At 39.1% G+C, this 72089-nt stretch overlaps 1 protein-coding gene and 1 long non-coding RNA gene across 2 annotated transcripts in view; both read left to right on the top strand.

Moving 5' to 3' along the window:
- The window catches only part of LOC137650628 (uncharacterized), an 87537-nt gene extending 80769 nt beyond the window's left edge, over window positions 1-6768 (top strand). Inside the window, exon 2 of the mRNA XM_068383817.1 lies at window positions 5185-6768. Within this exon, the coding sequence (XP_068239918.1) occupies window positions 5185-6402 (1218 nt within the window). The 3' untranslated portion in view covers window positions 6403-6768. The remainder of the gene's footprint in view (window positions 1-5184) is intronic.
- Window positions 6769-14392: 7624 nt separating this feature from the next.
- Window positions 14393-51838, top strand: LOC137650627 (uncharacterized). Its single transcript, XR_011046013.1, has 5 exons — window positions 14393-14518; window positions 33636-33783; window positions 34926-35051; window positions 45054-45193; window positions 51479-51838. It is a non-coding gene; the product is annotated as an uncharacterized lncRNA (long non-coding RNA).
- The last annotated feature ends 20251 nt before the right edge of the window (window positions 51839-72089 follow it).

The following is a 72089-nucleotide window of genomic DNA, read 5'->3' as shown; positions in this document are numbered from 1 at the left end:
ATATATATATATATATATATATACACATATATATACATATACATATATATATACATATATATATATATATATATATATATATATATATATATATATATATATATATATATATATATACACACACATATATACACATACATACATATACATATATATATATATATATATATATATATATATATATATATATATATATATATATACATACAAATATATATATATATATACAAATACATATATATGCATACAAATACATATATATACATACAAATACATATATATACATATATATATATATATATATATATATATATATATATATATATATATATATATATATATATATATATATATATATATATATATATATATAGATATAGATAGTGTGTTTGTGTGTGTTTTGTATTTATAGTCCATGGTTGAGACATCAAATGATAATACAGAATTGAAATATTGCAACTGGATTTGTAACATTGTATGCTTTTGCTAACAAAGACAGCCCTTTACTGTGTGATTCGCTAAGGTTAGAGAATGCTCGCCCATTTCGTAGAAGTTGTAAGAAGAGCAACTCCTTGTCCGTTTTGTCATGGGAACACTAGGGACATCTGACGAAAGATTTCCCCAGAGTGTCGGCGTTCTTTTGGTTCTAACTACTTCTCAGCTATTGCCCTTATCAATAGAACTAAATTATTTTGCAGTGGGTCACTGTCAAACATATGTTCTCTAATTTTTGAAAAAATTACTTCTGTGTAATACTTGAAAACCCCCATACGATTTTTCGAAACTTTTCTACCCAGGCTTATGTCAGAGTTTTCATTGAAGGATATTTATCTTCTAAACAAAAGCTCATATCTCAGGCAGACTTCTACATCATCATCCGAGGGATTAATAAAAAATCCCTTATTCTTCAATTTGATTAACCTTGGTAACATATTTTCATTGGAAGTCAAACCATCTAAGCTGGCTTCTCAATGCAAAGATTTCTTCAATTTATAAACAATAAAGCCTGCAATGTAAGCAACAATACTACTTGAACAAATTGACAAGTGATGAGATGTAGGAGTATAAGTGTAGTCTTCATTATTATCCCTTGCATCTAAACTATGATCTGCTATTAACCTGTTCTTAGGAGAAGATATATTTAAAATATCAACAGAGTGACAAAAATGAGCTACACTACTTGAACACTTGAGTACGGGGATGGATTCTCGAGGCAAGCAATTTCCACGGAGGACATCCTGAATATCATTTTGAATTAAATTTTTTTTCATAGGCAGCAGAAAACTGCACAGTAGTAGGGTTATTATTACACCCACTCTTATTTTACCGAAGAAAAGCTCAATATGATCTTGGCTCATTTTGTATGACAGTAAAAATTTAAATTCTTTATTAGGACATCCAATTAATTGGTCATATAGATTTATCAAGCTCCGAATACAAACTATAAAGCCTTAAAATCCCGTTCGTCTGTTTGAATTTAAAATATCTTTTCCATCAGAAAGTTTTAAATGCCTAATATAAGATTCAGCCTTAACTGGAAACTCTTTAATCGAACCTGCATTTTTTGATTGCATCGGGCATTTGAAGTCGTGACTACAAAAATTTCTTGAGTTAAGAATATCGAACAGATCATTGAATAACCTAAGAAATCCGATTGTTCCCTCACATCTTCGAAGCCAGCAAGGTTATTTTCTACGCAATATTGCAAGGAGTTTCCAACGGATTCACTTAGAAGTTGCGCAGCAAGCTTAACATTCATTTTTCGTTTTATCCATGCAATGTGTTGCGATCTAATTTTATTGCCTAAATGCAAACCTTCACACTCCTGCAATTTGTGCAGTTTCTCTATGAAACCCCCATTGAATGTGATTTCCTTCTACATCTATGAAATTCTTTCTTTCTCCAAATGCATTCCTTACTAATTGTAACATATGGCAAGGATAAAAAAATATGCATAAGGGTTTCTGTGTCACTGGATGGGGTAAAGAAGTTCTCATATCATTGTAATCTAAATCGCAACCAAATTCTTTAATCATTGATACATTCGTTGCTGTACCATCGTAAGTTACTGACACAACAGTTACATTGGCACTATGTAACATTTCCAAGCACTGACGAAGCAAATTAGTGTTCTTGAGCCCCAAGCCCTGCATTAAGAAAATATCCCACTGGCAATTTCCAAGTACAGTTTACTGCGTTAACCATAAACACCAGAGCTTCTTTAGCAATAGGAAATCTATCATCGTCAATCTCAGTGCCCATATCAATATACCCAAGATATTTTTTTCCATCCCACTTGACCTGTTGTTTGATGGCTATTTCGTCCATTATTAAAGTGCATAAAACATTTTTATCAATTTTTGCTGCAGCTTCGGCTTTCATTTTCAAAGCTGTAAGCGAATAATTAGTGAACCCTGGTTTCCCATCCACCTGCTGATACCATTTTGCAATTGTTCTTGGATGTGGCAAACACGTGTCGAAAACCTTTCATACCTAACGATAGACGCTCGGAGAATAGAAGTGTAACGTTAGAGCAAAACTTCACAGTGCTGGTGAATATTCGTTATGTAGCGGTTTTTCATTATGTTTTGCAGTTTGCCTTTTCAAAAGGTCTGCAACACCTGTAGCACAGTTCTCTAGCACAACCAAACTTTCATCACATACAAAAGATTTTCGCTTTAGTTCACCTATAATGTTATTCAAATCACTATTTTTCTTTATAAGACGACGTTTGCTTTGTTGCAATAGTTTTACTTTCTTTTTTGAAACGGTCGGCTTATTTTCAAAATGAACGATTTTCCGCTTTAGATTATTAACCTCACTTTGTGAATTCTGTGACGTTGGCCATTCAGAAGTGGAAACCTCTGCTTCTTAGCGGTGCAGATGTTCAGGAAAAGCTTCAAATACAATTGGTACAGCTTGATTGTGCAAATAAACTTTCAGTGTTGTCCGATAAAAGTCCTCTCTAAAGTGCTTAGAGCATAATCGTGAGTATATCGTTGGAGTAAAGTTTTCACGTCCCAAAGCATGAACCCATTCATTTTTCATGACCTCATCTTTTGGAAAAGTGCAAGAGAAAGAAATCCAAGAAAATTTTCAGTCAAATTATAAATGTTTCCATCATAGTTTTATCTCGTTTTCTTCAGATTAGTATGACGACAATAAAATAAGGATCATTATCTGCATATTTTTTTTAGCAATAAAATCAACGTTCAAGACGGAATTACAAACCATTACTACTTAACGATGAAATGTAATAGATGGATTTGAAATCTTGTTGAATTTTTTTGTACAACCAAGAACAGCCAGCACAGGAAGGAGCCATCGCTAATGAAAGCGCAATAATGGTTACCGTCTCTAAACAAAGGTCTGAATAGAACTGACTACAAATTCCAATACAGTGACAGAGATTAACTTGAAGGATCAAGAACTGACAGTCTGATGGGTAAAACCTGGCTCCTCTTAATCCGGGTCAGGGCATCTCCAGTTATTTTTCCTCCAAGATATAGCTAGGAAAAAACAAAAAAATTTTTTTTTTATATATCATAATGCAATATGAGAATATTACATGCATTATTCTATTTGAAATATTACATGCATTATTTATTATTTTATACACTTATGGGAAAAGTTTTTTGGAAATCTTGTTTTTAATTACAGCTATACAGTACTTTATCATAGTTTGGTCAATGGCACAATCTGGCTGAGCAGTACATATGTTGATAAATGTTCCATTTATTAATTTGTCATATACCTATATTGTACGTAAGGATGTCTACAATAAAAGTACCTTTTCCAACTTGAAAATTGGTTTGAGTGTATAAAAGGTTCATGAAGTTGGTTATATCAATAAAATAAGAAAACAATTAAAACTATTGTAGATTTCTGTACCTACATTGTAAGGTAATTGGTGGGGTGGTCTGTTCATTGAATGGAACACCACCTATAGCTATGGAATTGCTGTGCAAGGATTTGAACAATCAATTTGAAGTGACTGTTTCACTCTTAGGATCAGTTTCTTGACGTCACTTGCTTCCTTTGTTAAACCTTAAGTCCATTGATTCCACACAAAATGAGTGTAGATATATTTTAGAAATCCAGTGAATCCTCCCAAAATTGCAGTTCTAAGTTACTCTCCTTTGGTACCTTTTGTCTTGAACAATTTGAGTTTCCGTTGCCCTACAACAATATTACACTTAGTACCTCATGTAAGTTTATTCATGCTGCATCATGCACTGCAAGAATATTTCACTTGAGATCAATAACTATTTGGCAATTTATCATGAAAATGGAATAATCTCAGGATCATGCTTAGGCCTATATAATTGCACTGCTGTATGCTCTCTCTACATCAAAGTTTAATGGATCTTAATTTTTAAACTTTCATTTTTTTTTGGATTGACCCTCTTAGGATTTGGGGTGTGGCTTACTGCAAGGATAACATGTCTCTGGTGAACTGCAGTATACCCAACAATATTCTTGCCTTTGGTATTCTCCTTAACATTCACCATAAAGGCGTAATCAATGGTGTTCAGCCTAGCTTTTCTGGAATTCTAAATTACTTCAGGGAAGGGATTTAAAATTTAAAAATGGTTCTTTCAATATGCAACACACCAATGCTAATTAAAGTGAACTGTTTTAGCATATTTTTTAAAACCTTGGGGATCCTAGATGGTTTCACCTGCCAACTTAGAGTGAAAGCATATTTGTCATGTAGATCTTTGCTTTTATCATCATTAATTTTTGGGACATCGTCAGTGAATTGTGTAGCAAAATAATACTTTTAATATTGCCTCAATAATTGTTTCTTGGTACTGTATATCTTGAGCTTTCCTCCCATAGTTGAATAAGTTGCATATTAAATTGTGTGGTCTCCCACAAATTTTAATTCTCTAAATCGCCTGCAAAGTATAAAGGGATATCCTGTGCCTGTCAACTGCCTGAAGGGATGGTAAATTTTTGGTGGGTTGTGTGTTTTTACGGAGAGAAGCTCTTGCTTATAAGCAATGCAACTTGAAAGTCAATTAGATTTTTTCATTTAAAAATTTTCTTTTAAGGTGTTGGGAAATACAGTATTGCTTAAAATTATCAAAAGATCATTGAAAATACAAGACTGGTGCTTTACTGTATATAGAATTATAATTTTAATTTCTTTTTCTAAAGTGTTGTTAATATTCTTTTCAGGAGATGTATGAAGAAGAGTCATGGGACAGTCAAGAAAATACTGAAACAGCAATCAAGAGGGCAAAAAAGAATTTTGATGCCATTATAGACAAGTACGTATTGCTGGCACATGGCTTGCCATTGAAAGAAAATGAAGAATGGAAACTTGAATCTGATGATGATGATGATGATGATGATGATGATGGTGGTGGTGGTGGTAGTAGTCTAGTACCAATGTCAGTAGATGATTGTATTGGGAAAGAAATAGAGAAGACCTTATTAAAGAGAAAAAGGGAGCTAGGGTTCAATGATGGCGATGTACTAGAAGAGGCTTTGAGTGAAGAATTGAGCATGGAGGAAGATTGGAATTATGAGGGTGTAAATTTAATATTTAAGATTCCTGTAAGTAAGAGAAGGAAGGTAGAACTGGGAAATGTTAAAGAAATTAACCTGAAAGATCATAGAAAACCAAAAAAATCTTACAATTTAAGACCCCAAAATAAGGTTAATGCAAATAAAAGGAAAGCTGGGCGGCCAAGGAAGTTAGAAGAGGAGAATAAAAAGAGAAAAGTTGGCCGTCCAAGGAAGTTAAAAGAGGAGAATAAAAAGAGAAAAGTGGGCCGTCCAAGAAAGTTAGAAGAGGCGAAGGAAAGGAGGAAAGTGGGGCGCCCAAGGAAGTTAGAAGAGGTGAAGAAGAGGAGGAAAGTGGGGCGCCCAAGGAAGTTGGAAGAGGCGAAGGAAAGGAGGAAAGTGGGGCGTCCAAGAAAGTTAGAAGAGGTGAAGAAGAGGAGGAAAGTGGGGCGCCCAAGGAAGTTAGAAGAGGCAAAGGAAAGGAGGAAAGTGGGGCGTCCAAAAAAGTTAAAAGAGGCGAAGGAAAGGAGGAAAGTGGGGCGCCCAAGGAAGTTAGAAGAGGCGAAGGAAAGGAGGAAAGTGGGGCGCCCAAGGAAGTTAGAAGAGGCGAAGGAAAGGAGGAAAGTGGGGCGCCCAAGGAAGTTAGAAGAGGCGAAGGAAAGGAGGAAAGTGGGGCGTCCAAAAAAGTCAGAAGAGGCGAAGGAAAGGAGGAAAGTGGGGCGCCCAAGGAAGTTAGAAGAGGCGAAGGAAAGGAGGAAAGTGGGGCGCCCAAGGAAGTTAGAAGAGGTGAAGAAGAGGAGGAAAGTGGGGCGCCCAAGGAAGTTTGAAGAGGTGAAGAAGAGGAGGAAAGTGGGGCGACCAAGAAAGTTGGAAGAGGCGAATAAGTAAAAATATAAAATAGGACGACCCTTTAAGGAAAGTAGGAAGGCCTAAAAATTATATTATAGAATGAAGAGGAGACAGCCTATGAAAACCATCAAAGCCAGACATTGAGAAAAGTGCACATCATATTTCTCTGTAGTCTTTTTAGAATGAGCATACATAACTATGTATTTTCATAAGTGATTTAAGTTTGATGCCTCTGTAATTATTGTAATTGGTCAGATCTCCTTATTTTGCCATTATCACCAACACTCCTAGCTCCCATTCATCAGGTTTTGCCTCCATCATGAGCCTAACTTCTTTAAGTATGCAGATGACTGACAATGTATAGCCATTGTGAAAATAACATCGTTCAAGTATGCAGATGACGGGCACAATCTATGTGAGTACAAGTACCTCCAATGCATGTCGCGAGAAGTCTGGCTTTAGGATTTCAATTTAGGTAGGGATAACAATGATAGATGTACTATACTTGTAAAAAGTCGATACTAGAGTGGATGAATGCATTAAAATTTCTATACATATAGGTAGTGTGGTACCATCTTAGGATATATGCTTTATAGGTTGGCTTAAAGTACTTGTATGTTAGGCTACATGAATTATATTGGTAATAGTTATGAAGTTAGTTGATATGCTGAAATTAGTTTCCAAAATGTTTCCCTCAAGTAGGAATTTTTGCTATATCACTTTTCATTTAAATTTTGTGGACATGAGTTTTTGATTTTTACAATTAGGGTTATAAAGCATTTTAAATTTAAAAGAGAAATCTTGTTTGATGTATCTTATTTCTTTCTTAGACATTTTCCATATTACATTCTTTAGAAATTCATGGTAATATATCTTTTACAGAGTTTAGATAGATTTTGTAAGTAAATGTTAACAAGATTGTAAATGGTAAAAATTTCATGTAATTTTAGTTTTCCTCAATGAAACAAAGTAATAACATCCAAATGTATGAGATATAGGTTGTTGTTGTAAGAGCCAACTAAATAAGAAATGGTCTGTTAGCTTTGGAAAGTTTATTAAGAAAATTTCCATGAGGTTATCAGTTTGAGAGTACTGTACTGGTAGGATGAGGGTTAGCCTTAAATTATTTTAAACTGCATTATTCGTATTACTAAGTTTTTAAATCATGTGGAAATATACCCATTGCATTATATCGGAAATATTGCAAGCAAAACAAATAGGAGTAACTTACAATGCAATCAGTTCCATTGTTACAGTATGACAGCAAAGCATATTTTGCCTTTTAACGGTTTGCTCAATGTATTTAAGTGTAATTTTTCAATATTAATCTTACCCGATGATCATGTAGCTGTCAACTCCGTTGCCCGACAGAAATCTAAGGTCGGGATACGCCAGCGATCGCTATACAGGTGGGGGTGTACACAACAGCGCCATCTGTGAGTAGGTACTCAAGTACTTCTTGTCAACAAGAACTCAATTTTTCCTCTGTCGTGCCACCGGCAAGACCTACTTGGATACGCTGTTGATTCTGGAGTTGTTGTTCACGATTTGGTGATGTATTCACTCTAGAGTTTAGCCTTCGCTATTCAGGAAGCTTTATCATTAGCTTAGCAAGCTTTTGGAATTAATTTGGATTAATTGTTAACGAACTTTGCTAGATTTTGGAATCCCCCCTTGACTATTTCTACAATTCAAGATGTCTGACCAGTCTCAAGTCCCTAAGTACAGGCAGTGTAGCGTTAGGGCTTGTTCTAGGCGTCTTCCGAAGGCCTCCATAGATCCTCACACCGTTTGTTCCAATTGTAGGGGTAAATCCTGTCAATTGGAAGATCGATGTGAGGAATGCGCTGGGCTTTCGGAATTCGATTTTAACGAATTCCTTAAAAATGCACGTAGGTTAGAGAAGGAGAGAATCAGGAGGAGTTCTTCTCGCTCTGTGGATTTTTCCTCTCCCCATGCCCCTCAACCTTTTCCTTCCCCTGTAGTGGTGACTCCCGACCCTGCTACTAGTGCTCAGCCATCCATGGTGGATATGATGCGTGCCATTCAGGCTCTCGGTGACAGAGTGGAGTCATTGGCTAATGACCGTAATCAGCTTTTGGCAGATGTCAAAGAGCTGAAAGCGAAAAGTGCAGTGGGAAGTGTTATCAGTGCTAGTGATGTGAAAAGTGTCAGTGTCAGTGTTGCGCATGAGGGTACATCTGTGCGTGCCAGTCGTCCTCCCAGTCCGGGACCTCTTGCAAGCTCCCAAGCCCAGGGGAGAAGCAATGTCGAAGGACCAAAGGCTTCGGCAGGCCTTGATCAGCGCACGGATGTATCCTCAGTGGTTGCGGACGTATCTGTCAGAGATCGTCCCCTCCACAAAGAGACGAATGAGCCCTACCATTCCTCGTCTGTGGAAGAAGTTTCCAGGAGGAAGCGATGGACCAAGGTTTCACGACCGCTCAAGCGTAAGGTCCCTTCCGAGCGAGTCCAACGGCCCAGGTGTAGCCACTGGGTCAGTTCGGACTCGCCGCAGTCTTCCGATGACTGCACACCTCCCAAGAGAGGTAGAGTGGTTCCACAACAGGCTACTGCTCCGTCTGTTGCTGCTCCAACCACGGTAGACCCTAAGTGGTCCATGCTGCAGACTATGCAGTCTCAGCTTGCTGCGTTCATGCAAGAGTATCATGCTGAGAAGGTTGACACTGCACCTGTTAACCTACAACCCGCCGAGGTTGTGCGCTCAGCAGATACTGCGGCTGCCTGCTCCCACACTCCACCTGTGAGAGCTCCACCACCGATGCGCAGTCCGCAGCAGCTACGCATGCACCCGTACTGCCGGATTCAGCCGTTCAGCTTTCTGCTCTGCCTTTGCCACTTCCTACTCAGCTTTCGGATGATGGAGTATCAGATGACGAAGCTGCACATTTGGATGAACCGCACTCCGACTTTGAAGGGCCACAAGTCTACGCCTCCCTCCTTAGACTTTCGTAAAGTCCTTGCCTTGTTCAGGGACTTGTATCCAGAACAGTTTGTGTCTGCAACCCCTCGCTCTCCTCCCTCCGAGTTTGCTCTGGGCATGCAGTCTGCTGCTCCTGCCTTCACCAAGCTTGTTCTCGCACGCTCATCCAAGAGAGCTTTGAGGGTTATGGGAGAGTGGTTGCAGTCCAAGAAGCAACTGGGAAAGACTGCTTTCATCTTTCCACCTACCAAGCTTGCTTCCAAGTCGAGCGTCTGGTATGCCACGGGAGAGGAACCCGGCTTGGGAGTTCCTGCCTCTGCCCAGGGCGACTTCTCAAGTCTGGTTGACTCTCCCCGCAGGCTGGCTATGAGACGATCGAAGATCTGCTGGTCCTTTTCTGACATGGATCATCTGTTGAAGGGAGTCTTTCGTGCCTTCGAGATCTTCAACTTTCTCGATTGGTGTTTGGGAGCATTAAGCAGAAAGACTTCCCCTTCGGATAAGGACTCTGCCATGCTGATCATGTCTAGCATGGACAAAGCCATTCGGGATGGGTCTGGTGAACTTGCGGCTTCGTACGTATCGGGAGTGCTTAAGAAGAGAGAACATCTTTGCTCCTTCTTGTCGGCTGGTATCACCCCTTGCCAGAAGTCGGAGTTGTTGTTTGCTCCTCTCTCCAAGTGTCTGTTTCCGGAGGAGCTGATCAAGGGGATGGCTGCCTCGCTTATCCAGAAGGATACCCATGATCTGATGGCATCTTTCGCACGTAAGGCTAAAACCTTACCTTCCGTACCTAGACCCTTCCGTCCTGCAGCAGTAGACACACCTGCAACTAGGTTCATCCCGCCCTTTCGTGGCAGAACCTCCAGCAGAGGAGGTACCCGTGCCGACAGTCACCGTGGCAAATCCAAGAAGGGTTCCAAGTCCGCAAAAGGCAGGATCTGACTGCCTTCCTCTCCAGACAGCAGTGGGAGCCAGGCTCAAGACCTTCTGGTAAGCTTGGGAGAGCAGAGGTGCAGACGCTCAGTCTGTGAAGTGGCTAAAGGAGGGGTACAGAATTCCGTTCTGCCGCAGTCCCCCTCTAGCTACATCTTCCATCAACCTCTCTCCCAACTACAAGGAGAAGGACAAGAGGCTAGCGTTGCAACAAGAGGTGTCGCTCTTGCTACAAAAGGAAGCGGTAGTCATAGTCCGGGACCATCAATCCCCGGGCTTCTACAACCGTCTCTTCCTGGTAGCGAAAAAGACAGGAGGTTGGAGACCGGTGCTGGACGTCAGTGCTCTCAATGCTTTTGTCACCAAGCAGACGTTCACGATGGAGACGACGAAGTCTGTCCTAGCAGCGGTCAGGCAGGAGGACTGGATGGTCTCGTTAGACCTGAAAGACGCGTACTTTCACGTCCCCATCCATCCAGACTCCCAACCTTTCCTAAGGTTCGTCTTTGGAAAGGTTGTGTACCAGTTCCAAGCCCTGTGCTTTGGCCTAAGCACGGCACCTCTTGTGTTTACCAGACTGATGAGGAATATTGCCAAATTCCTTCACTTGGCAGACATCAGAGCCTCCCTCTATTTGGACGACTGGCTTTTAAGAGCTCCGTCAAGTCGTCGCTGTCTGGAGAATCTCAGATGGACTATGGATCTGACCAAGGAATTGGGCCTCCTGGTCAATATAGAGAAGTCCCAGCTCGTCCCATCCCAGACCATTGTCTATCTAGGTATGGAGATTCAGAGTCGAGCTTTTCGGGCTTTTCCGTCGGCCCCAAGGATCAATCAAGCCCTAGAATGCATCCAGAGCATGCTGAGAAGGAACCGATGTTCAGTCAGGCAGTGGATGAGTCTAACAGGGACACTTTCATCGCTGGCCCAGTTCATCGAGTTAGGGAGACTCCACCTCCGCCCCCTTCAGTATCATCTAGCTGCTCACTGGAGAAAGGACATGACGCTAGAGGCGGTCTCAGTGCCTGTTTCCGAAGAGATGAGGTCTACTCTAACGTGGTGGAAGAACAGCATTCTTCTCAAGGAAGGTCTACCATTGGCTGTTCAGACCCCCGACCACCGTCTCTTCTCGGACGCATCGGACATGGGCTGGGGTGCGACACTGGACGGACAGGAATGCTCGGGCATGTGGAATCAAGAGCAAAGGACACTTCACATCAATTGCAAGGAGTTGTTGGCAGTTCATCTGGCCTTGATAAACTTCAAGTCCCTCCAGCTAAACAAGGTGGTGGAGGTAAACTCCGACAACACCACAGCCTTGGCTTACATCTCCAAGCAAGGAGGGACTCATTCGAGGAAGTTGTTCGAGATCGCAAGGGACCTCCTCATTTGGTCAAAAGATTGAAAGCTTTCGCTGGTAACGAGGTTCATTCAGGGCGATATGAATGTCATGGCAGATCGCCTCAGCCGGAAGGGTCAGGTCATCCCCACAGAGTGGACCCTTCACAAGAATGTTTGCAGCAGGCTATGGGCCCTGTGGGGTCAGCCCACCATAGATCTATTCGCTACCTCAATGACCAAGAGGCTCCCGATGTATTGTTCTCCGATTCCAGACCCAGCAGCAGTTCACGTGGATGTCTTTCTGCTGGATTGGTCCCATCTAGACCTGTATGCGTTCCCGCCGTTCAAGATTGTCAACAGGGTACTTCAGAAGTTCGCCTCTCACGAAGGGACACGGTTGACGTTGGTTGCTCCCCTCTGGCCCGCGAGAGAATGGTTCACCGAGGTACTGCAATGGCTAGTGGACGTTCCCAGGACTCTTCCTCTAAGAGTGGACCTTCTGCGTCAACCTCACGTAAAGAAGGTACACCCAAACCTCCACGCTCTTCGTCTGACTGCCTTCAGACTATCGAAAGACACTCAAGAGCTAGAGGCTTTTCGAAGGAGGCAGCCAGAGCGATTGCCAGAGCAAGGAGGACATCCACTCTCAGAGTCTATCAGTCTAAATGGGAAGTCTTCCGAAGCTGGTGCAAGGCAAATGCAGTTTCCTCAACCTGTACCACTGTAACACCGATAGCTGACTTCCTGTTACATCTAAGGAACGTAAGATCACTGTCAGCTCCTACGATCAAGGGTTACAGGAGTATGTTGGCTGCGGTCTTCCGCCACAGAGGCTTGGATCTTTCCACCAACAAAGATCTACAGGACCTCCTTAGGTCTTTTGAGACCTCAAAGGAACGTCGGTTGTCCACACCAGGCTGGAACCTAGACGTGGTTTTAAGGTTCCTAATGTCATCAAGATTCGAACCGCTTCAATCAGCCTCTTTTAAGGATCTCACATTAAAGACTTTTCCTCGTTTGCTTAGCAACAGCTAAAAGAGTCAGTGAGATCCACGCCTTCAGCAGGAACATAGGTTTTACATCTGAAACGGCTACGTGTTCCTTGCAGCTCGGTTTTTTTGGCTAAAAACGAGCTTCCTTCCCGTCCTTGGCCCAAGTCGTTCGAGATCCCAAGCCTGTCCAACTTGGTGGGGAACGAACTAGAGAGAGTACTTTGCCCAGTAAGAGCTCTTAAGTACTATTTAAGACGGTCAAAGCCATTACGAGGACAATCAGAAGCTTTATGGTGTTCTATCAAGAAGCCTTCTCTACCGATGTCTAAGAACGCAGTTTCTTACTACATCAGGCTTCTGATTAGAGAAGCACATTCTCATCTGAAGGAAGAAGACCTTGCTTTGCTGAAGGTAAGGACACATGAAGTTAGAGCTGTCGCTACTTCAGTGGCCTTCAAACAGAACCGTTCTCTGCAGAGTGTTATGGATGCAACCTATTGGAGAAGCAAGTCAGTGTTCGCATCATTCTATCTCAAAGATGTCCAGTCTCTTTACGAGAACTGCTACACCCTGGGACCATTCGTAGCAGCGAGTGCAGTAGTAGGTGAGGGCTCAGCCACTACATTCCCATAATCCCATAACCTTTTTAATCTTTCTCTTGAATACTTTTTATTGTTGTTTTTTGGGTTGTACGGAAGGCTAAGAAGCCTTCCGCATCCTGGTTGATTTGGCGGGTGGTCAAATTCTTTCTTGAGAAGCACCTAGATTAGAGGTTGTGATGAGGTCCTTTAGTATGGGTTGCAGCCCTTCATACTTCAGCACCTAGGAGTCGTTCAGCATCCTAAGAGGACCGCTAGGCTCAGTAAGGAAGACGTACTTAAAAAAGGCAGAGTAATAGTTCAAGTCGACTTCCTTACCAGGTACTTATTTATTTTATGTTTGTTATTTTGAATAACTGCTAAAATGAAATATGGGATACTTAGCTTCTTATGTTAACATGTATGCTGGTCTCCACCCACCACCCTGGGTGTGAATCAGCTACATGATCATCGGTTAAGATTAATATTGAAAAATGTTATTTTCATTAGTAAAATAAATTTTTGAATATACTTACCCGATGATCATGAATTTAAGGACCCTCCCTTCCTCCCCATAGAGAACCAGTGGACCGAGGAGAAAATTGAGTTCTTGTTGACAAGAAGTACTTGAGTGTACCTACTCACAGATGGCGCTGTTGTGTACACCCCCACCTGTATAGCGATCGCTGGCGTATCCCGACCTTAGATTTCTGTCGGGCAACGGAGTTGACAGCTACATGATCATCGGGTAAGTATATTCAAAAATTTATTTTACTAATGAAAATAACATTTTATTGAAGTATATCTTTTATCCTTGTCATTTTATACAATTAACATGTTTTAATGTAAAATCTAAGAGTAAAGATGAAGATATAGATGTCATAGATAATTGTCATTTTGAAAATACAAAGTTTTACGAAAAAATCTTTTTGATATAAGTTGCATATGGCTGAAGAGACGGGTATAAATTTGGATAAGATGGTTCCCTTTTGTTTGCATTATCTACAGTATGTACACTCCAGCCATTTAATATTATTTTAATGGAAATTAGGTTTGGCGAACAGTGGTAGTAATTTGGCGGGGTTGGGGGGGGGGAAACAAAGTAGATATTTCAAAAATACTGTAGAAGAATTTTAGGTTATAAGTTGATAATAAGATAAATTTGCATTTTGATTTATTTGATATATTGACATTTGGATTTATCTTAGTTTTATCACTGTATTTTTAATACATTTCAGATTGTAACTATCCAACCCTTTCCTGGCAAAGCAGAGCAATGTGGAAAAATGAGAAGTTTCAGTTGGACCCCATCTCCCTGTGAAAGCCTCAAAAGATTCCTGTATAAACTAGTTATAATTTTCAAGGTAATATTCCTTTGTCTATAGGGACATGTAATGTTTGCTCTATTTACAGAGTTTATAAGATACAGTAGTTTTCTTGATATTGTAGAGATTGTAGATCTTTTGGTAAAATAAGTTTTAACCAGATTAAGAAATCATATATGAAAATTATTTTTCTAGTTTGAATAGTGCGCAAATAACCAGATTTAGGAGATACAGGATTCCCTTTTACCTATAATAATTGGGTTTCACTAGGGAATCTTTTTTTTTTCTTTATTTGTGGGAGAATACAGTGAATGGGTAAAATAGAGAAAGGCTGTATATCTAAACACACAAGTCTTTGATGATAAAAAAAAATACTCTAATCAAAATTGAATAATGTTAATGAAACACTGTGAAAACACTTGGGGGGACCGTTGCCAGATTTTCAGATGCATTGTAAACTTAATTTTCCATTACATTTTCTATGGAGTAGAGTAGTTCGTAGAAGTCTTCATCACAATAATGTATTATTACAAATGACTCGTTACTTAATTGAAATAATTATTCATTGGGTTTACTCTGCTTGATGGTTGCATCGCTAGTGATTAAACATTCTTACTGCTCCTATTTTCTGGCAAGTGTACTCTTTTCGCTACACATTTCATCCCTGTCGCCAAGTATTTCAGTGTTAGATATATATTGTACAAACTCGAAGGGGTAAATTTGCAAATGTCTGTAACCTTTTGGTTAAGCACTTCACTTATCTAAAATAGAATCATAAGTGGCAAGCATTGAAGGTTGGGGATGAATGTCATGCAGAAAACTATTTGCTAACTCTGGAGTTCCAATGTAATGTCTGGAGCTCCAATGTAGTAATGTCCATGAAACCAGCCAATAAAAATAATGTCTGGAGCTCCAATGTAGTAATGTCCATGAAACTAGCCAATAAACTCAAAAAGTGAGAAGCAACGTCCACTACACATCTGCACAACGTAATCCATGGCAGTCAGCTACCAACACGCACTTTCTTTGACATATGAATTCCAAAGTCACAGTTGACTTTATATTCTTGAAACAAAACAAACAATCAGTTTTCAATATTTAACTTAGCCGGTGATTATAATAGCTGCAACTCTGTTGCTCGATAGAAAAACTCTACGTAAAAATTCGCCAGCGATCGCTACACAGGTATGGGGTGTACTCAACAGCGCCATCTGTCGTTCAGATACCCATTACTCATTGTAAACAAAGAACTCAATTTTCTCTCTGTCGGGCTACCGGCAAGACCTACTAATTCGCTGTTGCTAACTGGATTTGTTTTCACAACTATTTGGTGAAGTACACTATTCTAGTTTTGAGCTTTCGCTATGCAGGTGTTTTATCTTCATCTTAAAACTTGAACTCGTTTTGGATAGATTTAATTATGGTAACAAAGAGAGTATGGACTTTCTTTGACTTTTAAATGGCCGACCCTTCCCTTAGACGGAAGTGTGTTTAGGCTTTTAGTAATTATCTTATCACGTTATAGATTTTGCTATATATATTTTATATCTCTCCGCCTTTATTAGGCCTCTTCGATTAACTTTCCATTTTTTATAAACATATAAAAATAAATTTTTAATGCTTTGTTTATATAGAACTTTCCTGAGAGTAGGCGGTCCTAACTTGGAAACCGAAGTTAATCAACGTTGAGCCCTATATATCGTCTTTAGCTTTTAAAGAGCTAAGGATTTAAAACTTTTTAAATGAAATATTTTATGAAAGAATTTCTTTGATAGTCTTCGTACTGTTTTCAAAGATGAACTAACGTTTAGTTTTTTATGCTACGCAGTTGTTGACGTTCAGGACGTTCAACATGCGCTCTATCGTTACGATAGAGAGAGAGTGTATCACGGTTTCACTTTGCAGTAAGAGTAAATCGATTCTGACGTTTTGTTCATTCTTTCTTAGCTTAAATGTTTTAAATTCTAATTTAAAGGAACTTTTTATTTGAAAAACCTTTCAGTTTTTTCCTTTAGTCAAATAACATGTTTTTTTTTTGACGATATATAATTGGGCTCTTCTCTTAGGTGCAAAATCAAGAGAGAAAGAGAGAGAGAGATAGAGACGGAGGGAGAGAGAGGAGAGAAAACGTTCCGTTCAAGCGGGTAACGTTGTTCTCGTGTTACTCACGTCCCTAGTCGCTGTACGGGGAGGAAGGATAAAACGTTTTTAGGTTTTTATTCTCGTCCCCAGGCTATGTGCGGTGAGAGATTGAAAACGTAGTTATATGAACTAGTGTTTAGTCTTTTTCCCAGCCACTGATTTTTCTTTTTATCTTAAAATATGTTTTCTGTTTTTTGCTGGTATTATGAGCTTGCATTATACGACTAATTTCGCAATTACTACCTTTTAATGAAGGGTAGAATTGTGTGTTTCAGGTAAAAATTAGTGCAAAACAGAAAATCGAAGTGATAAAGTGATATGCGCAAAGTGTTAGTGTTGCGTCCGAGGCGCAAAGTGTTACAGTGTTGCGTCCGAGGGTTCGTCTGTTCGTGCCTGTCGTTCACCTAGTCCGGGACCTCTTACAAGCTCCCAAGCCCAGGGGAGAAGTAATGTCAAACGACTTATGGGTTCGAGAGGCCTTGACCAACGAACAGACGTATTCCCTCTATGGTATCGGGTGTATCTTACCAAGATCTCCCCTACCATAAGACGAGAGAGACGTTGTTTCTCCTCGCCATCCGTAGGCTTTTCGCATAAGAAACCTGTCACAAGGTTTCGGAGCCCTTAAGCGAAAGTCAGTCCTTTCAGGACAGGTCCAGCGTCCTGGTTACAGCCATTAGGACAGCTCTGACCCTATGCAGTCATCGGATAACTGCTCGCCGCCTAACAAAAGCGTAACACAGACTCCGAGAGTCTTTTTTTGTAGGCAAAGTGTTGCGGTCACAGACGTTACCCTCGTCTATTACCACAACCATTTCCGTTGATCCTTAAGGGGTTGTATGGCAAAACATGCAGTATATGCTTGCCTCCCTTATGGAAGACTATTCTGCCGATTAGTCCGTTGAGTGTAGCCGTTTATCTCATCGATATCCTGGCTTTCAGCCAACCTAACGTTCCTTTGTGCTTATTGTTGACGTTGGCGTAGCTTAGTCACGTCAGTCAGGTTGTTTAGAACCACACTCGATGCGGTCTCGTGTGGTTTTTCAGCCGCATTTGGACGTTAGGCCACTGGCTGATGCTCCTGTTGACGTTCAAGACGTTCACTAACAATCTGAGTTGACTTGTTTTGACGCTGTGCGTCAACCTCCGCATTCTAGAGTTGTTTTGACTGCTCAGTCTAGGCAGTCAAAGCAGTCTCGAGTGGACGCTGTGCGTCCTCACGCACCTGTTGTGGTTGACAGTTCAGTTGTTGACAGTTCACAGACTGTCAAGCAGTTACATGACGTTGCGTTCTGGTCCGCTACTAATGCACCAGTAAGAGACTCCGCTTTTATCGGACAAGGTTCCTGTAGATAAGGAAGTTGCTGTTCTCCCTCCTACTGATATTCCCTTGAGGACTCTGTCAGATGGAGAGGAGCCTAAAGCTGCTTAGCCTTCTATGGACTTTAATTAAATCATGATGATTTTTTTAAGGATCTTCGTCCGGATCTTTTTGTAACTGCTGCTCCTCGTTCGCCTAAACGTCAGAGCTTACACTAGGCCTAGCTATTTCGAAGCCGTTGTTTTTAAGCTAGTGCTCTCTCGCTCTCCTAGAGAGCGTTACGTTGGCTAGGCGACTGGTTTTTCACCAGGAGGAGTTTGGGGGATACAGCCTTTGCTTTCCCTTCTTTTAAACTGGTTTATAGAGCGAGAGTCTGATATGACACGAGAGAAGTTCTCGGCTTGGGAGTTCATTACTCTGCCCAGATAGACTTCTCAGTTCTGGTAGACTCTCCCTGGCGCCTAGCCAGGAGACGCGCCAAGTTGTTTACAGGTCAACTTCACAGCTGTTGTCGAGCCTTTGAAGTTTTGCTGTACTATTATGTCACGCATAACAAGGCTTTCAGGGATGGTAAACGGTTCCGCCTCAGTCGCTAACCCCGTCTGTTGCCACACCTGCTCCCGTAGACCCTAAATGGGCTTTGCTGCAAGACATGCAGTCCAAGCTTGCGTCCTTGATAGAGGACTTAAATGCGGAGAAGAACTTTCTGGCCAACAACCTTCCAACCGGTCGGTTGTGCGCCCTGTTGACGCTGAGGTAACCTACTCGCGTCTGCCAGTTGAGGTGGTTACTCCACCGATGCGACCCAGTGTGGGTTGCCAGCCGCACGTTGACATTAAGCGACGCTCGGAGGTGGTTTTTGACGTTCAGGACGTTCAACAACCAGCAGAGGTGACTTGTTTTGACGCAGTGCGTCAACCTCAGCAACCCGGTAGGGTGTTGACTGCACAACCCAGACGGTCTAGACAGTCTCGGGTTAACGCTGTGCTTCCTCGCGCACTCATGGTTGTTGACAGTTCACAGACTGTGCAGCAGTTCCATGATATTGCGTCCGGCTCCGTCACGCATCCACCAGTGCGACCGGGTTCAGCGAGCCAGACGTTGCCCACTCCGTTGCTGTTTCCTCATCAGTTTCGGATGAGGAACCCTCTGATGAGGACGTTGCTGAACAACAAGACGATCAGCCCCCAGCCCTGCTATCCATCCAGAAGATGCTGAAGAAGGAACGCTGCTCAGTCAGGCTGTGGATGAGTCTGGTAGGGACACTGTCATCCGTGGATCAATTTGTGTCACTAGGAAGACTACACCTCCGTCCTCTTCAATACCATCTAGCTTTTCACTGGAAAAAGGACAAGACGCTAGAAGCGGTCTCGATCCCGGTTTCCGAAAAGATAGTCTTGTCTGACTTGGTGAAAGGACAATATCAACCTAAGAGAGGGTCTTCCCCTGGCTGTTCAGACTCCCAACCACGTTCTCTTCTCGGACGCATCGGACGTAGGCTGGGGTGCGACATTAGACGGTCGGGAATGCTCGGGGATATGGAACTCGAGTCAAAGGACAATGCATTTCAACTGCAAGGAGCTACTGGCAGTACGTCTGGCCTGGAAAAGCTTCAGGTCTCTCCTTCAAGGCAAAGTGGTGGAGGTGAACTCGGACAACACCACGGCTTTGGCGTACATCTCCAAGCAAAGAGGGACCTACTCTCTGACGTTGTACGAGATCGCAAGGGACCTCCTCACCTGGTCAAAAGGTCTAAACATATCACTAGTAACGAGGTTCATCCAAGGCAACTTGAATGTCATGGCAGATTGTCTCAGTCGGAAGGGACAAATAATTCCAACAGAATGGACCCTCCACAAGGATGTATGCAAGAGACTTTGGGCCACCTGGGGCCAGCCAACCATAGATCTCTTCGCAACCTCGATGACCAAGAGGCTCCCAATATTTTGCTCTCCAATCCCGGACCCAGCAGCAGTTCATATAGATGCCTTTCTCCTAGATTGGTCACATCTAGATCTATATGCATTCCCTCCGTTCAAGATTGTCAACAAGGTACTGCAGAAGTTCGCCTCTCACTAAGGGACAAGGTTGACGCTAGTTGCTCCCCTCTGGCCCGCGAGAGAATGGTTCACCGAGGTACTTCGATGGCTAGTAGACGTTCCCAGAACACTTCCCCTAAGGGTGGACCTTCTACGTCAGCCACACGTAAAGAAGGTACACCAAGGCCTCCACGCTCTTCGTCTGACTGCCTTCAGACTATCGAAAGACTCTCGAGAGCTAGAGGCTTTTCGAAGGAGGCAGCCAGAGCGATTGCTAGAGCAAGGAGTACATCCACCCTTAGAGTCTACCAAACGAAGTGGGAAATCTTCCGAAACTGGTGCAAGTCAGTATCCGTATCCTCAACCAGTACCTCTGTAACTCAAATAGCTGACTTCCTCTTATATCTGAGGAAAGAACGATCGCTTTCAGCTCCCACTATCAAGGGTTACAGAAGCATGTTGGCATCAGTCTTCCGTCGCAGAGGCTTAGATCTTTCCAACTATAAAGATCTACAGGACCTCCTTAAGTCTTTTGAGACCACGAAGGACCGTCGTTTGGTTACACCTGGTTGGAATTTAGACGTGGTACTAAGATTCCTTATGTCAGACAGGTTCGAGCCGTTACAATCAGCCTCCCTGAAAGATCTCACCTTAAAGACTCTTTTCCTGGTATGCTTAGCCACAGCTAAAAGAGTCAGTGAGATTCATGCCTTCAGCAAGAACATCGGATTCTAATCTGAAACGGCTACATGTGTAATATTTAGAATAGTAATATTACATGTTTAAAACAAATGACGTAATATGTCATGTTGGTTGGAAGAGCTGGCCGTGAGATTTGCTATGGTCAACTCAAATTGTGTACAGGATGTAAGATGCTAAGTTGTCATTCTTTCTTAGTGTCAACACATTGTCTCTTCGTGTGAAAGTTTGTGACGTCACCGGATGCAGGTGTCTTCCGATTCCGTCACTTATCCAAATTAAAGCAAGTGTACGATTTTTGGGATATCAGTAATTTGTTCAGTTCATATCAAAACTTCACCAGAATTGGTCATGTGGACCAACACAGCTTCCTCCAGTGATGGAGATGTTTAACTCAGTTGTTATTCACAATAAAACTTAAAAACTACTAAAATGTGTTCAGTAAACCATTCAAATACATTTGAAAACAACTCATACTCAAATGTGTGCTTAAGACAGTAGCACACCAATAAATGGTGGCAGCGATTAAACTCAAAGACAGCGGTTAAACTCTAAGAATTAGAGAAATATCTTCAAGACTTCAAAATAAATAGCTGTAAAACCAGAGATATATCTTCAAGACTTCAACATAAAAGCTGTGAAACCAGAGAATGATCTTCAAGACTTCAAAATAAAACTATCTACAAGAATCTACAATTTTGACTAAGTCCAACGAAAATGCTAACACCAACATATGTTAGTATACAAATAGAATCTTCAATCAACATCCTAGGAAACCCAAGGACTGGCATTCAACTATTGCAAAACATATCCAGGAAGACCTACATTCTACAAGAAACTAGAACGAGACATCGCTAACAAAACATCAAGAGAGAGAGAGAGAGAGAGACGACTCGACTTCATATGTAAGCTAAGTACAGAGATTTTGTATTCATTTCAGTTTGTGCAGTGAAGTGTAGTTATCACAAGTCGTTAGTCAATTATTACTGGGGTGAGTGAATTCCTAAACTTTGTTATAAGAAACTCCGAATTCTCATTTAGAATTTTTCTTTCTTTGTGCTAATTCCTTTTTCTTTCATAAACTCTTGGGGGGAAATGTATTGGGATTAGTAACATTGTTGGGGGAATTTTATTATACATATGCGTTTACGCAGTGGGCGTCTGTACTCATATAGATATTTTGATAGGATTGAAAGGGGTCAAAGAGATAGAAAAAAAAAGAATACAGCAGTCATGGCTCCTCCTGTCAGCCCTACCCCTGGACCTAGTGGTGTAGGCCAGGCTAATCCTCCTCCAATTGTGACGCTTGTAAATGCCAGGTCAGCAATCCTTCCTTTTCAAGGCCGTGTCAACGGGTTCTTGCCACAAAATGTGGAGTCATGGATTTCATCCGTTGATGCCCATTTAAATGCCAAACAAATCGTAGATCCTTTTGTACAATTACAAGAAGCTAAAAGTTTTATAGATTTTTCTAAGGGGGATGCGAGTGCGTATTTAAGAGGTGTTTCATTTCAGGAAGCAGTTACTTGGGATGATTTCAAAGTTAGGTTACGCGCGATCTATGGGGGTGAGGAAGCTTTGGATGTAGTGTTAACGTTACGAAATACACTTAATCAAGCCACTATGAATCGGCTTAATGTTGTTGAGAGAGCAGCTCTCATAGCTGATAGGCTTAACGAATATCAGGACATTTTAGGTAATTCCACTTGGGTTACTAACGATAATATCTCCGTGAAAGATTTTTTTACGATTAATGTATTTAACATGCATGACACTTATGTTGCCTGAAGCTTTAGTGCGGTGCTTTGATAAGAAGTTAATGCCTGCAAGTACGGAATTGGATGTCTATAAACAGATAAAGAAGCACATGTCCAAGTGTCCAGATCTCGATCCCGTGTTAACTCAAGTTTTTGCTAAGAATGAAACAAAACCACAAACAGTGAACGTAATTAATAATCCAGTAGCGGGAGTGACGTGTTACAACTGCAAACGTCAAGGTCACATAAGCGCAGACTGTAGAACGAAATTTTGTTCAGTTCACAACACAGGATCACACTCTTATAGTCAATGTTACGCGCGTAAGACACAACAATATCCTAGAAATACACAGTCAATTCCACAGTCAGTTCCATATGGAAATAAAAAGAAAAATCCTCATTTTAACAATAAGAAGAAACAACAAAATGTCAATGCAGTTCAGAGTCCGAAACAAACAAACACTTCTTCAAATATCGCTGAGCCTGGGCCGTCAAACCAGACCTCGCAAAGTCAGCCTAATTTTCAGAATGTGCAGAGCAAAGCAAATACCACATAGTTAACTCTAGAGGGGAAGAGAGTGATGTTGGGTCAAGGTCATTTATGTCAACATCAATAGTATTGAACAATCAATTTAATGTTTTATCAGATAATTGTGAGACAATAGATTTTCCTATGAAACACACGGCCGAATTAAGTAAAACAGTGCATGCTCCCGTAGATTTGCAACGAATTCATACAATAATAAGCCAAAATGAGTTACGGCCAACCTTATATGCTGTAAATTTAGAACACAAATCCTTTACGTTATTTTTTGACTCTGGTAGTCCACGTAATATTATGGATTTGAAGACGCATCATTTGTTGTTTTCAAACTTTCCGATTGAAAAATCAGGAATCAGACTTTCAGGTATAGGAAATAATGAATTAAACGTCATAGGCATAACTCATATTCAGTTCAGAGTCGGTAATCGCACGTTTGCCGATACATTTGTTGTAGTGAAAAACATTAATATGTATCCAGCTGTAATTATAGGATACCCATCTATGGGAAATCAAAACATTATCTTAGCTCCTGCAAAGCACGGCGTGTATATCAAAGGGAAATTCTATAAGTCTTCTAATACTTTAAAGTCAGTTTTGGATAAAAAGGAGACGACAAATGTAACCGTAACGTACGTTGAAGAACCAATAACTTGTCTCACTAATAAAGAAATAATGTACGCGACCCAGCAGAATTCTCGTTCACCCGTAATATCATCTTGCACGCAATATATCGAACCAAACATACCTTCGAATTTAATAGTGCAAATAAAGAAAACACTACCGGGATCTGAAATATTAATCCTTTCCGATACTTTGAAAACCAACGGATTGTCTGTCACACAAGCTATTTATACAGTAGGCTCACATCAGCAATGTAATATCGAAGTCTGTAATCATTTAAATAACACTTTAGTAATTCACAAAAATCAACATATCTTGGATGTAGAAGTTTATAAACATCGTATTCTTACCGTTGCTGAAATCAATCACTCTCAATCAGTTGCGGATGAATCCCTTTTACGATCTATTAAAAATAAAATCAGTAAGGACATTCAAGACGAAGAAATTCAGCAGAAAATTTTTGAACTTTTAAATAAATATACAGATGTCTTTTCCACTACGGATGGATCCTTAGGAAAAACAGATGTGATCGAGCATCAAATAAGGTTAAAAGACAAACAGAAAATTATATATGTACCCTCGTACAGACTCCCTATGAAATTCCAGAATGAAATAAATGATGAAGTAGGTAAAATGTTAGAGGAAGGAGTCATTAGAAAATCAAATAGCCCTTATAATTTTCCTTTAATAGTTGTACCGAAAAAAGATCGAACATGGCGTATCTGCGTCGACTTTCGTCGTCTAAACGAGGAAACGATCCCTGATCGATTCCCAGTGCCATGTACTGACGATATTTTGTCTTTGTTAGGTCAGAATAAATATTTTACCAGTTTGGACTTACTTAAAGGCTTTCACCAGATATCATTAGAAGAAGATAGTATCCCATACACAGCCTTCAGCACAGCCAGGGGACATTATGAATTTTTACGGATGCCTTTTGGTTTACGTTGTGCTCCTATAACATTTACAAGAATGATTAACATAGTGTTTGGAGACTTGTTAGGGGATATATTGCATGCCTATATGGATGATCTTGTAATCTTTTCCAACACCTTAGAAGAACATCTACGTAAGTTAGAACTAGTACTACAGAGATTAAGACAACATAACTTAAGGGTAAAGATTAGTAAGTGTGAATTTTTCAAAACAGAATTGATATATTTGGGTTTCATGGTGTCAAGCCAAGGTCTTAAAGTAGTCCATGATAAGGTGTCGGCTATACGTAATTTTCCCATACCTACTAATGTCAAGGGAATACAGCAATTTCTGGGTTGTAGTGGATATTACAGGCGTTTTATACGCAACTATTCAATAATAGCCGCTCCTTTAACTGATCTTACGGAGAAGGGCGTAGATTTCATATGGTCTGAGCAACATCAACAGGCGTTTAATACTTTGAAAGATGAACTGTGTAGTTCTCCTATCTTAAAATTTCCTGACTTCGGTAAGGAATTCTTCATTGCAACAGACGCCTCAGACTTAGGAGTAGGAGGGGTATTGCTTCAGCAATATGATAAACAGTTTTTCCCGATAGCTTTCTATTCTCGAAAATTGAGAACTTCCGAAAGTAAGTATGCAGTAATAGACAAGGAAGGACTAGCTATTGTTAATTCGCTAGTGCATTTTAAGTTCATAATTTACGGTTATCCCGTTAAGGTTCTTACTGACCATAAACCACTAACAGAGTTCTTTAAAGGCTTCAATCACAGCCCTAAACGAACTCGGTGGCATTTAATCATTCAAGATTTTGGCGCAAGAATCGGGTATTTACCTGGGAAAGCAAATATCATTGCGGATGCATTATCACGCAACCCCGTGTCATCTTGTACGGAGTCTTTAGCTGAATTAATAGATATATCAACATCCATGCCTATTGTAAAAACAATATCTGAACAAGAAGATTTAGGCTGGAGTGCTGAATTGTTACAGACTGAGCAAAGAAAAGATCAGAAAATAGAAACAATTATAAATGCTTTGAAAGGCAATCATAAAGAAAAAGAATATATAAAGTATAAGCAGCAGAATTATGTAATCAAAGATAATATTCTGTGTAGGACTGTGACAAGGAAAACCCGCAATACACCACATGTAACTAACGACCAGGTAGTAGTACCAAACTCACTTGTTTCCACTGTCCTGAATTGGTTGCATTCAAATCCATTACATGGACACCCTGGGTTCTCATTAATGTCACAGAAAGCCAAATCATTGTTTTATTGGCATACAATGCTTACAGATATAAAAAGACACATAGCTAATTGTCGCACATGTCAGGAAAACAAAGGGCATACGAAAACACCTGTTAGCTTAGGAGCTTATCCTGTTCCCAATCAACCCTTTGAAAGAATACATTTAGATTTGTTAACAGGATTTTACGAGTCAGACAGAGGAAATAAGCACCTCTTAGTGATTATAGATGCTTTAACTCGATATACAGAACTAATAGCGCTTAAAACTAAAACTGCGATTGAATGCGCTAGGAAGTTTTACGAGTGTTACATTTGTAAACATGGAATTCCACACATGATAATCTCAGACTCGGGTGGTGAATTTAATAATCACTTTCTTATCTCATTGTGTGAATTCCTCAACATAAAGAAGGTCAATACCATGATATATCACCCAGAGTCGAATGGGCTAGTGGAAAGAGCAAATAGGAAGATATTAAATATATTAAGGGTAACACTAGGGGGATCAGACCCCAACTGGGATATTGCAATACCGGCGGCACTGAGTACTCTGAATCATTCATATCATATATCAATTAAAATGTCACCGCATGAAGCATTGTATGGTACCCCAGTTAGAACACCTTTCCATGTATTAACTCCTACAACTAATCTATCAAATCCTTTAAAAGAATGTATAAATGCAAGTATAAGTCGATATGATATCCTTCGAAAGAATTTAGAAGAATCACAAATCATAATGAAAAGGAATCATGATAAAATAGCGAAACCAACTAAAACATATACCGTGGGTGATAACATCTATATTCAAATCAATGTCAGAAAAGGGCTCAACTATAAACTAACACCTAAGTTTGAAGGCCCATTTAACATTTTGGAAATATTAACGGCCAATAGGTTTAGAATTCAAAACGTAGCCCAACCCACGGATGAGAGAATAGTACCATTGTCTCACATAAGAAATTAAAAAGAAGTGAGGAAAAATTTTAATTTTTGTAACTAAAAAGTTTTCTTTTTAATACAGGAGTAATTACATATATTTTTTCTCGTTACAGGTTTCCAAGATGAATTTTTTGTTGTTGGGAGTGATATTGTTCGCTCAGACATTTTTTTCGTATGGGATGAGTTCTAAGACTAAGAATATATATTTTAAATATGGCAATATAGTTGAAAGACAAGAAGACATTTTTATTACATCAACCAACGTAATTGTCGAAGTGCATATGCAAGCAATTTTTCTTCAAGAGAATGATGTCACTAGCTTAAGAACCGCCATTTCAAGGTTTTCTGCATCATTGGATGAGTTGCATAGGAGACATTTTCATTTGACTACTAAGAGTTTGCTTGGATCAACATTAAAAGTTGCAGAGATGCTATCTGATGACTTGAAAAATAAGACTGGAGAGACAGGATCTTTGGCTTATGACCTTTTGATGTGGACTGTAGGACACGAACAAAAAGAAAGACGGAATCCGTTCATTTATGCTGCATTAAGCATCTTTGGGTCTGTTGCAAGTTTAGGTTTAGGACTTTCCAATCGTCTTAAAATTAGTAATCAAAATAAGAAAATTGAGTTCTTGACTCATAAAGATGAATTGATTATGTCAGAACTAAGGGATCAGTTAGCTTCAATCAATAAAATTATGGATTTGTTAAATGAACATTCAGATAATATCGTTCAAATTATGGAAGTACAGGATTTGTTAGCAACATTAACGTATTATGATTCAAAGATAGATCACATACATAACAGAATTGCACATTTCATTGAGAAATCCAAGGATTATGTAGAAATTATCACGTTAGCAACTAAAGGTGTATTGTCGCCCCATTTGTTGCCTATACGTTACTTAAAATTAGTTCTGGAGAACACTAGGGATAAACTAGGCTATGTTCCTTTGTTAGACGAACATAGGTTAGAATTTTATTACAGCCTAATTACAGTAAACGTAGATAATAACAAGATTAGGATTACAATTCCCTTTGATTCTTCTGATGCCTGGCAATCTTACAGGATATCACCATTTCCGACTTTCATGACGAATCACTCAAATCCAGTAATATCCAGTTTGACAGGACACGTATTGATTTCCCCAGACAAGGAAACATATACGGTCATTAAAGACTTGAATCAATTAACTCACTGTTCAGACGCAATGGATAGAAAAATATGTACAGCTGACTCATTTGAATTCCGTAAAAACTTGATGGATTCATGCGAGTTAGGTATAGTGCTAGACGGTGCTCTCTCCCATACAAGTGAAAATTGTCTGGATAAGCTTTATCCCTTTGACAATAAAGAATTCAATTGCAGACTAAATAATGGCTCGTGGATACGATACGACAAGGACGGCTTCAATGTATCATGCCCTGACGGATCCACATCCTACAACCACATCTTCGTCGCAGCAGATGGCTGTATCGGGACTTCCCCGAATTCCATGGTGACTGGCCTACGGACAATCATCAGAGAACGTGCTTACTTCGCGAACTTCACGTGGACCTCTACAACGCCCGCACTTCCTCTCCCCTATAAAGGAAGTGTGGCGAAACGCTTAATGAAACTTACCGAAAAGGACCACCTGTCGCCGACTTACAAAGAGATTCTTCACCCTATATTACTAGCAGGTTTATTTGGAACGGCGTTAATTTTTATCGCCGTGAACATCCTTGTTTGGCGTAGGTTACGGCACAGCAAGCAGCTACAAAGGAACGAGTTGAATAGCCCTGACAATACCCCTTACTTGATCCAGTTCAAAGCTGTATGAGTGGCCACCTCATTCGCTAAGGGAGTAATTTGTCAGGATGATGTTTGTATGAAAAGCTGATTAGTACGCTAGTAATATGTAATTAAAGAAATTCTCTACATTTGCATTGTTAAAAATACATTTAAAATAACATTTAAAAAAATAAATAAAATAAAAAAGGATATAAATCATTTTTTTCTCTCGGCATCTAATAAAAATATATAAGCCGGAATGTTAAAAAAGAAAAGAGAAAAAAAAAAAAAAAGAAAAAAATATATAAGATATATAACAGAATCTATGGGCATCTAATAAAATGTATCAGCCCTATATATAAATATATATATATATATATGTACGAAACCGTGGTACGTGTACGTACCAGGAATTTGTATTTGTGCACTAAAAATTGAGTATCTTGTTTCTGACAAAGGTAACAATTATTCTTTATCAAGTTACCGAATCATTTGTAAGTCAGAATTTGTTTTGTTTTTTGGTACCATGTAATCATTTGCTAGCAATGTACCATATATATGATCTTGGTTTTATCATGCATTTTTCTTTTTGCTTTGGTAATATCTTTTTTGTATGCATTATTGTTATTAGTTTTGATGTGCCTATTTGGACATTCGTCCTCAGTTGGATATAGCTAGTTTTGGACAATGAATGATACGTATGTCCAGTCACACCTAATAACCATGTTTCGGCTTGTTGTTAAATTTTTGTAAAAAAATTGAGATAGCTGGCCGAGCTTATGTAATATTTAGAATAGTAATATTACATGTTTAAAACAAATGACGTAATATGTCATGTTGGTTGGAAGAGCTGGCCGTGAGATTTGCTATGGTCAACTCAAATTGTGTACAGGATGTAAGATGCTAAGTTGTCATTCTTTCTTAGTGTCAACACATTGTCTCTTCGTGTGAAAGTTTGTGACGTCACCGGATGCAGGTGTCTTCCGATTCCGTCACTTATCCAAATTAAAGCAAGTGTACGATTTTTGGGATATCAGTAATTTGTTCAGTTCATATCAAAACTTCACCAGAATTGGTCATGTGGACCAACACAGCTTCCTCCAGTGATGGAGATGTTTAACTCAGTTGTTATTCACAATAAAACTTAAAAACTACTAAAATGTGTTCAGTTTGACAGGACACGTATTGATTTCCCCAGACAAGGAAACATATACGGTCATTAAAGACTTAAATCAATTAACTCACTGTTCAGACGCAATGGATAGAAAAATATGTACAGCTGACTCATTTGAATTCCGTAAAAACTTGATGGATTCATGCGAGTTAGTTATAGTGCTAGACGGTGCTCTCTCCCATACAAGTGAAAATTGTCTGGATAAGCTTTATCCCTTTGACAATAAAGAATTCAATTGCAGACTAAATAATGGCTCGTGGATACGATACGACAAGGACGGCTTCAATGTATCATGCCCTGACGGATCCACATCCTACAACCACATCTTCGTCGCAGCAGATGGCTGTATCGGGACTTCCCCGAATTCCATGATGACTGGCCTACGGACAATCATCAGAGAACGTGCTTACTTCGCGAACTTCACGTGGACCTCTACAACGCCCGCACTTCCTCTCCCCTATAAAGGAAGTGTGGCGAAACGCTTAATGAAACTTACCGAAAAGGACCACCTGTCGCCGACTTACAAAGAGATTCTTCACCCTATATTACTAGCAGGTTTATTTGGAACGGCGTTAATTTTTATCGCCGTGAACATCCTTGTTTGGCGTAGGTTACGGCACAGCAAGCAGCTACAAAGGAACGAGTTGAATAGCCCTGACAATACCCCTTACTTGATCCAGTTCAAAGCTGTATGAGTGGCCACCTCATTCGCTAAGGGAGTAATTTGTCAGGATGATGTTTGTATGAAAAGCTGATTAGTACGCTAGTAATATGTAATTAAAGAAATTCTCTACATTTGCATTGTTAAAAATACATTTAAAATAACATTTAAAAAAATAAATAAAATAAAAAAGGATATAAATCATTTTTTTCTCTCGGCATCTAATAAAAATATATAAGCCGGAATGTTAAAAAAGAAAAGAGAAAAAAAAAAAAAAGAAAAAAATATATAAGATATATAACAGAATCTATGGGCATCTAATAAAATGTATCAGCCTTATATATATAATATATATATATATATATATGTACGAAACCGTGGTACGTGTACGTACCAGGAATTTGTATTTGTGCACTAAAAATTGAGTATCTTGTTTCTGACAAAGGTAACAATTATTCTTTATCAAGTTACCGAATCATTTGTAAGTCAGAATTTGTTTTGTTTTTTGGTACCATGTAATCATTTGCTAGCAATGTACCATATATATGATCTTGGTTTTATCATGCATTTTTCTTTTTGCTTTGGTAATATCTTTTTTGTATGCATTATTGTTATTAGTTTTGATGTGCCTATTTGGACATTCGTCCTCAGTTGGATATAGCTAGTTTTGGACAATGAATGATACGTATGTCCAGTCACACCTAATAACCATGTTTCGGCTTGTTGTTAAATTTTTGTAAAAAAATTGAGATAGCTGGCCGAGCTTATGTAATATTTAGAATAGTAATATTACATGTTTAAAACAAATGACGTAATATGTCATGTTGGTTGGAAGAGCTGGCCGTGAGATTTGCTATGGTCAACTCAAATTGTGTACAGGATGTAAGATGCTAAGTTGTCATTCTTTCTTAGTGTCAACACATTGTCTCTTCGTGTGAAAGTTTGTGACGTCACCGGATGCAGGTGTCTTCCGATTCCGTCACTTATCCAAATTAAAGCAAGTGTACGATTTTTGGGATATCAGTAATTTGTTCAGTTCATATCAAAACTTCACCAGAATTGGTCATGTGGACCAACACAGCTTCCTCCAGTGATGGAGATGTTTAACTCAGTTGTTATTCACAATAAAACTTAAAAACTACTAAAATGTGTTCAGTAAACCATTCAAATACATTTGAAAACAACTCATACTCAAATGTGTGCTTAAGACAGTAGCACACCAATACATGTTCTCTACAACTTGGTTTTCTAGCCAAAAACGAGCTGCCTTCTCGACCTTGGCCAAAATCGTTCGATATTCCAAGCTTATCGTATGGTTGGAAATGAACTAGAAAGAGTCTTATGCCCTGTAAGAGCTCTTAAGTTCTATTTAAAACGAACTAAACCTTTACGAGGCCAATCTGAAGCTTTATGGTGTTCAGTTAAGAAACCATCCTTGCCTATGTCAAAGAATGCTTTATCCTAATTTATCAGACTGTTAATACGAGAAGCTCATTCCCATCTGAATGAGGAAGACCAAGCTTTGCTGAAGGTAAGGACACACGAAGTTGAACTGTCGCAACTTCCGTGGCCTTTAAACAAAATAGATCTCTGCGAAGTATAATCGACGCAACCTATTGGAGAAGCAAGTCAGTGTTCGCGTCTTTTTATCTTAAGGATGTCCAGTCTCTTTACGAGAACTGCTACACTCTGGGACCATTCGTAGCAACGAGTGCAGTAGTGGGTGAGGGCTCAACCACTACAATTCCCTAATTGCATAACCTTTTTAATCTTTCTCTTGAAATGTTTTTATTGTTGTTTTTGGGTTGTCCGGAAGGCTAAGAAGCCTTTCGCATCCTAGTTGATTTGGCGGGTGGTCAAAGTCATTTCTTGAGAAGCGCCTAGATTAGAGGTTTTGATGAGGTCCTGTTGTATGGGTTGCAACCCTTGATACTTCAGCTCCTAGGGGTCGCTCAGCATCCTAAGAGGATCGCGAGGCTCCGTAAGGAAGACGTACTTAAAAAGGCAGAGTAATTGTTCAAGTCGACTTCCTTACCAGGTACCTGTTTATTTTTTTTAGTTATTTTGATAACTTCTAAAATGAAATAAAAATTCTTAGCTCATATGATGTAAACATATTTTGCTGGTCTCTACCCACCCCCCTGGGTGTGAATCAGCTATTATAATCACCGGCTAAGTTAAATATTGAAAAATGTTATTTTGATAATAAAATAAATTTTTGAATATACTTACCCGGTGATTATAAATTAAAGGACCCTCCCTTCCTCCCCAATAGAGACACAGTGGACCGAGGAGAAAATTGAGTTCTTTGTTTACAATGAGTAATGGGTATCTGAACGACAGATGGCGCTGTTGAGTACACCCCCTACCTGTGTAGCGATCGCTGGCGAATTTTTACGTAGAGTTTTTCTGTCGAGCAACAGAGTTGCAGCTATTATAATCACCGGGTAAGTATATTCAAAAATTTATTTTATTATCAAAATAACATAGTTCACCAAAAACAGGGTGACAAGGCATTTTTACATGTGCATTGACAAAAAACAACATACCTTAGGGAGAAAAACTAACATGGCAGTGCCAGTACAACCTTTCTGTAATTCAGTTTGTGGACGGTTAGAATAACTTTTTCGTATGGATCTTCTAAAGATATAGAAGTACAAGAAATAGATCTGAATTTGTTTGAAACTGTAATGATACTGATTTTTCTCCAAATTATCCACTGGTTCAGATTTCATCTAATTTTTGTAATGAGAATCTTTTTCACTAATTTCCCTTTTCTTTAGTTTCACCATTTTCACACAGCTCAATCTTCATCCTTCATAGAAAAATTAGATTTAAAATCCACACTTTAACTTCGGTTGTCTTATTGTCAAAAGTGAAATTAAAATAGTTTGGTATGATTGTAGTATTCTGTGAGTACATTGGTTTTAGAAATTTATGATTAAAACTTAACAAATGTATATATAAACCTGCTATAAAAATTTCTCATGCATGCTTCTAAGCAAGAGGAAATTTTCACTAGAGAAAGTAAAGTAAATCTCTCCATTAGAAATTATTAATTTCAAAAGTAAAAAGTAAGATAGGCAAAACAATTTTTGTACAATATACATCAACACGTACACAACTACCTTTGACAAACAGCATCCTATACAATAAACAGTGGCTTTTCAGTGGTCATTAACGTTATTCAGCACATTGCAAAATGTTTTTATTAATTTTGTATTCTATGTGAATGTTGTGCAAGAATGATAAAATCTTGTGTTAATATAAAAACTTATTATATTTTACAGGTCCCCCAAGAGATGTTATATACAGGAAAAACTTTCCTTCACAGTTGCAAATGGTCCGTTGACTGTTTATAACTTCCCAGCAGAAATCATTGCATCGTGCCAAGAATAGTTGAATGGTTTGAATTTCACAAGTTTAATATGTACACAGGTAGGAACAAAATATTATGTAGTTTCCCTTCCGTCATCATGTTTGCTAGCATTGCTGATAGACCAAATGAGGCATAATATAAGATAATACTGTCGTCTTCCCTCTAAGCCATCTAATGTACAATGTACAAGGTTATATTCTAAGCATTGAAATAAATATACATGTGATAGTAGACTTGCACACTAGAGTATGTATTATCATTTTGAGTTATTGACCCTGTTGAATTTTTTGACATTTCACCATTTTGCATTCATTTAGTGGTTGTCTTTGGTTATGCACATATTTTATTGGGTACTTTGTCATATCTACTGTAATTTGTATACTGCATTAAATTACAAAACAGCATTTTGCTACTATATTGCCTAGATATTACCTCATCAGTTCTTTATTTATACAGTACTGCATAAGCATAAGTAACCTAACTGTAAGTGAAAGGTCAGAATATACCGAATGTGAGTAGAGGTTAGCTTAATCAATCCTGGTAAGGAATAACTTGTGTTTTCACCAGTATAAATGACTATTAACAATATAAATTTACTCTATTGTATGACAGGTATAATACTTGGACAAGGCTATATAATATACTGTATATGGAATATTGCAGGTAGGACACAAATAGAAGTAAATTACAATTCAATGTTACATTGTTACAGTATGACAGCAAAGCATATTTTGCCTTTCAAATGTTTAGTCAATGAAGTTAACATTGTAAGTTTATTAAATAAATAGTATATCTTCCATCCCTGTCATTTTACAGTTTACATGTAATGCTTAAATAAGGGTAAAGATAGTCATTAAAGATGTCATAGATAGTTATCATTTTAAAAATACTAACTTGAAAAAGAAATCTATTTTATGTAAGTTGCATATGGCTGAAGAAACTGATATAAATTGGGAAAAGATGGTTCCCTTGGTTAGCATTTTCTACAGTATATACACTCCAGCCATTTAATACCATCTTAATAGAAGTTATGGTTGGCGAACAGTAGTTGTAATTTTATGGGGGAAAACAAAATGGATATTTGAAAAATAATGAAACTTTTAGATAATAAGTTGATAGTAAAATAAATTGATATTTTGATTTAATAAATTGACATTTAGATTTATCTTAGTTTTATCACTGTATTTTTACTACATTTCAGATTGTAACTATCCAACCCTTTCCTAGCAAAGCAGAGCAATGTGGAAAAATGAGAAGTTTCAGTGGGAACCCATCCACCAGTGAAAGCCTCAAGAGATTCCTGTATAAACTAGTTATAATTTACAAGGTAATTTTCCTTTGTATATAGGGACATGTAATGTTTACTCTATTTACAGAGTTTATAAAATAGTTTTCTTGATATTGTAGAGATTGTAGATCTTTTGGTAAAATTAGTTTTAACCAGATTAAGATATCAGAAATGAAAATATTTTTTCTAGCTTGGATAGTGCGCTTTCAACGAATTTAACCTTTTTTTTTCTACCGCAAATAACCAGATTTAGGAGATACAGGATTCCTTTCAACACTAATAATGGGGTTTCACTGGGGATTCAGATTTTTCATGGGAAAATACATCAAATGTTTAAAATAGAGAAGCTTTGTAACCTAAACACACTAGTTTGATAAAAAAAATGTACTGTAATCAAAATTGAATAATAATAATTAAATAAGGTCAAAACACTTGTCAGGGGGGGATCGTAGCAGTCTTCATCACAATAATGTATTATTACAAATGCCTCTTTACTTAATTGAGATAAATATTTATTGGGTTTACTCTGCTTTATGGTTGCTTTGCTAGTGATTAAACTTTCTTACTGCTCCTATTTTCTGGCAAGTGCTCTCTTTTTCGCTACACATTTTATCTCTGTGCCCAAGTATTTCAGTGTTAGATATATATTGCACAAACTCAAGGGATAAATTGGCAAATGTCTGTAACCATTTGGTTAAGCACTTCACTTATCTAAAATAGAATCATAAATTGCAAACATTGAAGGGTTGAGTTTAATGTCATGCAGAAAACTTTTAGCTACTTCTAGAGTTCCTTTTTAATGTCCACGAAACCAGCCAATACACTCAAAAGTTAGAAGCAACAACCACTACACACCTGCACAAAGTAATCCATGACAGTCAGCTACTGACTCACTTTTTTTAGGACGTATAAATTCCAGAATCACAGTTAATTTTGATATTCTTGAAAGAAAGCAAACAATCAAGAGTTCAGCAGATTTACCGTACCCATACTTCATAACAAAGAACCGAGGACAAGTAGCCATTTTTACTGAGTGTGCATAACATGGCAGTGTCAGTACAACCTTGGGATAACAACAGGAACAACCTCTCTATAACTTTTAGTTTGTGGAAGGTTAGAGTAACTTTTTCGTATGAATCTTCTAAAGATACGAAAATAAAAGAAATAGATTCGAATTTGGTTGAAACTGTAATGACACTGATTTTTAAATATTTAACTTAGCCGGTGAATATATAGCTGCAACTCTGTTGCTCGACAGACAAAAAACTGTACAAAAAACTCGCCAGCGATCGCTACACAGGTTGCGGGTGTGCCCATCAGCACCAACTGTTGGCCAGATACCATACTCAATGTAAACAAAGACTCAATTTCTTCTCTGTCGACGTGTCGACAAGACATACTTTTACTCGCTGTAGAACCTGGAGTTTTCTCAACATATTTGGTGAAGTACTTCATTTTGGTTTGAGCTTTCGCAGTGCAGGTGTTTTATCTTCATCTTAAATCTTGAACTCGTTTTGGATAGATTTAATTTTTGGTGACAAAGAGAGTATGGACTTTCTTTGACTTTTAAATGGCCGACCCTTCCCTTAGACGGAAGTGTGGTTAGGCTTTTAGTAATTATCTTATCACGTTATAAATTAATTATAGATTTTCCTCTATATATTTTATATCTCACCGCCTTTATTAGGCCTCTTCGATTAACTTTCCATTTATAATAAACATAGAAAATAAATTTTAATGTTTTGTTTATATGCGACCTTTCCTGAGAGTAGGCGGTCCTAACTTGGAAACCGAAGTTAAACAACGTTGAGCCCTTTCAATCGTAAATAGCTTTTAAAGAGCTAATGATTTAAAACTTTTTAAATGAATATTTTTAATAAATATTTTATGAAAGAATTTCTTTGAATAGTCTTCGTACTGTTTTCAAAGATGAACTAACGTTTAGTTTATTTATGCTACGCAGTTTGCGCTCTATCGTTACGATAGAGAGAGAGAGTATCACGGTTTCACTTTGCAGAAAGAGTAAATCGATTCTGACGTTTTGTTCATTCTTCTTTCAAAGCTTAAATGTTTTAAATTCTATTTTAAAGGAACTTTTTAATTGAAAAACCTTTCAGTTTTTTCCTTTGGTCAAATAACATGTTTTTTTTGACGAAATGTAATTGGGCTCTTCTCTTAGGTGCGAAATCAAGAGAGAAAGAGAGAGAGAGATAGAGACGGAGGGAGAGAGAGGAGAGAAAACGTTCCGTTCAAGCAGGTAATGTTGTTCTCGAGTTACTCTCGTCCCTAGTCTTTGTACGGGGAGAAAGGATAAAACGTTTTTAGTTTTATTCTCGTCCCCAGGCAATGTACGGTGAGAGATTGTAAACGTAGTTTTGAATGAACTAGTGTTTCTTCTCTTCCCCAACCACTGATTTTTTTTTTTATCTTAAAAGATGTTTACTGTTTTTTTTGCTGGTATTAATGTGCTTGCATTATACGACTGATTTCGCATTTACAGTGAACCCTCGCTACTTCGCGGTTCGACCATCGCGGATTCACCACTTCGCGGATTTTTTTTCATAACCCATGTACTGTATATACATATATCGCGGATTTTCCAGAAATATCGAAAATACCGCGATGTGACCGATGCTGCGAGATTGGATAAAGTAAGGAAAATTGAATCGTGATTGATTTTCAATAAAAATGAAACTTTGAGGAGCAACAAAGATATCATTTGTTAGAGAGATAGAGAGAGGTAAGGAATGGGAGGTAGTGAAAAGTAGCCCACACAGAGAGAGAGAGAGAGAGAGAGAGAGAGAGAGAGAGAGAGAGAGAGAGAGAGAGAGAGAGAGAGAGATAGGTAGAGAGAGAGAGATAGGTAGAGAGAGAGAGAGAGGTAGAGAGAGAGAGAGAGATTAAATGTAATAAACAAAAAAATTTGATAGGTTATAACACATTGGTGCTTGTGTAATATCAACTGTATACTGTAGACGGTTTGAATAAGTTAAGAAATGGTATAAATGATACTTTGTTAGTGTATTCGTACACACTCAAGAGCGGCAGCTAGATGACAGCTGATCTAATCACAGCCAAAAGTAAAAAAAAAAAGAAGTCAACAATACTCGATTTTTAAAACAAACCCGAAATTTAAAAACAAAAGTACACGCTTTCTTAATGTGCAATTAACTATTTAAAGAGTGGCAATTTTCTAGAATAAAATGATATTTCCCAAAAAATAGTGGTTTGCTGATGAAATCGGATGCCGTATTTTTAGCTATGATTGAAATGGATGTAGACTCGGCCTAATTATTTCGTTTCGTATTTAATTGACACTAAGAAAACTAATTTTAGTTTCTTCATCTAAATGTAAGTATTGTATAACACGAGAGAGAGAGAGAGAGAGAGAGAGAGAGAGAGAGAGAGAGAGAGAGAGAGAGAGAGAGAGAGAGAGAGAGAGAGAGAATCAGCTGTTGCACTCAAATGGCGTGTTTTTGTTTCGTGAGAATTTCATCGCCACGACTTTAACAACAACATACTGTACTGAACTTTACAGTATTATACAGACTACTGTAATATGATAAAGTAAAATATTTGTAATCTATTTTATATGAAATGGGGCTATGTTTTTTTGTTTAAAATTTACATTTACGTATGTAAAACAACTCTCTCTCTCTCTCTCTCTCTCTCTCTCTCTCTCTCTCTCTCTCTCTCTCTCTCTCTCTCGTAGATTGTTTTCCTGCTTTGCTACGTATGTATGATTTTATATAGATACGGTAAATAATATTTGTAATAACATATTTTATTAAAGCTTTTACTGTAATATCATTATTTATCACTTTCATCATGCGCGTTAAATTCCTTAGTTTGTTTAGTGAGCGTACTTTATGACGCCGTCGTTTCAGGCGGCGTCATAAAGAGAAACATTTCATTTGGAAGTCCTAAGAAAAATTAAGTAAAACATTAGTAATAACCAAATCAACATACTGTACTGAATAATCAATATAATCGATGCAGAAACTAACCTATACACAGATGTGTAAATGCGTTTGTTTCTTCATTATAATCAGAGATAAACGTAAACAAAACATTGGTTGCCATTTTTTATCGTGCTTTTTGGCGTGTTTAGGAAACGCATGATATAAAGTCGCCCTTAATATTTGTGCCTGTTTTAGTTTAGGGTACGTTAGTACATGCATTAAGTGTTCTGTACATTAAAGGGTAGTTTGTTAACAGTACTACGTACAAGGGAAGGTTTTAAAAGTCTGAATATACATGTTAAATAAATAGGTAAATATGGTGTCACTACTTCACGGATTTTCACCTATCGCGGCCGGGTCTGGAACCTATCTACCGCGATAAACGAGGGTTCACTGTACTACCTTTTGATGAGGGTAGAATTGCGTGCTTCAGGTAGAAATCAGTAAAAGTATCGATTTCAGTGAAATAAGTGCAAAACAGAAAATCGTAGTGATAAAGTGATATTGCGCAAAGTGTTACAGTGTTGTGTCCGAGGGTTCGTCTGTTCGTGCCTGTCGTTCACCTAGTCCGGGACCTCTTGCAAGCTCCCAAGCCCAGGGGAGAAGTAATGTCGAACGACTTATGGGTTCGAGAGGCCTTGATCAGCGAACAGACGTTTCCCTCTATGGTATCGGGTGTATCTTACCAAGATCTCCCCTACCATAAGGCGAGAGACAATTTTCTCCTCGTCATCCGAAGGCTTTTCGCACAAGAAACCTGAAACAAGGTTTCGAGGCCCTTAAGCGAAAGTCAGTCCTTTCAGGACAGGTCCAGCGTCCTGGTTGCAGCCATTAGGACAGCTCTGACCCTATGCAGTCATCGGAAAACTGCTCGCCGCGTAACAAAAGCGTAACACAGACTCTGAGAGTCTTTTTTGTTGGCAAAGTGTTGCGGTCACAGACGTTACCCTCGTCTCTTACCGCAACCATTTTCGTTGATCCTAAATGGGTTTTACGGCAAGACATGCAGAATATGCTTGCCTCCCTTATGGAAGACTATTCTGCCGATTAGTCCGTTGAGCCTAGCCGTTTATCTCATCGAGATCCTGGCTGTCAGCCAACCTAACGTTCCTTTGTGCTTCCTGTTGACGTTGGCGTAGCTAAGTCACGTCAATCAGGTTGTTTAGAACCACACTCGATGCGGTCTCGTGTGGTTTTTCAGCCACATTTGGACGTTAGGCCACTTGCTGATGCTCCTGTTGACGTTCAGGACGTTCGCTAACAATCGGAGTTGACTTGTTTTAACGCTGTGCGTCAACCTCCGCATTCTAGAGTTGTTTTGACTGCTCATTCTAGGCAGTCAAAGCAGTCTCGAGTGGACGCTGTGCGTCCTCACGCACCTGTTGTTGTTGACAGTTCACAGACTGTCAAGCAGTTACATGACGTTGCGTCCTGGTCTCTCGCACCTGTTGTTGTTGACAGTTCATAGACTGTCAAGCAGTTACATGACGTTGTGTCCTGGTCCGCTACTAATGCACCAGTGCGTGTGGACTCTGCTTGTAAAGCATTGCCACCACGGTAGGTCTCTCCCTTGCTTGAGACTCAGCTATTATCGGACAAGGTTCCTTTAGATGAGGAAGTTGCTGTTCCCCCTCCTACTGATATTCCCTTGAGGACTCTGTCAGACGGAGAGGAGCCTAAAGCTGCTTAGCCCTCTATGGACTTTAATAAATCATGCTGATTTTTAAGGATCTTTGTCCGGATCTTTTTGTAACTGCTGCTCCTCGTTCGCCTAAACGTCAGAGCTTACACTAGGCCTAGCTACTTCGAAGCCGTTGTTTATAAGCTAGTGCTCTCTCGCTCTCCTAGAGAGCTTTACGTTTGCTAGGCGACTGGTTTATCACCAGGAGGAGTTTGGGGGATACAGCCTTTGCTTTCCCTTCTTTTAAACTGGCTTACGAGCCTTTGAAGTTTTGCTGTACATTATGTCATGCATAAACAAGGCTTTTAGGGATGGAAAGCGGTACCGCCTCAGTCGCTAACCCCGTCTGTTGCCGCACCTGCTCCCGTAGACCCTAAATGGGCTTTGCTGCAAGACATGCAGTCCAAGCTTGCGTCCTTGATGGAGGACTTTAATGCGGAGAAGGTTGCTGCTGAACCTTCTGGCCAACAACCTTCCAAGCGGTCGGTTGTGCGCCCTGTTGACGCTGAGGTAACCTTCTCGCATCTACCAGTTGAGGTGGTTCCTCCACCGATGCGACCCAGTGTGGGTTGCCAGCCGCACGTTGACGTTAAGCGACGCTCGGAGGTGGTTGTTGACGTTCAGGTCGTTCAACAACCATCAGAGGTGACTTGTTTTGACGCGGTGCATCAACCTCCGCAACCCGGTATGGTGTTGACTGCACAACCCAGACGGTCTAGACAGTCTCGGGTGGACGCTGTGCGTCCTCGCGCACCCATGGTTGTTGACAGTTCACAGACTGTGCAGCAGTTCCATGACGTTGCGTCCGGCTCCGTCACGCATGCACCAGTGCGACCGGACTCAGCGAGCCAGACGTTGCCCACTCCGTTGCCGTTTCCTCATCAGTTTTCGGATGAGGAACTATCTGATGAGGACGTTGCTGAACAACAAGATGATCAGCCCCCAGAATAGATCAAGCCCTGCTATCCATCCAGAAGATGCTGAAGAAGGAACGCTGCTCAGTCAGGCTGTGGATGAGTCTGGTAGGGACGCTGTCATCCCTGGAACAGTTTGTATCACTAGGAAGACTACACCTCCGTCCTCTTCAATACCATCTGGCTTTTCACTGGAAAAAGGACAAGACGCTAGAAGCGGTCTCGATCCCGATTTCCTGAAAGATAAAGTTTTGTCTGATTTGGTGGAAGGACAATATCAACCTAAGAGAGGGTCTTCCCCTGGCTGTTCAGACTCCCCACCACGTTCTCTTCTCGGACGCATCGGACTTGGGCTGGGGCGCGACACTGGACGGTCGGGAATGCTCAGGTCTGTGGAACTCGAGTCAGAGGAGCATGCATATCAACTGCAAGGAGCTGTTGGCAGTTCATCTGGCCTTGAAAAGCTTCGAGTATCTCCTTCGAGGCAAAGTGGTTGAAGTAAACTCGGACAACACCACGGCCTTGGCGTACATCTCCAAACAAGGAGGTACCCACTCACTGACTTTGTACGAGATCGCAAGGGACCTGCTCATCTGGTCAAAAGGTCAAGACATCTCCCTAATAACGAGGTTCATCCAAGGCGACTTGAACGTCATAGCAGATTGTCTCAGTCGGAAAGGGCAGGTAATTCCAACCGAATGGACACTCCACAAGGATGTGTGCAAGAGACTTTGGGCCACTTGGGGTCAACCAACCATAGATCTCTTTGCAACCTCGCTGACCAAGAGGCTTCCAATCTATTGCTCCCCAGTCCCGGACCCAGCAGCAATACATATAGATGCCTTCCTCCTAGATTGGTCACATCTGGATCTCTACGCATTCCCACCGTTCAAGATTGTCAACAAGGTACTGCAGAAGTTCGCCTCCCACGAAGGGACAAGGTTGACGTTAGTTGCTCCCCTCTGGCCCGCGAGAGAATGGTTCACCGAGGTACTTCGATGTTTAGTAGACGTTCCCAGAAGTCTTCCTCTAAGGGTAGACCTTCTACGTCAGCCACACGTAAAGAAGGTACACCAAGGCCTCCACGCTCTTCGTCTGACTGCCTTCAGACTATCGAAAGACTCTCGAGAGCTAGAGGCTTTTCGAAGGAGGCAGCCAGTGCGATTGCTAGAGCAAGGAGAGCGTCTACCATTAGAGTCTACCAATCGAAGTGGGAAGTCTTCCGAGACTGGTGCAAGTCAGTTTCTGTATCCTCGACCAGTACCTCTGTAGCTCAAATAGCTGATTTTCTCTTATACCTGAGAAAAGGACGATCCCTTTCAGCTCCCACTATCAAGGGCTACAGAAGCACGTTGGCATCGGTCTTCCGGCATAGAGGCTTAGATCTTTCCAACAATTAAGATCTGCAAGACCTCCTTAAGTCTTTTGAGACCACCAAGGAGCGTCGTTTGGCTACCCCTGGATGGAATTTAGACGTGGTACTAAGATTCCTCATGTCAGACAGGTTTGAGCCGTTACAATCAGCCTCCCTGAAAGATCTCACTCTTAAGACTTTTCCTGGTATGCTTAGCCTCGGCTAAAAGAGTCAGTGAGATTCATGCCTTCAGCAAGAACATTGGATTTTCGTCGGAAAAAGCTACTTGTTCGCTGTAACTTGTTTTTCTAGCCAAAAATGAGCTGCCTTCTCGGCCTTGGCCTAAATCTTTCGATATTCCCAGCTTATCGGAGATCGTAGGCAATGAACTAGAAAGAGTCTTATGCCCTGTTAGAGCTCTTAAGTTCTATTTAAAGCGCACTAAACCTTTACGAGGCCAATCTGAAGCTTTATGGTGTTCAGTTAAGAAACCATCCTTGCCTATGTCAAAGAATGCTTTGTCATACTTTATCAGATTGCTAATACGAGAAGCTCATTCACATCTGAGTGAGGAAGACCGAGCTTTGCTTAAAGTGAAGACGCACGAAGTTAGAGCTGTAGCAACTTCCGTGGCCTTTAAGCAAAATAGATCTCTGCAAAGTATAATGGACGCAACCTATTGGAGAAGCAAGTCAGTGTTCGCGTCATTTTACTTGAAAGATGTCCAGTCTCTTTACGAGAACTGCTACACACTGGGACCATTCGTAGCAGCGAGTGCAGTAGTGGGTGAGGGCTCAACCACTACAATTCCCTAATTCCATATCCTTTTAATCTGTCTCTTGAAATGTTTTTAATGTTGTTTTTATGGGTTGTCCGGAAGGCTAAGAAGCCTTTCGCATCCTGGTTGATTTGGCGGGTGGTCAAAGTCATTTCTTGAGAGCGCCCAGATTAGGGGTTTGATGAGGTCCTGTTGTATGGGTTGCAGCCCTTGATACTTCAGCTCCTAGGGGTCTGTCAGCATCCTAAGAGGATCGCGAGGCTCCGTAAGGAAGACGTACTTATAAGGCAGAGTAATCGTCTAAGTCGACTTCCTTACCAGGTACCTATTTATTTTGTTTTTGTTATTTTGATAACTTCTAAAATGAAATAAAAACTCTTAGCTCATAAGATGTAAACATATTTAACTGGTCTCTACCCACCACCCTGGGTGTGAATCAGCTATATATTCACCGGCTAAGTTAAATATTTAAAAATGATATTTTAATTATAAAATAAATTTTTGAATATACTTACCCGGTGAATATATAAATTAAACGACCCTCCCTTCCTCCCCAATAGAGACGCAGTGGGATGAGAAGAAATTGAGTCTTTGTTTACATGGAGTATGGTATCTGGCCGACAGTTGGCGCTGATGGGCACACCCGCAACCTGTGTAGCGATCGCTGGCGAGTTTTTTGTACAGTTTTTTGTCTGTCGAGCAACAGAGTTGCAGCTATATATTCACCGGGTAAGTATATTAAAAAATTTATCTTATAATTAAAATATCATTTTTCTCCATATCCACTGGTTCAGATTTCATCTAATTTTTGTAATGAGAATCTTTTCCTCCTATTTCCCTCTTCCTTTCTTTCCCCATATTTACACAGCTCAATCTTCATCTTTCATGGAAAAATAAATTTTAAATCCACATTTTAACTTCTGTTGTCTTAGTGTCAATAGTGAAATGAAAAAGATTTATATGATTGCAGTCTGCTTTGTAAGTACATTGGTTTGAGAAACTTATCAAAACAACAAAATTATTCATAAACTTGCTGTGGAAATAAGTCTCATGCATGCTTCAAAGCAAGAGGACATTTTCACTTTAAGAAAATAAAAGTAAATCTCCTCATTAGAAATTATTAAAGTCAAAAGCAAAAGATAGGATAAACAAGGTAATTTTTGTACAGTATACATCAACATGTACACGAGTACCTTTGACAAACGGTATTCTATACGATAAATAGTGGCTTTTCAACAGTCATTAACTTTATTTAGCACATTGTAAAATGTTGTTATGAATTTTGTATTCAAAGTGAATGTTGTGCAAGAATGATATCTTGTGTAAATATAAAATCTTAATGTATTTTACAGGTCCCCCAAGAGAAGTTATATATGTAACTGCCCTTGCAACTTGAAGATGATCAGTTGACTGTGTGTTAATAACTTCCTAGAAGAAACCATTGCATCATGCTAAGAATAGTTTGAATTTCACCCATTTTATATGTACACAGGTAGGAACAAAATGTGTACTGTAGTTTCCCTTCCGTCATCATGTTTGCTAGCATTGCTGATTGACCAAATGAGACATAATTTCAGATTAATATTACTTTTGTCCTTCTCTCTAAGCCATCTAATGTACAATGTACAAGGTTATGTCTTATGCATTGAAATAAATAGACATGCGTGTGGAGACTTGCACAGTAGTATATGTAGTATTATTTTGAATTGTTGGCCCTACTGAATTTTTTGATATTTCACCATTTTCTATTCATCCAGTAGTTGTCTTGGGCCTGCACATATTTTATTTGGGTAGTTTGTCATATCTACTGTAATTTGTATACTGTAATAAATTGCAAAACAGTATTTTGCTACTATAATACCTAACACTACCTCACCAGTTCTTTATTTACATAATACTGAATAAGCATAAGTAACATAACTAAAAGTGAAAGGTCAGAATATCCTGAATGTGAGGAGAGGTTAGGCTTAATCAATCCTGGTCAAGATTAACTTTGTGTTTTTAACAGTATAAAGGATTATTAAAAATATAAATTTACTCTATTGTAGGACAGGTATGATACTTGGACAAGGCTTTTAAATATATATGAAATATTGCAGACAGGACACAACTAGAAGTAAATTACAATTCAATGTTACATTTTTACAGTATGACAGCAAAGCATATTTTTCCATTCAAAGGTTTGCTCAATGTAGTTAACATTGTAAGTTTATTAAATAAATAGTATATTTTCCATCTTCGTCATTTTACACAGCTTGTATGTTATGTTAAACTAAGGGTAAAGATAGTTATTAAAGATGTCAGATAATTAACATTTTGAAAATACAAACTTTAACAAGAAATCTTTTTAGTATAAGTTGCATATGGCTGAAGAGACTGATATAAATTGGGAGAAGTTGGTTCCCTTGGTTAGCATTGTCTACAGTTTATACACTCAGCCTTTGAATATCTTCATAGAAGTTTGGCGAACAGTGGTGGTAATTTTATGGCGGAAAACAAAATTAATATTTTGAAGATACTGTAGAATGATTTTAGTTGATAAATTGATTATGAAATAAATTGACATTTTGATTGATTTAACCCTGGATAGGTACGATGGGTCGTTCGCGACCCCGAGCGTAAAAAAAAAACAGGTTTTTCTCACGTGACTCACCCCCGTGACTGAATTTGTGGGTGATCGACCTGCAGGAGGTGTCTCCCCTACACGCTCTAGTAGTGTCCAGATGTGCATTGCTGTAGCTGTACTCCTTCCCCGATTTCTGAGACGCATCGGGGTCGAGCGCGACCGAGTTTACCCTTCTAAGGTAGTTTGCATAATTATCAAAGTTATTACGTATTATGAAATTGTCGTAGAATGGTGCAACTTGTATAGGTTATCAGTTGTGGAAAGTCTTGGTGGATTGTTTGGCTACCATGTGCATGATTTTTTTTTAGTTAAAATGTCGTTCATCACCACGAGGACCATTTTACCGCGAGTGCCCCTTTTTCATTTTTTTTCATTTTTTTGCCAAGTCATTTTTCCGTAAGATATTGCCAAATAGTGTCGTAAAACTTTTGCTTGTTTAGTGTTGGAAAGTGTGTCTAGATGATCTGGCTACCCATGCATGACTTTGTTTTTGTCAGATACGACGTAGTTATTGGTATATTGGGTATTTAACTGCGGTTACCAATTTCTGTTTTTTTTCAATATTTGTAAAAATTACTACGTTGTAAGGAATTGCCGTATATTATTCATTTTTTTTTTCATGTTTGTGTTAGAAAGTGTGCCTTGATGGTTGGGCTAACACGTGCATGTCTTTTTTTTTATCTGAGATGCCGTATATTAGAATGTCGGGCATTTTACCGCGAGTACCCCTTTTTCATTTTTTTTCATTTTTTTGCCAAGTCATTTTTCCGTAAGATATTGCGAAATAGTGTCGTAAAACTTTTGCTTGTTTAGTGTTGGAAAGTGTGTCTAGATGATCTGGCTACCCATGCGTGATTTTGTTTTTGTCAGATACGACGTAGTTATTGGTATATTGGGTATTTAACTGCGGTTGCCAATTTGTTTTTTTTCAATATTTGTAAAAATTTACTACCTAGTAAGGAATTGCCGTATATTATTGATTTTTTGTTCATGTTTGTGTTAGAAAGTGTGCCTTGATGGTTGGGCTAACACGTGCATGTCTTTTTTTTTATCTGAGATGCCGTTTATTAGAATGTTGGGCATTTTTCCGCGAGTGCCCCTTTTTATTTGTTTTGCATTTTTTTGCTTAGTCATGTTACCGTAAGGAATTGGCAAGTAGTGTCGCAAAACTTATATTTTTATAGTGTTGGAAAGTGTTTCTAGATGATCTGGCTACCCATGCCTATTTTTTTTAGCCAGATATGGCGTATATATAAGTATGTGTTCGATTTTCCTGTGATTGCCATTTTTTCGTTTTTTCCCATTTCTTTCAAAATTACTACGTACTAAGGAACTATCACAGAGTAATGATTCATTTAGATGTTTATTTGTCGGAAAATGTGCCTTGATGGTTTGCCTAGCACGTGGCTGAATTTTTTTTTTCTGAAATGCCGTATATTAGAATGGCCATTTTTCCACGAGTGCCCCTTTTTATTTGTTTTGCATTTTTTTGCTTAGTCATGTTACCGTAAGGAATTGGCAAGTAGTGTCGCAAAACTTATAATTTTATAGTGTTGGAAAGTGTTTCTAGATGATCTGGCTACCCATGCCTATCTTTTTTTTTTTAGCCAGATATGGCGTATATATAGGTATGTGTTCGATTTTCCTGTGATTGCCATTTTTTCGTTTTTTCCCATTTCTTTCAAAATTACTACGTACTAAGGAACTATCACAGAGTAATGATTCATTTAGATGTTTATTTGTCGGAAAATGTGCCTTGATGGTTTGCCTAGCACGTGGCTGAATTTTTTTTTTCTGAAATGCCGTATATTAGAATGTTAGCCATTTTTCCGCGAGTGCCCCTTTTTATTTGTTTTGCATTTTTTCGCTTAGTCATGTTACCGTAAGGAATTGGCAAGTAGTGTCGCAAAACTTATATTTTTATAGTGTTGGAAAGTGTTTCTAGATGATCTGGCTACCCATGCCTATCTTTTTTTTAGCCAGATATGGCGTATATATAGGTATGTGTTCGATTTTCCGGTGATTGCCATTTTTTCGTTTTTTCCCAATTCTTTCAAAATTACTACGTACTAAGGAACTATCACAGAGTAATGATTCCTCTAGATGTTTATTTGTCGGAAAATTTTGTTTACTTTTTTTTTTTGATTGAATATCATCAAATTTTTTTAGCTAAAATATTATATTGTTTTACATTTTTTTTTTTTCGATTTTATTTCCCTTCAAAAAAAATTTTTTTGGGTCAGAATTTTAATTTTATAGTCGTAAAATAATCGACAATTATCCAGCAACCCACCATACAATTTTTATGCATATCCAATAATAATTGGATTAGTAAATAACACCTTGAAATTGACATACCCTTCCTACATTTCAAGTGGCAGATTAGGGAGTCTGAGTCAGTGTGGTTGGCGGCCATTTTGTGGACATATCCGAAGCGTAAGCTGCCCTATCTATATATATTCTTGTTCCCTATAGAATTTGTGATATTTTGGTATATTTTTACCTGCATAAATATCATATATATTAAATATATGTATTTTTTTACGAAATTTCTAAGTACTCAAAAAATTACCTTTAGATATGGCCCCTGATATAAATGTAATTTACAAAATAATGAAGATTTTTTTACATATTTCTATTTTAGGATAACATATGTTTATTCCCTAAAAAAATTAGCCACTTCCTATTTCATTTGGGTTCCCAAGAAAATTCATGAAATTTGGACAAATTTTTTTGGCCAAAAAAAGTTACCCTTTTTTTCTCATTTCAGATCTTCACCTCCATGGGTCTGACGTCATCCAAAATACATCAAGATGTGTCCTAAACATTCAAGAATCAATTCCTAAAAGGATTTGTGTATATATGTATAAACTTTTTTTTTATGAATTTTTATGTCAGGTCTCTTTTTTTCTACTTAATTTTTTAAAATATTTATAATAAATAGTTTTTCTGCAGATGAGTAGTATTTATCTTTACAGTTGTTTTAAGCATTCATTGAAGTTTTTTTGGCAAAAGAAAAAAGGAGGTTACTGCAAAAACTGATTTTTCAAGAATTTTTTTTTTGGTGCGGGGTCGTTCGCGTCCGAGTATACCCTTAAAGGGGTGTCCGAGGAGCGTACCTATCCAGGGTTAATAAATGGACATTTGGATTTATCTTAGTTTTATCACTGTATTTTTAATACTATTCAGATTGTAACAATCCAACCCTTTCCTAGCAAAGCAGAGCTTTGTGGAAAAAAGGAGAAGTTTCAGTTGGAACCCATCCCCCTGTGAAAGCCACAAGAGATTTCTCTATAAACTAGTTATAATTCAAAAGGTAATATTCCTTTTTCTATAGGGACATATAATGTTTGGTCTATTTACAGAGTTTGAGATAGTTTTCTTGATATTGTAGAGATTGTAGATCTATTAGTAAAATTCAGTTCCAACCAGACCCGGATATCATATATGAAAATTATTGTTTATATCTCTAATAGTGCGCTTCCAGCGAATATGACCTTTATTTTTGCCGCAAATAACCAGATTTAGGGGATACAGGATTTCCTTCAACTATAATAATTGGTTTTCACTTGGGTATGAGATTTTTCGTGGGGAAATACAGTAAATGGATAAAGTAGAGAGAAGCTTTGTAACCTATATACACTAGTCTGATAGAAAAAAGTACTGTAATGAAAATTGAATGATGATAATTAAACACGGTGGAAACCCTTGTGGAGCGGGGTTTGGTAGGTTTTTGATGCGTAGAAAATTTAATTTTCCATTATATTTTCTATGGAGTAGAGTCGATCGTAGCAGTCTTCATCACAATAATGTATTATTACAAATGCCTCTTTACTTAATTGAGATGATTATTTTTGTGGTTTACTCTGCTTTATGGTTGGTTTGTTAGTGATTAAATATTCTTACTCCTCCTGTTTTCTGGCAAGCTGTACTCTTTTTGCTACACATTTTATCCCTCTGCCCAAGTATTTCAGTGTTAGATATCAATTGTACAAACTTGAAGTGGTAAATTGGCAAATATGTCTGTAAACATTGAAGGTTTGGGATTAATGTCATGCAGAAAACTATTAGCTACTCCTAGAGTTCCATTGTAATGTTCATGAAACCAGCCAATAAACTCAAAAGTGAGTCTGCACAACGTAATCCATGACAGTCAGCTAGTGACATGAATTTATTTTTAGGACAGATGAATTCCAAAATCAGTTAATATAATTTTATATTCTTGAAACAAAGCAAACAACCAGTTCAGCATTTTCACCGTATCTATACTTCATAACCAAAAACCGAGGACAAGTAGCCATTTTTACTGACAGTGCATTCACTAACCAAAATCATAGGACGATAAGGCATTTTTACACGTCGTGCATTGACAAAAAACAAAATACCATAGGAAGAAAAACTAACATGGCAGTGTTAGTACATACTTGGGATAACAACGGGAACAACCTTTGTGGAAAAATTAGTTTGTGAAAGGTTAGTGTAACTTTTTTATATGAATCTTCTAAAGATATAAAAGTTAAAGAAATAGATCCAAATTTGGTTGAAACTAATGATACTGATTTTTCTCTATATTATTTACTGGCTCAGATTTCATCTAATTTTTGTAAGGAGAATCTTTTTCACTAATTTCGTTCTTCTTTAGTTTCACCATATTTACACAGTTCAATCTTCATCCTTCATAAAAAATTTAAGGTAAAATTTACATTTTAACTTCTGGTGTCTTATTGTAAATTTTTAAATAAGAAAGTTTTGTATGATTGCAGTCTGCTGTAAGTACAATAGTTGTAGACTTGTAATTAAATCTTTTTAACAAATGTATTTATAAACCTGCTATGAAAATAAGTCTCATGCCTGCTTCCAAGCAAGATGACATTTTCACTTAAGAAAATAAAGTAATTTGCGTCATTCGAAATTATTAATGTCAAAAGTAAAAAATAAGATAGACAAGACAATTTTTGTACAGTGTACATCAACATGTACACGACTATCTTTGTCAAACAGCATCCTATACGATACAGTGGCTTTTCAGCAGTCATAAACTTTATGCAGGACATTGTAAAACGTTTTAATGAATTTTGTCTTCTATATGAATGTTGTGCAATAATTATAGAAATATTGTGTCAATATAAAAACTGGAATTATATTTTACAGGTCCCCTTGAGATGTTGGTTAATAATGCCCAAGAAAGAAGCCCTTGCATCGTGCTAAAAATAGTTGAATGGTTTGAGTATTGCAAGTTTAATATGTACACAGGTAGGAACAAAATGATTCATGGTTTCCCTTCTGTCATCAGGTTTGTTTGCATTGTTGATTGACCAAATGAAATATAATTACAGATATTACTGTCTTTCTTTAAGTCATCTAATGTACAAGGTTATATGCTAGGCATTGAAATAAACATACCTGTGATAGTAGACTTGCACACTAGTCTGTATTATTATTTTTAGTTGTTAGCCTTGTTGAATTTTTTGACATCTCACCATTTTCTATAAATTTAGTAGTTGGCTTGGGTCCTGCGCATAATTTATTGGGTAGTTTGTCATAGCCACTGTAATTTGTATACTGTATCAAATTACAAAACAGTATTTTGATGCTATAGTGCCTAACATTACCTCACCAGTTCTTTATTTACATAATACTGAATAAGCATAAGTAGCTTATAACTGTAAATGAAAGGTCTGAATATCCTGAATGTGAGAAGAGTTTAGGCTTCATCAATCCTTGTGAAGAATAACTAAGGTTTTTAACAGAAAGAAATTATTATTGGAAATATAAATTTACTCTATTGTATGACAGGTATGATACTTAAACAAGGCCGTTTAATATACTGTATCTGAAATATTGCTGGCAAAACACTAATAGGAGTAAATTAGAATTCAATCAGGAACATTGTTACAGTATAACAGCAAAGCATAATTTGGCCTTGAAAGGTTTACTCAATGTAGTTAACATTGGAAGTTTATTAAATATAAGTATATCCTGCATCCTTGTCATTTTAGACAGTTAACTTGTTTTTATGTAAAACTAAGTGCGAAGATAAAATTTTTATATGTCATAGATAATTGTTATTTTGAAAATACAAAGTTGTTCCAAGAAGTCTTTTTAATATAAGATGCATATGGCTGAAGAGACTGGTATAAATTTGGAAAAGATGGTTCCCTTGGTAAGCATTGTCTACATTATATGTTATGGCTGGGGGGGGGGGGGGGCATAATAACAATTAGAATAGCACCAGCGTATCCATGCATGTAGTAACTGGCGACTAAAAGGGATGGGATGAGGGGACTGGAAACCACCTTCTCCTGTATTTTATATTCCTGTGTGACATCAAAGAGGTGGAGCTGAATATGCATGGTTGTAATACGATAGAGATTGAAAGATGTGAGATTTGAAGTGTGTTTAGGAATAGAATGATGTATATATTGACTTTTGTGAGTAAGGTAAAAGGGAAGGTTGTTGTGATGTTTATTAAAGTGACTGGTAGAGTATCGGGGATTGAAAGAGGAAGGACAAGAGAGGGAGTGGCTTTATTGCTAAGTGAATGGATGACAGGTAAAGTAGTGGAATGGAAGGAGATATCATCTAGCTTAATGTGGGTATGGGTTAGGGTGTGTAGAGAATGTTGGGCTTTTGTTAGCGTGTATGGGTCAGGTCTTGGAAAAAGTTAAGAGTGGAATGAATTTTCAAATGAATTAACTGTGTGTGTAGGAGGACTGGATGGAAGGAATTATGTAATTGTCAGGGGTGACTTGTATGCTAGATTGGGTGCTGGAGAGGTAGGTGTCGTTCGGAAGTGTGGCATATCAGGTGAAAATTTGTGGTGAGAGACTGGTAGATATGTGTGTTGAGCAAGATCTGGTTATAAGTTTTAGGTTTTTCAAAAAGATAACAATTATACGTGGGTAAGAGTGACAAATGGAATAGTGGTTGAAGGGGCATTAATGCATATGTGTTGATAACTAGAATGTTTGGAAGATTGAAAGACGTGCACATGTTTAGGGGTATGGCTAACGGTATGTCTGATAATTTTTTGGTGGAAGGAAAATTATTTGTAGCAAAATACTTTAGGCGTGTAAAAGGGAGGTAGCGAAGGTTGAAGAGTTGAGAAAACCTGAGGTTAATTGTGAATATCAAGGTAAGTTGAAAATGACATATGACAAAGTGAAGTTGAGAGAAACTGGTAATTTAGAGGAGTGGAAGTTAGTAAAAGAAAATAGTTAGGATTGCAAGTGATGCAGCTTGAGGGAGGGTAGTGAATGGTGGAATGAACGAGGGAAGATGGAAGAGAAAAAGTAGTCATTTGAAGAAAGGCTTTAGAGTAATAGTGTAGAGTATGAAAGATAGAGAAAAATGTGGAAGAAAAATTTAAGGTAGCTGAGGCAAAGAGGGCGGCAGACTGGAGCTGGGGTCAGGGATTGGGTCGTTTAGGTGTGGACCCGGCTAACGAGTCCACCCTCCAAGGATACGTTGCTGCAACTTCTTCTCAGTGGTGCTAGTGTGCATCCTTGTGCATGCTCGACAACTCTTCTTCCACCTTTGCGTCGTTCGCCGTCGCACCAGGTTTCTGCGTAGTGCTCTCCTTTCTGTTAGCCCGCTTGGGCTCCTGCTAGACCTTCAACTGCGCGCCATTGCTCACCAGCTCGTCAACGCTCGCTAACGCCTTGTCAGTGCTCGTTAACGCTTGCCAGCTCTCGCCAGCGCTTTACAGCTCGCCAACTCGCCAGCTTTTCCCATCGCGCAAACAGGCTCCTCCTTCAGAATACAACTCTCCGACTTCTTTCTAGGAAGTCGCGCCATCATGAGGACAAGAAAGAACGTAAAGGTAGGTGTTCAAACAGTTGACCGTTGTCCATTCCCCTCCCCGAAAACTTCTTACAGGGCGACCGCTGGAGAAAAAGGGAAAGGCCACCACAGGGCTCTTCAAGATCCTGAAGTGTCATCCAACGGTAGAGACTCCTCACAGGGAACCTTCGGTCCCTTTCCCATCAGGGGATCTTTCTGACAGTGCCACAGTGAGCCAGCAGCCCTGGTTTAGTGCCATGGACAGAGCAGTCATGCAAATCTTCGGGCTTCCTTTTTCCTCTCCCTCTTCATAGACATCTGCCGCCCCTCAACATCCGTAGGCACCAGCAGAGTCCCAGCCAAGAACCTTGGCTGCGTCCCCCCTGAAGAGGAAAAGAGTAGTCTCCAACGCTATAACATCGCCTAGTGAAGCTGATTCCTGTTATGCCTTTGAGGCCTATCCTTCCTGACTCTCCCTCCAGACTCTCTCCCGTCTCACCTCTGCCGAGGGTGCTTTGCGAGGGGCAGATATCCTTCCTTCTATCTTTGGAGGAAGATTCTCCTAGTGCGGAGAGCTCTCCACTTCTAGTAGAAGCCAGGAAGGACAAGTCCAACTGGCCTAAAATGCTCGAGACTTATCTCCTCCGTAAGGAATCGGGTCTCCTCCGTAAGGAATCGAAGGACTCCAAAACTACCAATGTCTTCTACGAGGATCTCCAAACCTACAGGAACCACCAGCCCCTCTTAAAGATGTTCACGACCCACCACGAGAGGAGCTCCCAGGGGTGGAGTAAGGAGACTTTGCTGCCAGTCTCACCTCAGAGTGGCTGCAGAAAGAGTCTGAGCATTCCTTCTGATAAATCCTAACTCTCATCCGGGTAGTCAATGGATTTACCAACCCAGAGATACCCCCTCAAGAGAGTAAAGACACTGTCTTGGTGCCCTCGGCAATAATATAAGGGCAGTGCAGCCTTGCCCTGGTCCCAAGGGCTGAAGAGTGCCCAGGCAAAGGTTGCCCATCAGCTCTGACTCCTCCTCCTTTCACTGATCAGGGTCTTCCGCCAAGCTCCTCCCACCTCCTCGCGTCCAGCAGAGTAGGTACTGCGAGGTTTTGGACGAGCCTCTTCCAACTCTTCCACTCCACCACTCTCTGGAAGAGCTAACCTAAGTGGGTCTCTGTCGTTGCTATGTTTCGAGATCCCTAACCTTTTCCTGACTGCTAAGGTGGGAAAATCATGAGATGAAGGTTTTGGGTTCTCAGTGATGAAGCGTAGACAGTCGACTTCTGAACCAGTTGGGATAGAATTGGGTTCGGTAGAGGAAACAGCCTCAGCCTCAGTTCTATCACCATAGGGAACCAATTACTCTTGGGCCACTTGGGGGCCACCACTGCTGCTGTCCCCTTGAAGGATCTTGGCATGTTGAGGACCTTCAGCAGGAGATCTGTTGGCTGGAACAGATAGATATGACTCCATCTGTTCCAGCCGAGGGACATGGCGTCCATCGCTTCTGCCGAGGGTCCTCTTATGGGGGGCGATTTTGAGCCTTGTCGGTTTAGACATCTCGCTATCACTTCGCTGTCCAAGACCAACTTGATGTGGGCTGGTCTGTGACGGGATAGCTTTTCGACGTCAGGAGGATTGTCATGGCCTCCAGAATGTTGATATGAAAGGTCTTGAACAGGGATGACCAGGTCCCTTGGGCTTTCCCTAGAAAGGAATGACGTCCCCATCCTTCCGTTGAGGCATCGGTGTGGATGAGTACCGACGGTTGAGGTGGTTGTAACGGAATAGTCCTTGTTAGGCTCTTGACCTTCGACCACGGCCTCAGAAGCGATCGCAATTAGGTCGGTGTCGCGCTCTGTTGATCTCTTCGAGCGTTTGATGCGTATCTTCTCCAGACTCCTGACGCATCTTTTAGCTGTGCTCTTAGCACTGGGTCTGTTACTGCTGCGAACTGGAGAGAGCCCAGTACTCTTTCCTGTTGCCGTCTTGAAATCCTGTTGGATTTCAGTAGTTTCTTGACAGAACCCGCGATCTCTCTCCTCTTCTTTTGGTGGAATGGAGAGGCGGTGTGACTGCAAGTTTCAATGGATTCCCAACCATTGAAACTCTTAAGCTAGAGAGAGACAAGACCTCTTGAAGTTGATCTTGAAGCCCAGATGTTCCAGGAACTGGATTACCTTTGTGGCTGCCTGCAGACAAGCAGTCTTGGATGCTGCCCACACCAGCCAGTCGTCCAGGTATGCAGCTACGTGAACGCCTTCTAAGCGTAGCTGTTGTACGATTGCGTCCGCAAGTTTCGTGAAGATCCTTGGGGCTATGTTTAGTCCGAAGGGCATTGCTCTGAAGACTTACTTTGTCTTTCGTAGCTTGAATCCTAGGTAGGAGGAGATGGGGCGGCTGACTGGAAGGTGCCAGTAAGCATCTGCCAGGTCTATTGAGACTCTGTACACCCCTTTTGTAACGGGCTCCTTATATGTTGTAGGGGTAACATCCTGAACTTGTTCTCGATGAACTTGAGTGGCGACAAGTCTAGAATGACTGAGTTTATCCGAGTCCTTCTTTGGAACACAAAACAGCCTTCCCTGGAATTTGATGGACTTTGCTTTCCTTATAACCTTTTTGTTCAAGAGCTCTAAGGTATATTCTTCCAATAAGGGGGTGGAGTGTTGGAAGAATTGAGTAAGTGAAGGTGGAGATTTGTTCCATTTCCATCTTAGTCCATTCTTGATTAGGCAGTGGGCCCAGGGATCAAAGATCCAACGATCCCGAAAGTTCAGAAGTCTTCCTCCTACCTGGAGCATCTCATTGCTTGGATGATCCAGAGGGTTTGCCACCATGACCACGTCTTCCTCTAGCTCTTGAGGTGTTTCTTGAGGAGCCTCGTCTAGGTCCTCTACCTTTTGGGCGAAAGGTAGTGGTGGGCCTCTCAAAACCTGTGTTGAAGGCTGGTGACTGGGCTACCAGCTGTTGAGGCCCCACCTGGAAAGTGGTTTGCGGCTGAGCAACCATTTGTGGCACCGTGGTCATGGTGACCGTAGGATGTTGTACAGGTCGAGGAGGCAGTCTTGGCTTCTTCGTCTTCCTCTGTGTTGGGGACCAGCATCAGGGGAAGATTTTCTCTTGGAGAAGGTTCCTACTCTCCGTGGCGGCTTTAGCGATCACCTCTTGGACTGCTCCTTTTGGGAAGAGGTCCTTGCCCTAGATACAGGAAGTGATCAACTTCGTGTCCTTGACCCAGATACAGGAAGTGATCAACTTCCTGGGCTCGTGTTTGACATTGCATTGGCAAACATTAACTCTCTGCAGGCACTCCTGGCCTTCACAAAACCGTACAAGTCCTTGACCAGAGTAGCCATGTGCATCTTGGTTAGGACTTTATACATGTCTGGGCTGTATACATGTCTGGGGTGCTTGCAATGCCTGCACATATTTCCATGCAGTTCTGGAGGGACAGAGAAGCAGCTAGTCTCTCTTTTGTCTCCTGTTCTCTTCTCAGGAGAAAGTCTGACAGCTTCGGTAGGTTCTCATTGAACGGTTGTCCTGCAATGTCCGTGTCGAGCTTTGCTATCAAGAAGGTTAGGTGGACCTCGTTCCAATCCTTCTTGCCCGTGGGCAAAGCCAGAGACAATGGCCTACACTCCTCTAGTGTAGGACATGGTTTGCCTGCTACAACTGCCTTAAGCACACTGCGGAGAGCTTTTGAAGGGAAGGGGAAAGCTCTGGATGATGGAGCCAGGAAAGTAGGATGCTTCTTGCTCAACGCAGAAACTTAGAGTTTGTATAGCCTGCCTTCTTCAGGCTACTCGTCAAGAGAGCCTGTGCCTTGTTGTGGTAAAAAAACATGACCTCTTTGGGTTCTGTCTCTTCCTTAAATGCCGGCTCACTCTTCAGCCGGATGAAGTATTCCGGGTAAGCCGAAAGGTTTGGCCAGAATAGGATATTGTCGGGGGGGATGGCGCCCATCTTCTCCGAGATGTAGAGTTTCCCATTCATCATGGGCATGAACTCTGCATACCTCCAGGGGTTGGTTTTGGAGCATGGTGGCAGGTCAGACACACTGGGCCGCTTGTAGGATTCACGAGAAGCAACTACGCGGCTTGCTTCCCTGAAGTCCTTCCTCATATCTAAGTTTTCCTTGGGTAGAGTATCGACCAACTGCTGGATCTGGGCCATAATTGCTTGGCCCGTGAGCAACAGCGGGTCTGGTTGAGGGGTTGGAGCCGAAGTTGACAGCACAGTCTGAAATGGTGACACAGACAGTAGAGGGTCCTCCGCTTCTGTCGACTCGAGATCTTCTTCCTCCTCAGGTGGTTGGGCCACCACCTCTTCGGGGTCTTCTTGAAGGAGACCCTTTTCGGTGTCCGAGGACACTTCTGACATCCTCTCGTGATGGATGTCCATGCCTTGTAGAGCCTCGATGTCGGTCTCTATTGCAAGTTGTACGCAAGAAGGCCCGGGTCGTGCTTGAGGCATGACTGAGTCAGCTGTCGCCTTAGGGAACAGCAGGCTTCTGAGCACTTCACTTGGTAGGTACGGTCCCGGAGATTTCTTCTGGAACTCTCGTACCCATTTCCGAAGTGTTTCCCTCGCAGCATCCCTCGACTCCGACATCATGGGATCGCCGAAACCCTCGGTCATCAAGGCCGAGCAGACGTTGCAATCCTTGGGATCCCAGTATCTCAGGGTTTCAGTTGCGATGGAGCAGGGGGCATGAGACTAGCACATGTGACCACAAAAGTTCTTACTCTTGTCGTTGCAGTTCATCACTTCACCTTTGACTCCTCCTGTAGGGAAAGAAAAAGGTGAAATGGGTATGGGGTAGTTTCACACTAATACATTGATTTCATGCATTACAAATAGCACTTGCTATTATCATTATAGCTTAGGATAGTAAGCTAGAAAGGAAATAGGAAAGACACAAATATGTTTCCTTTCCAGGCAATTGCCCTCGATATTAATATTAGAAATTTCCATATCAGGGAAATCTCGAGTGGAAGAGCTCTAGAATATAGAGCTGAAGTTGGTGTATACTAGCACTAACCCTTCCACATTGGAATATTAATTCTGTAGGGTAAAGAAATTATGTTCTGATGACCTATGGCTCATCAGGATATTGAAGGAATACTTCACTTCAACATTATTTAGCGGTCTCAACAATGGACTGTGAAAGAATACACAGAATATGTTGGAAAACATACTACTGTATATTATATACTATAGCTTTCTAACTGCTGTATTTTCTATACTGTAGAAATACTGGCTACTGTAGTGCTGCCGGCATGTTACCAGCTAGGCCAGTACCTGACGGCACTAGCCGACAGAGAAAGAGAGAGAAAGCATGGAGAGAAGGGCTACCATATTATTATTGGTTAGTACAATAATTAGGGTTGTAGGGACTACTGCCTCTACTGCCTTCTTTCCGGAATGAGGATTCAAATGGAAGGAGAAAGAATGTATTAATTCTAGCTTGCATCCAGCCGCAATATTTGTTGCCGGCTGCTCTGCCGGTTCCAGGGTTTGTGGATGGCAGTCCAAGAGAGAACTGAAGAATACCGAAAGTTGTATAGGGTCTCCCACCGGCAGCCGTCCTGGCCGGTACAACCTTTCCCTGAGCCTTGCTTCCGTTTGGGGGAAGGTCGAATCGGCAATCAAAGCCACCTTTGTAGGAGCCCAGCCGTCATCGTAACCCATCCGGCAAGCAGGGAGATTGTAGAATACCAGCCACAGGTGTTGTGATGGCTAGGCCGTCACAAAAGGATAGGCCGTCACTAAAGGATAGAAGGGGAAGGGAAAGGGTCTTATATTTTGCATAGAAAGAACTGTCGACAATAAAACAAGGAAACATAGTTTCCTATGCCGGCACCGTCTTGGGCGGCAGAAGAATGATTCCTCAGCCTAAGACATTGCCGGATATAAGATATGTCTTCTAGACAACTGTACTACCACTTTCGGTTGTGGACTAGGGAAGCCGGGCTTCCTATGCCGGCAACTGTGAAACCTGCAGGGGAATGACTAATCCCCCATCGGTAGAGTTGCTGACAACAAGACTGAATACTCTGAGTAACTGTCGTAATTCAAAGTTGGGATACTCACCGACAAAGAGGGAAGACAGAAACACTATCCCAGTCAAGCCTGAGTACACTACTCTATGGTAAGACCAAAATAGGGTTGCTGCCTAATGGGGGCACTCAGAGGGAAGGAAGGGTTTATCCTTAAATCTCTAAAAGAGACGAGTATTGAATTATATTATTAATTCTAGGAGATATGCTATCTCCGACTGAATTGATAAAACAATACAAAAGGATAAATGGGGATAATGTTACTAAAGTATACTAAAGCGCATTAGGCTAGCCTAACTCGAGTCGGGATCTCTGCTACGCTACGTCACCGAGACCCTATTGTATAAGATCAAAATGTTTCACAGAAGAGGAAATATTATGTGCGTGATCTGATCTTCACTAGTATAATTTCCCTAAATACCTATAATTCATTAAAGCTAAATACCGGGAACGTTGTACTACTAACTAAATAAAGCATTTATGGCCGCTTCCGGTGATGGCTGTGCTCCGCTAAACACATTTAAATTATGCTAATTTAACTGTGAGAAGGGAGCTAAAAATTACACACAGGAAAGATTAAATACTCAACTTTCCAGAGGATGAAATGCTGGAGAATGCATGGTAAAAATCCTGGAATAGTAACAAAATCGAGAGCAAGAATGAGATACACCATGCTTAATTGGCTACTATTAAAGGAAGGGGTTATTCCGCGTTGCTCCGTAGTTGTGCGAGAAAGGGGATCCACCGGGTAACCTTGATGACGGCTCCCCTTCATTTTCGCCACTCTTCCCCCTCAGAGCGAAAACTCTATTCGGGGTGCAGATTGCCATGCGTCGTATCAAGAAATACATCCCCTGATATTATGCGATATCCTTAGGAATTTTCTTAAAGATACTCGTGCCAGGAGTTAGAATTCTGAATACCTATTGTCAATTCTCTGGGAGTATCAATGTAGCTAAATATCCGTTAGAAAGCTGCCTAAAGGAACCTTCCATTAGGACGACATGGCTGAGCACAAAAATTAAAATTAACTTCTTTTGAATTCCTCAAATAAAATCAAGCCTGATTTCTGAAAAATTGGAATGTTCAGAGAAAAATTACTTTTTTGATACTGTTAAATTCACAAAAAAACTGAATACTAAGTTTAGTAATAGCTGTGTTGATGTAGAATTCCAATTTATAAAAAAAAAAAAGCTTTGAAGGCAGTTTTCTCAAAACTAAATTTTCATAGAGATTTTACTTCTTTATATATGTACTGATTTTTATCAATTAAGCATATAAACAAGGGAAATTTATAACCTACAATATATATTCTCTTTAAAAGAAATGCGCTAAATCATCTGCTGTATGAGAAAAATGGATATGAAAATTTCCCATGCCCAATTTTAGAATATATTCTCTTTCCAATGGTTTTGATGAAAAAAGTAGGTCAATAAATAAATTAGTAGTAGGAGTCTCAAGCAACTCCTAAATAACATTTTCATTTTGCACGCGTCTCGCCCCTTAATAGTGTGATATTTGTTTATTACCAAGTTATATAAGTTTCATAGCATTTCTAAATACAGTTATGAAAATTATAAAACCCCTTTTATTTTTCCTGGTGAATATTGATACTTAAAGGCTACATATAATGATTGCTATTTTTAACCCTCGTGAAACTTTGACCATATAATGAATTGGAATTGAAACCCTTAGCATTTGAATTTGAACTGAACATGTTTAAAATTATTTGGAACTATTATTATTATTATTATTATTATTATTATTATTATTATTATTATTTGCTCAGATACAACCCTAGTTTGGAAAGTAGGATGCTGTAAGCCCAGGGGCTCCAACAGGGAAAATAAATCCAGAATTTATGATGAATTGAAGTTCATTTGAATTGATAAAAATGAATTTATCCCAATCTTGGTTTCAATAGCTCTTGAACTCTTTGGCCTCCCTTGTACATATTGATTTCATGATGTCCATGTTGAAAAGGGCCTCTTGAGCTTTGAGGGGAGACAATAATTTTGGTAATTTGTCCTTTTGGATTCCCCATTCTACAATTTTACAGTCCTTTGAGACCACACACAGCATTTTCCACAAAATATGACCATCCTTTGTCAAACCCAATTTTATAGACTTCTGTTGCATCTTATTTTTAATGTATTTTCAATGTTTATAATTTTATATATATATTTTTTTCAATTTACAGTTTGATGTGAAGACCACATGCAATAGGGAGGGGTCCGTAATAGAGATGTCACCTTATGCAAAGGAGTGGGTGAATATTTGTATATGTATTTGTGAAGTTTTCTGTAGTATAGGTGATTTTGAAAAATTTTCATACAATATAAGTCATTTATGTCTTTATAGAGAGGCTTTGAGTTTCATTCATGGGTATGTGTATATATTGTAATTTTTGTTATTTCCATGAATATCTCTAAATAGAAAACGCTATTAACTGGAAGTGGCAACTTGACTGTCAAAGTAAGAATAAACAAAATTCTTAACCCACGCTACTGTAACTTCTAAAGTTTCTGCTAAAACACTCCCCATCTGTTTAGAAGAGACACACCCAGAACAGTGCTGGATAGACCAGATTGGGAGAGAGGGTAAGAAATACTTTGATCAGTCTTGCTAGTTGCAGAGAGAAGGATCCAACTATCAGATCACGTGTGGATCGGTGCATAAGCTGTGGGTCTCGTACCCTTCACTTTCAGCTATACTGAACCCACACATACAAACAATTGATCACATGAGCCCTATGGCTATTGGCTGGTCATATGAGGGAGGTATGGAGAGTGCTCTCTTGAATATTTAGCCAGTGTTCCTCAGGCAGTCATTCGTGAAGGATTATCGTAGTTTTGTGAGTAAACGTTTTGAATCCAAATTCTATGAGATTTTCGCATTTTTCTTCTTTTCTACGTTTTTATTTGTCTTATTTCATTTTTTTTTTCATTGGAGATGATAGTCCTTTTGAATTAGGGTCTGGGTACTGGCCAGATAGCTTGAATGAGAATTTAAAAGATAGTGATGATAGTTGCTTATTATTATTGTTTTATAATTTTTTCTATTATCATTATTATTGGCTGCAAGTGAATGTTGATATATTGCCAATTGAAGGGGGTATAGGTTGCAGTGCAACAGAGCAGTAGTGAAGAAGTTGAGAATTTAGTTACTGAAGCTGACCTTGAATTGGATGCCACTCGGGTGAAAGTCTGGGATGTAAGGGTTTTTGATGTAAGGGTTCTTGATATTATGAGTTTGGCTACTTCTGATTTCCTTTGTGGTCTTTCTCTGGAAAGGGTTTTGGCAGCTGTTCAATGTTTTACCCGATTTGTTTTTGCCAAGGACTATTTAACTCTTGACGATCGAAGGGTTTTGTCACCCAAGTTCGATGGATAGAAGCTAACTATAATTGAGTGTGTTTAAACTACATGTGTAAGTTACAGTTCAACTTCCTTATGTGAGGATTCAGTAACATTTCACTCGCACACCCTTAAATAAAGTAATTGGTCATAAAATAACAAAGGTAAAGAAATACTCTAATAAAACTATATATTTCATGAAGTATGCAGAATGACATGTGTAATAACCAGATATCCATTTCATAGGAAACCGTACTATTTGTTGACTTTGTAGCGGGAAACCAAGCATAGGATTCAGGTTAGGCCTACCCTAGGCCAAAATTTTACATGAAAACAGCTTCTTGGAACCTATCAAGTTTGTAAATTGAGGATCTTTAGTACCATCTGTGTGCTTTCTTCTAGGAAAAGATACACAATTTTATCCTTGCAAATAAGAAAGTTATTAGATGAATTGTTTTATATAAATTATCATCATTTAATCTAGAACACTATTTTGATAATAGAAACTAATCGCTTATGATGAAATGGTAATTACATTTTAAGTAGACTTTCTTCTTTTGTTTTAGTGAGGGAGATCTTAAGCTTTACTAGTGCATGTGTCCATGTTTGTCTGGTCGGTGTTTATTCTCCTATGTAGAAACTTTAGTTTTAGAGACTTGTGTATTTTGTTTTGGATTATAACAAATATGAGTGATTAATATAGTTCACCTTATGTTATATTTTGATATTTTTAAAGAGCTTTCTTTTGTTTTTAAATGCATTTTTGTTTAAATTAAAACCTCCAAGATTTTAGGTAGAAACAATATTCTTTATTTTTCAATCTCAAATTAAGTTTATTTAACCCTGGGTATTTGTGGTGGGTCGTATACAACTCGAGGTGTAAAAGAAAAAAAAAAAAAATTGCCATAATTTTCCATGTATATTGCTTGTGAGTGATATCGACCTGCGAGACCTCAGCAGTCGGGTGAGGGTGCATTTCATCCCAGCTCTTTTCCTTGTGCTATTTCTGAGATACCCTCGGGTCGAGCTCAACCCATCAATACCTAATTAAGGTGAGTTGTATAATTTCAAGTTTTTTATAATTATTGATTGTGCAGTAGTGTTTAGGCTTGTATAAAAAAGGGTTGTTGTAAAGTGTTTGTGAATAGCTTTTACACCTTATGTTTTTATAAAAAAGCTTATAATTCCTCCTGTTTTTGTAAGTTTGTACCTTTATGATAACTTGATTATGATTATTATTTTGTTTTTTTTTTATTTACAAAATAATCTATAAACTTCGTTCTAGCTACCATAATATTTTTCTGCAAATCCTCGAACAATTATATGAGTAAATGACTCACTGATATTGATATATGTTTCTCCATGTCTGGTAGCAGATTTGACCTTCCAAGGTGGTGTGGTTGGCGGCCATTTTATGAGCATATCCGACACAACCTGGCATAGCTCTACAGGTGCATAAATACGATGCTCAGCAATCTATTTAAGGATTTGTCTTGAAAAAATTTCATGATATAACTATGTCATTCACCTACCCCCCAAAAATGATGAAAAGAGATATCTTGGCCAAAAAACATACTTTTTTCTCATTTCAGGAAACTTTCCCTTTTGGTCCCCCCCCCCCCCCCGATCTCAGCAAATGGTGTTCAGTTATCATATAATAAATGCTTAGAATAGTTTTAGTTTATTTCCATATTTAGATTTTTGGTGAATTTTTTTGTAGTAATTTTTTGTTTATACTTATTTTTTAAAATTATTTGTAATAAGTATTTATTTTGGACTTAGCTTTTCTATTTACTATTTTTGAGGATTAGAATATTCTTTGGATTTTTTTTTTTTTATTAAAAGGTGAATTGATTTGTTAATGAATTTTTTATGAGTTTTTTTGGACCTTGGGTCGAGGTCGACCCACGATACATATTTAAGGTGGTCAAATACGATACCTATCCAGGGTTAAAAGTTAATTATTCAAGATTTTGATACATTTAGAACAACGAGATTTTAAATGTCATCTTTATTTAGCAGAAATAGAGGAAGAGAACTAATTAAGATATTTTCAACATGTATCTTGTATTATCGGGTATTACATAAACAAATACTGTACTGTATGTAATGAGAGCCTTTTCCAATAACTTTAATTAGTATGGGTTTTCTATAACCTGCGAATAGTTTGCAGGTGTTATTAATAGTTGATTTGCATTTATTCTATATTTCATTACCTTTTTATTATTATCATCATACTTTTAAACGTCTTATTAATGAAGCCATATACAGTCAGCATTTTAGTGTAGTACAGCACATTGAAAGGCATGCATGTTTATGAGAGGAAAAAGTTGGGAAATTGATATGGCCAGTATAATTTTTTTTTATATATATATATATAATGCTCCAAGGTTATGCAATGCAAGAGAATGGAGGGTGATGGTAGATTGAAAGTAGTGTTGAGTAGAAAGTCACTCTAGGGAGTAGATCATTTTAAGTACTTGGGTTTTTTTTTTTTTTTTTGTTGCTGCAAATGGTAAAGTGGAAGCAGATGTACGTCTGAGTGAATGAATGAATAATGTGAAGTGTTGAGAGCAGTGGAGCGAGTGGTGAAGAATAGTTATTGATGACTGCAAAGATAATTCTGTATGAGAAAGTGATTGTTTTAACTGTGATGAATGAATTAAGAGTAGCGGGGAATATCTAACGTAGAGACAGAAATTGAATGTGTTCGAGATTTAAGGTTTGAGGAGTATGGCTGGTGGGATATCGATCGGATAGGGTTAGGAATGAAGTTGTGAGGGTGATAACTGGTATGAGAAATGGATTAGCAGCTGTGTAGATATGAATGTATTGATGTGGCGTGGCCATATAGAAAGAAAGGAAAATGGCTCTGCTGAAGTTTATAAAGGCAAGAGTTGACGGGACAAGCACAAGAGGAAGGCCAAGGTTTCAGTGGATTGATAGAGTGAAGTAAGCCCTTGGTAACCGGAGGAGAGATGCGAGAGGCAGAAGTGCTAGAAATAGGAATGATTGACAAGTGGTTGTCACGTAATTCCGATAGGCCCTGCTGCTACTTCGTGTCACAGCTTGAGGTATGCGAGTCGATATGTGAAGCTTCATTTTAGGTGGAAAATGGGTGAGAGTAGTTTTCACCCTAGCAGTATCAACCAAACTTGGTTGAGTGCAATGGTTGGTAGATAATCAACTATAATATTACAGTACTGTAAAGTAACTGCCATATTTACTATATAATTAGTTCTTAACCCTTTTGGAGGCAGGACAGTAGTCCATGTGAGATAATGAATGTAATATATGTGATATATACACCATACCATGTGTTATCAGCCAATAGAAACATTTGTGTATTTTAATGAGCAATTTTGTTTGCACATTCATAGAAATTAGTGTCAAAGTACAGTAAGTCTGTTCAGCCCTTTTTAGAGGCAGCATCTGCTATAAATTGCTCCTGCTCTCTTCACCACTACACCACCACTAATTATGACCAGTCTCAGAAAACTTCACATGCTGTGAAGGATTGTGTTTCTTGGTGGTATGTGAGTAATTAGTGTTGATAGAAGAAATTGGTGAAAGACCACGTGATCAATATCTCAAACAGGAATTGTGACCTTTTCATCATGAAAGTGGAGTTTATTAGGCAGATTATAATATCTCCGTTTAATTTAAGTATATCATAGTGTTATATTAAATTTAGTTTACCAACCAAAAGCGTTAGGTTTTTAATTTTCAGTTTTAGACATCCATAATCTGAAGGTACTGCCATCTTTGAGTCTTCATATGAAAAGAACTAAATTGAATGTGTGACATACGTTTGCACTACTCATTCTCTCTCAAGAATCAATCTAGAGCATACAAGTAAGTGAGATTTTTAGTTTATGTTAGGCATTGTGGTTTCATCTAAGTCCTACTGACAAAAATTTCAATGTTAATGTAATACTGTAATTGGTTTTATCCTAAAAAGTTAAAACATCCATCCATTTTATTATTAATAGCGATAATACAGATATTTAAATGTGATGTAATTTATTTCACTTGGTGTTTTTCTCATTGTTGTATTTTCAGGTTAGAATATGTGCTCAGCCTGTAAAGAAACCTACCTGTGGTGTGATTAGGATTTGGATCCTGAGGAAACTGTTTGTTGAGAAAAATGAGTTGAAGGTTTCATTTGTGTAAGCATTGAAAGATGTCAATGTTGAAGCTGGAACTAGTGTACACAAAACAACTTCCTGGTACAACTCAGGAACATAAATGGTGGTCTACCCTTAAATCTGCACTCTTTGGTGTAGATGGAACAGTTCCTCCTTTACTTAAACCAGATGGCTCAGTCACTCACTGTCCAAAGGAAAAGGTAACCCTTTTGGCTGATGTTTTTGACAGTAATCAGAGTAATGGAAAACTTGAACTTCCTCATTCCTGTTTCCCTGAGGCTAAACTAACTAGTTTAGCTTTTCGATCTTGAGAGATTAAAGCTCTGTTGATGGACCTTGATGCTTACGGAGGTGTAGACCCAAATGGGCTATTTTTCCATGTTGAAGCCCTTGGGCTTATAGCATCTTGCTTTTCCTACTAGGGTTGTAGCTTGGCCTATAATAATAATAATAATGATAATAATAATAATAATAATAATAATAATAATAATAATAATAATAATGATAATAATAATAATAGCCAAATAGATGAAGAGCATTGCTGTTTCCTCCAGCATGGAAAATGTTACTCGACCAGGAAAAATAGAGCAACCTTATGTCAGTAAAACTCAGTTTTTCTGTGAAACTAATACTAGAAAAGTAGACCCCAAATGTAAAAGTGAGGAAAGAATTTGCAAATGAATGTTTAAACAGATACATTTGTTGAATCTATATTGGTTCTTGCAAATCAAGAGGTGATGATTGGGCAATCTCACTGTCAAACCAGATTTAATTTTTTGGTAGTGATCGTTGTGCACCAGACTTTGGTTCCTGCCAATCGTATGTCATTAACTGTTGTGGAATGTGGAGAACTCAAAAACATTCATACAGTTGAATCTCAAACGGTAAAAAAGTGAAACTAAGGACAGTGGTCAGGATAAGACATTCTGAAGGGTTTGTTTATATCAAGACAAAAACATTGAATTGCAGTGTCTCCCATACATAACTGATGTCTATGATTTCCCTTTTGGCAAGGCCTGATGCATCTACTGCATAAGGATTGTAATCATCCAAGAAAATCATTATTGCAGTTTCCTCCAATAATTGGTACGAATCCAAGACAGTACCATGTTTTGCCCTTCCTCATTTATTTATGCAGTCTTTCATCAGATCAAGCCTTATTTGGGAAGGCATCTGAAATTGTCAACACGGTTCCAGATGATAGTCCAATCAGGAATGTGACAAATTTGCTAGGCAGCTTTCGTACCTTCATGAATTTGTTGAGTGCTATTGGGACTTCGATGAATGGCAGTGGAAGATCATGGATACAGTGTATGGTGAAAATTCTTTCATACATATAAGTGGAAAGGTAGTGCAACAAGTGTTTTGTGACTACTTTCATTTCACATTGTTGCCAAAATCATGGAGGATTACTGTGGTTTTCATGACCAAGTGTAGGAAGTTGAGAGACTGCATGTTCATGAAGTAGTGAATGTGACTAGATCATTGTTGGAATCAGATTTTTTTGTAGAGTTCACAGTGCTAATAGAAAAAAGGATTGACTGGCAAAGACTTCCTGATCCTGCAAACTGTGGGCAAGTTATCAGCACATGCTAGGTATTGCAAAGGCACTTGTTGCAGTGGTCCTTGGGAGATTTGTCAAAGTCCCACCTTGGCCTGCTTGCCATTATTTACTGTTGTTGGGCATCTAAATTATCTAAAGTTAGCTCGTCTATATCTCCAGGTGTATACATTAAATGATGATAATCTTGAACTACATCAAAAGTTCCTGTTTTGATTAAACATAATCCAGCAAAGCAACAAATACTGGGCTGGCCTGTGCTCTGATTTCATGATCCAGCAAACTGTAATGCACTCTCTTAGAATCCACGATGGCTGACGCACTGAGGTGGGATGTCCGAGCACCAGAGAAATGTTTGGGCTATGTCTTCCACTGTGTCATCTGCTTACAACCTTGCCATGCATCAACTTTCCTCAATGAGTTACACTACAGGGGAACGACATAAGTTGCCTGCTTCTCGGGTTAGCAGATGTTTCACACTGTCCACCCTTATTCAAGAGGACACAGATCTTGTTCTTTGCTCAACCATGCAGAGGTTTTCAAATGTACTGCACTCTACTTATTCTCACTCAAGGAAAAATCATAAATCTATATTATGCATGTTCTGAAGCATGTGCTTCTTGAAGAAGTTAGCAGTGACCTGTTATTTCTGCCTGCCTTTACTGGATGTGATGTGGTGTCCAAAATATTTGGAAATGGAAAGAAGTCTGTGTTTCAACAAAACAACAAGAAAGAAAAGGCATGAAAAGATAAATTTAAAGCATTCTCTCTACCAAAGCAAAGTCAGGATGTGTAAACCAATAGTTTGAAGGACGATGGTAGCATTGTCCAATGCAGATCATAAGGTCTTTATCACATTTTCCAGATACAATACGATCTACAAGATCTAAAATGTTCTTCACACCTGAGAGGCTTGTACCAATTGCATCCTCGTGTAAATTGTATTCCCTGCAGACTTGCTACCTGTTTGTGGAGTAGAAGGAATGTAGTGATGAATTGGAGCTATCTTAGTGGGAATGGAAGGTAGGAGACAACAAGCTTGTTCCAGTAATGCTTGACGAAGCCCTGCTCTAATTGCACTTAATCAGAGGTTTCACTGCAACTGTTTAGTAGAATGCAATACTCAAAGGTGTACCTGTTGAAAGCATGGACCAGTGTCTTCTGGGAAAATACTGTATGACAAGTAATCCAAGATTTTTTTTATAAATCACTGAAGTATATGCCTGTTAGTGAATTGAGGTGGGTGCAAAAAAAAAAAAAAGTTCAGTGGTACAGTTATCCCTAGTTATGTTATAAGGGATGTTTAATGTTGATGTTCACCCATTCTTATGATTAATAGACCTTAAGAACTTGGGTAAAGATAAGTTATTGAACTAACAGTCTGGGATCCAGATGCAAAAGGAAAATAACTTTAAAATCAACAAAGACATTAGTTACTGTCACCTACTCTTGATTTTTTTCTGTTTTAGTATATTGTAAACTAGACATGTCTATCATAAAGTCACTAAACCAAAGTTTTGCATTTTTTTATCCTTATATTGACTCCCCTTTTTTGTTTCATTTGTTTGATGTCGGATACTCCCCAAAATTGGGGGAAGTGCCTTGGTATATGTATGTATGTATGTATATTGACTCTCCTATGGAATATAAGTAAAGAGGAGCTTTTATCTCAAACTGCATCTGGCGAGTTAAGTCTGATATTTGTTTTATTATGAAGAGGAGGGAGCTTCTATCTCAAACAGCATCTGGTGAGTCTGATTTTTGTTTTATTCACTACATTAACATTTACCTTTCATTAATTATATTGAATTTAATGGTCTCGGGTATTTTTTTTACCTCATAAGTGTGTGGTGATAGCCTAGCTACTACCCTACTTTCATCTGGATATGATTTATTTATTTTCTTTCAACAGGTTTTGACGACACGTGAGTCACTAGCTACTTCCAGAGCTTAAGATCCAAACGAAGGAGGAAGATGACGATCTAGCACTTACAAGGAAAGTGATCAATGGTGCTGGTGCCCAGCTCGGGGAACAATCGTGAAATAAGAGGCATCAACAACCCTTGACCTGCATGATTGTTCACTCACCCCCAGTAAAGAGACCATTCCCCATACCAGGATTTTCAGACTGTCTATGGTTAAGCACAGAGTTTATGAGACAAAGTTCTATGCAAGGCAGAAGGATATAGGAGCTACTTTCACCACAAAAATCTACGAAATAATTGTGGTTTTTGGCATCATTAATATTCTGCGCATACAGGAATACTGGTCACATTTGACGAGGATACAACAGGTATCCTCTGTAATGTAATGGTTGATGAGGTCCAAAATACCCACTTACCGATTCTTGAGGTAGCCGTCATTCTTTAATGCTATGACCATAATGAGGGTGTTTAGAATTAGTTTAGTGAAAGATTGAAAGAAGCAAATCAAACAATGGCTATGTTAAGTAAAATTTGGAAATCAAACTATTATATCAGTTTAGTGAGATCGGTGTTACTCTATGGACATGAGTCATGATATAACAATGAAATAATCTCCAATAGATTCAGTAAATTTGAGAACAAAGCCCTCAGAAGGATAATGGGAGTTGAGTGGGAGGATATGATTAGAAATGAAACTATAAGAGAGATTACAAGAGATTATCTCACCGAATGTGCAGGTGGGCTCTACAAGGCACAAGAAGAGTTGGAAGACCCAGATCTACATGGCTGAGGACTAGGAAGCGTGAAGTAGATGATGAATGGAGAATATTGAATTAAAAGACCAAGATAGAGACTACTGGTGAAGTCTAACAGTGGCCCTTGTGTCAATTGGCGTGGGAGGAGATGATGATGATGACGACGATGTC

This window comes from Palaemon carinicauda, chromosome 12 (genome assembly GCF_036898095.1).
Source record: "Palaemon carinicauda isolate YSFRI2023 chromosome 12, ASM3689809v2, whole genome shotgun sequence".
NCBI lineage: Eukaryota > Metazoa > Arthropoda > Malacostraca > Decapoda > Palaemonidae > Palaemon > Palaemon carinicauda.
The sequence above is the reverse complement of the archived record's forward strand: the minus strand, read 5'-3'. Positions and strand labels throughout refer to the sequence as shown.